Here is a 68209-nt window from a genome sequence, read left to right as displayed (position 1 = left end):
ATTAAGATCTTTAAATCATTATCCATAATTGATATTGTCCTTTGGAATAAATTTTTACACATCAATGGAAGCTTGTTACAGTCAACATTATAAAATAAAATACCGCCAATGTAAAATAAAATGACAAGGTATCACCAGAAAACTAAAGGCAGAGCTGCATTATAGCAAGAACACAGCTAACTAGCTTAGTTAGTAGAGCACAGTGGTTGAATGCACTGTCTTTGCAACCTACTCAGCCAGATTCAAGTCGCCACTCTGCACCTACCCATTATGTGAATTTAGACAAATCACTTACCCTCTCTGTGCCTAAATTCTCCTTATGTTTATAATGAACGTAATAGTAGTGCCTGCCACAGAGATTTGTGAGGAATAAAGAAGTCACCACATGTACAGCCTTCATAGCAGTAGTCTTATATAACAGGTACTTTTTAAAGGTCATACATCCAACTCTTTGAAAACTTTTACAGAAAGTTTTACTGAGTCAATGTTTCTAAGTGGGAATAATGGCGGGTAGGAATAGTGGATTTCAGTGGACATGTCATATGTTGCACATATCTTCCTGTGCAGGACCCTCTGGCTCTGAGGACAAATGTCAGTCACTGGAAACTCACTAGTAGCCTTGGTGGTGCAGTGCTTAAGAGCTCACCTACTAACCAAAAGGTTGGCAGTTCGAACCCACCAACCACTTCTTGGAAACTCTGTAGGTCAGTTCTACTCTGTCCTATAGGGTCCCTACGAGTTGGAATTAACAACAAGTTTTATTTTTATGGGAACTGACAAAATGTCCTCCAGGGATTTGACAATATGAATGATTTTCTTACTACAGACGACAGTTGCTATCCTGGAGAATGTTTCTCTTCCTTTACTTCACTAAATGCAGGTCAAGGTCTACAGACTTGATTCTCAAGCACCTGACTGTAGCCAACACCTTGGTCATTCTCTCTAGGGGCATTCCATGGCAGCATTTATATGGAAAGATTTCCTCAATGATTTTGAATGCAAACTTCTTTTCCATCTTCACAGAGTGGGCCATCACCATCAGCACCAGGAATTCTGGGTGGCAGAGCTTAGGTGAAAGTTCCCAAGTTTGTGTGGCTCTTTTTAGTGTTACAGGGTGGCTGGTAAACATCTCTACACTATTCAATAGCAGTTTCCCAACTGTCAGCCCCTTTGTTCTTATAAGCAGTGACTCCACTGCCCCCAGGCTCTGCTTTGCCTGGATAGGTCAAATAAAACCCCCTGATTTTACCAGAAATATGTAAATTGTGTTTTTGCACAAAGTTCAGTCGTTTGTTTATTCATCACATGGAATCCAAGTACATACAAAACAGTCATATTGCCAGACAGTGGAGGTACACATACACACATGCTTACATTTTTATATATGAATAAATGTGTGTTGGAGGGGTGTGGGTGTGTACACATATCAGTCAGATGATATTTCTTACTCACCAAGTCTCCAAGTGACCTCAGTGATCTTAATGGTGATACTCAGCCGACACTTGAGTTTCCAGAAGATAAAAAGTGGGACAAAGTGCTTCAGAACTTTTCTTACTCCCCAGCATTGGACCATCATGGCTGCTACAGGTGAGATGATAAGTGCAGTTCTGTAGGAAAGTGAGGTCACAGAATCTCTAACTCATACCTCAGGGTCTGCCTGCCTCCCTTTCACACCTGTGTTGGCTGTTGTGACCGTTACTGAGCCCATTGTCCTGGCAGTAGGTAGGAGTCAGGTATTTTCTATTTCAGCCTGAAAAGTAGGTTCCAGAAGGGAAAGAGGCAGATCAGGACGTAGGTGAGTGATAATGTCTGGAAAGGAGATATCTCTGAGGTACGAACTGATGCAGTGCTAGTGTCACTCAGGAAGGACAATTCCTGGGGCATGAGCTCAGCTTTTGGAGGGAGACTGGAGGTCTGAGATTGGCACCAATCCCTGGCTGCTCTTAAAGTAATTTCATGAAATTCTTGCAGAAGGTGGTTCTTGGTGTTTGATCTAAGTGGTATCAAAATCTCAATTTTATGGTGCTTCACTGTAGAAATTTAAAAATTTCTCTGCCATTCAATATGGCATATGAAAACTACAAAGACATTTTCAGGAGTACTACAGTTATTTCTGTGAATGCTCTGTGCATGTAGCAATGGGTACGATAAAACTAATATCTAATTCTCAGCAGAAACCGTGTAACGGTGACAATTGGTAAAACAGAATTATTTTCCTGCAATTTGCTTGTCTTATGTTTTAATCTTCTCCAAAACAAATATAGTTTCTGTTCCTTTTTCAAAAATGACAGATGTGTGGTTACATGCTCCTGAATCAGGATTTAGTTTTTACCCCCAAAATACTTTATCACTTATTTATGTTCCATGTCCTATGCTTTAGGCCACAGCATAGTTTTATACAATAATTTCTGTGATGGATGTAATTGTACTTTAATTCCTGGCCAAAAAATTGAGTGGTTCTGTTGCCATGCTAATATTTATTAAATAAATCCAGTTCAGTCATGGAAAATTAGCCAGGGCATCTACAATTTACTAACACTTCTGAATTGATTTATAAATGCTATTGCTCTATAGAATACTTAGATAAATAGGGAAATTATCACAACTGAACTCATAAAATATATTTAAAATATGACAGGTATTTGGATTATTTGAAGTACACAACAAGAGAGCTCTGATAAAATAGCACAGTGGTCAAACCAATGTCATTGCAACCAGATTACCTATGGCTGTCACGTGGTTTTGGACTCATAGCTACCCTATAAGACAGAGGAGAACTCCTCCATAGGGTTTCCAAGGAGTGGCTGGTGGATTTGAACTGCCAATCTTTTGGTTACCACCCGAGCTCTGAACCGCTGTGCCACCAGGGCTCCAGCAACCAGGTTACCCAGGTTCAAATCCTGACTCTATGTCTATTTCTGTGAGTCCCTTAAGCTCCCTGTGGCTAAATTCTCTTTGTCTGACAAAGAAGAGTAATATTAGCTCCTAACTCATAGAGTCATGAATACTAAATAATTTAGAACAGGTAAAGCATTCAAAACAGTGACCAAAACTTTGTGAGTGCTACAAAGGGAAACACAAGACTATATTGGGAATCTCTTAACAAAAGAAAATATATTTAGAAATTAATTCTCAGAGTGAAGTAATGGTAAGTGGAAAATTTTCTGTTTTATTTTCCATGAAGAATGTAAGCCACAGTCACGCTTCCATGCAGAGCCCTCTGTATGTGAATTTTAATCTCAAGCCCTGGGAAATGACAGGATAGCCTCCCTGGATTTGAAAATAGCAACGATCCTCCTATTCCAGACGGTTGTTAGAATCCTGGGGAATTTCTCACTCACGATTCATTACATCCTCCCTCACTTCTATGGATACAGGTCACGGTCCACAGACTTGATCCTCAGGCACCTGACGGTAGCCAACTCCTTGGTCATTCTCTCTGCAGGAGTGCCCCAGACATTGCTTGCTTTTGGGTTAAAACATTTCCTCAATGATTTTGGATGCAAACTTGTTTTATATCTTCAAAGGGTGGCCAGAGGTATGTCCATTTGTACCACCTGCCTCTTGAGTGTCTTCCAGACCATCACCATCAGCCCTATGCACTCCAGGTGGGCAGAGCTTAAACTAAAAGCCCTGAAGTACATCAGTCCCTCCAGTATCCTCTGCTGGACACTACACATGTTGGTCAATGCCATTGTTCCTATCTATGTGTCTGGGAAATGGAGGAACAATACCATCATAAAGAAAACTGTACTGGAATACTGCTCTACTACACAGCATGACAATGTGACAATCTCACTTTATGCAGCATTCGTATCCTCCCATGATGTTTTCTATTTGGGATTCATGTCCTGGGCCAGTGGCTCCATGGTTTTCATCCTGTACAGACACAAGCAGAGGGTCCAACACATTCATAGGAACAACATCTCCCCCAGATCCTCTGCTGAAACCAGGGCCACCCAAAGTATCCTTGTCCTGGTGAGCACCTTTGTATCATTTTATGCCCTCTCTTCCATTATTTATGCTTATTTAGCTCTCTTTGATAGTCCCAGTTGGTGGCTGGTGAACATGTCTGCGTTAATCACGGCGTGCTTCCCAACAATCAGCCCCTTTGTTCTCATGAGCAGTGACTCCCGTGTACTGAGACTTTGCTCTGTCTGCTGTGGAAGGAATATACAATTTCTATCTCTCATAAGAAAATGATAGTAATACATACATTTTGTACCATGTTCAGTCATTGATGAGCACATCCCTCACAGAACCTTAAGAACAATTACTGGCTAGTCTCACTGCAGAAAGAGTGGTGAACTAGGCAGACTGAGGCTATGCCCTGATGATAAATTGTAAATAATAGTTGCAATAGTAAATGAATCCTGATGTCAGTGTTATATAAGAGCTTCTAGAGTTGTATTTTGTTAATGGTTGCAGTGGAGACGTTCAGAGCCTGTGCTATAATAAAACAGTTAATCCTGAAATAACGTGGTGGTTGTTCTTGTTAGTTGTTGTCGAGTCACTTCTATTCATAACGACCTTATGTAAAACAGAACGAAACTTTGCCTGCTCCTGCAGCATCCTCACGATTGTTGGTATGTTTGAGCCCATTGTTGTAGCCACTATGTCAATCTGTCTCATTGAGGGTATCCATCTTTTTCGCTGACCCACTACCTTACAAAGCACGAAGTCCTTCTCCAGTGGCTGGTCCCTCCTGATGATGTGCCCAATGAAAGTAAAACCAAGTCTGCCCATCCTTTCTTCTAAGGAGCATTCTGGCTGTACTTCTCCAAGACTGATGAAATAATGTGGAATTACTAGAATTGTCTCTGAGCATGTATTTTTAATCTAAAATATAATATTTTCCACAAACTTAACTGGACTTGGAAATTTAAGGTCAGTTTCATAAAATAGGAGTATCACCTGGGATGGACCTTAGGGAAACTGGTATCCTGGAGAGGGGTATGGCCCTATATTTTAATATTGTAAGTAACTGGCCTATATAAATTTCAAGAAAAATTAGGTTAATGTTACTGAAGGAACTGGAGTCCAGGTTCTGAATTTATACTTTACATCCTAAGAGAAATGGTGGCTATTTGAGATATAATCACACCCCTGCAGAAAGTTTTGTATACAGGCAGTCCCCAAGTTACGAACAAGATTCATTCCTAAGTCTGTCTTTAAGTTGAATTTGTGGGTAAGTTTAAACAGGTACATTCAGTTCTTGTTTAGCATCAGTTAGTCAAATGTTTGCCTTAGTATATAATATGTATTTAACCTTTTGGGCATATAAACACTTAAGAAACACTTTTAAACTGTGCAATGTTTTCATGAGTGTCACAAAGTAGTGCATGCGCTCGTTATTACGAACCATTGTATTTAACGCAGATTTTAATACAAGAGGTTTTATGGGAGCATTTTCTTAAGTAGGAGTGGTTCATAAGTTGGATGTTCATTAACCAGGGACTGCAGACATTAAATCTTTTTTCAAGTAAACATTGGAAAAATAAAATGTAAGATAAGAAAGAAAAACATAAGCAGACGTGTACAGTGAATTCAAAATAATATAGCGAGTAAAACATCAGTCACAAATATTATATGATCCCAGTTATATAAAAGATACAGAATAAGGAAATATATAAAGATCAAAGGTTATGAATCCTTACCAGGGGTGAGAGGGAAGGGAAAAGAGACAGTCATTTCTTGGGGCGTGGGGAGGGGCGGACTAAGATTCTGTTCATTGGAAACAGTGACAAGTGTTTAACACCTTGGTTATAGAAATTAATGTCACTGAGTTGTACATGTAAAATATTTTGAAATGGCAAAAGTCTGTTATATGTGTGTGTGTATATATATATACAAACTTGGAAACCCTTGTGGCATAGTGGTTAAGTGCTACGGCTCCTAACCAAAGGGTCGGCAGTTCGAATCCACCAGGCGCTCCTTGGAAACTTAATGGAGCAGTTCTACTCTGTCCTATAGGGTCGCTATGAGTCAGAATCGACTCGACGGCATGGGGTATATACAAACTTATCACAATTTTAAAAAGTGTAAAGAAATCAAATAGTACCTTAAAAAAAAGAGAATGCAGTTGGAAGGCACCAATTAAATAGGTGTGTCAAGGTAGGGGTAGGCCTACACAGATAGTGTGCAGCCCTGCCCCCCGAGTGGTGACCTTTTTGCTATCAGGCTTGCTACTGACACCATCTGGATGGAAATGGGTGCTGGGTGCAATAGTCAAAGGGCCAAATTAAGGGCATCCTCGTCAACTCGACAGCACTGGTTTTTTTTTTTTTTTTTTTTTGTAGCTAGAATCACCCAAAATCCTCATCCCTTAATTATTTTTATTGACTCTTGGGCAGTAATGAAAGGCCTCCCTCTGTGGATACCCCAATGGGAAAGGATTGTTGGGAAATTAATGGAAGACCCCTGTGGGGGCAAGAACTATAGCAAGACATCTGGGACAAGCTGCATGATCTGGATCTCAAGTAACTGTGTATCATGTCGCAGGACACACTGTGAATTCCCCAATGGGCAATGAAGAAGTAGCTCCCTAGCAGCAATGTAAGAGCCATTGTCCCCACTGATAATCTAGATATGGCTATGTGGATGCGTAAGAAATGTGGGACAGTGCATTCACTATGTTGCTCCAAAAGCTAGCTCCACTTAAGTGAAGACATGGCATATTAAAGGGGGCCAATATAACGGTTCCTTGTAAGAGTCAAATTGATTATATAGGCCCTCTGCCTAAAAGTAAGGGATGTCAATTTGCTCTCACTTGTGTGGATACCCACCGTGCATTACTCCAAGCTTTCTCTACTGTAAGACCCTATCAGATTGACACAATTTCCAGTTAAGAAAACTAATATCCAGGTACGGCACTCCTAAAGAAATTAACAGCGATCATGGTACTCACTTTATATGGCCCCCTTGGGTGGGTTGTGCAGTAATGAGCCAAGAAACAAGGTCTAGACTGGCCCTTCCTCTACCTTATAATCCTCAGGGGGCAGGAATAATTGAAAGGAAAACAGCCTCCTTAAAGAACAAATAAAAACACTGACTGGTTTGCCAAATTTCTGCCACTTGGCAGTTTTTCTTCCTGAGTCTATTAGAGCCTTAGATGAAACTCCCACTATGGGAGGGAGGGCCTCATTTTTGTGGTTAGACAGTGAGCCACCCACAGGTCAAGCTCTAAGGATGTGGAAGACAACACGGGAAGCATTCCTGCCCAAGCTGGATGCCATGAATAGGTAATATTGCTCAGGACATCAATAAGCATCACCCCTGGACAGAGGAACAACCAGTTATGCCATCCAGTGGCAGGTCCTGAGGGAATGGGTAGGACTTCTACTGCTGATAAAGCAGGAGGATTCCCAGCCCCACCTTCAGTTCCTTGTTTCTCAATGGAATGACACTGAAAGAAAGCAGGTAACAATCAGAATTAAATCCTGGGATAACGTCAAACTTCCCAGGCCTTGGAAATATAGGGGTCAGAGCCCAGAATTCTAAGGAGGTGAAGATAGCCACAGATGATATTTGGGTTATGAGTACTATAACTAGTTTTTTCCAAAGTCTATTTTTTTTTGCTGCTCTCTTTCTATTTGTTCGTGTTGTAGGGTTAATGTTTTGATTTTGGCCCTTTCTTCTCTTTGAACGTGTGCATTTATTGCTATAAATTGACCTCTGAGCACTGCTTTTGCTGTGTCCCAGAGGTTCTGCTAGGATGTGTTTTATTCTCATTTGATTCTGTGAATTTCTGTATTCCATCCTTAATTTCTTCTATAATCCAGTAGTTTTTGAGCAAAGTGTTGTTCCGTTTCCATGTGTTTGATTTTTTTTTTCCCCTTGCTTTTCTGTTATTGATTTCTACTTTTATGGCTTTATGGGCATAAAAGGTGCTTTGCAATACTTTGAAGCTTTAGATTCTGTTGAGGCATGCCTTATGACCTAGAATGTGGTCTATTCTGGATAATATTCCATATGCATTGGAAAAGAAAGAATACTTGGCTGCTTTTGGGTGCAGTGTTCTGTATACGTCTATGAGGTCAAGTTGGTTGACAGTAACAATTAGATCTTCCATGTCTTTATTGAGCTTCCTTCTGGATGTTCCATCCTTCATCAAAAGTGGTGTGTTGAAGTCTCCTACTGTTATTGTGGAGTTATTTCTCTTTTCAGTGCTGTTAGAGTTTGCTTTATGTATTTTGGAACCCTATTGTTGGGTGTGTAAATATTTATTATGGTTATATTCTCCTGGTGTACTGACCCTTTAATCTTTGTATAGTATCCTTCTTTATCCTTTATGGTGGTTTTTGCTTTAAAGTCTATTTTGTCAGAGATTAATGTTGCCACTCCTGCTCTTTTTTGACTGTTGTTTGCTTGATATATTTTTTTCCATCCTTTGAGTTTTGGTTTGTTTCTGTCTTTGAGTCTAAGGTGTGTCTATTGTAGGCAACGTATAGACAAATCGTGTTTTTTTTTTTATCTGTTCTGCCATTCCCTGTCTCTTTATTGGTGCATTTAGTCCATTTACTTTCAGTGTAATTATTGATAGGTATGAGTTTAGTGCTGTCATTTTGATGTGTTTGTGTGTGTGTGTGTGTTGTTGACAGTTTTGTTGTTCCACTTAATTTTCTGCTCTGAGACCTTTTTCTTTATGTATTTTCTTTTCATTTTTCATTGCTGTTTATTTTGTGTTTCCTGAATCTTTATGTTTTTCTTCTCTTTTATTTTGATGTGTAGGATTGTTAGTTTCCTTAGTGGTAATCTTAACATTTACCTCTAATTTTCTAAGTTTAAACCAATCCTTTATTTCTTGATATGGCCTTGACTTCCTCTCCATATGCAAGTTCTGTGACCACATCATTTAGTCCTTCTTTTTTGTTTAATGTTATCATCTCTTACATATTGACATCTCTCTTTTCCTATTTTCAGTATTTTAGCTTTGATTTATTTTTGAGACTCCCCTATCTGGGTTGTTATCTGGTTGTTCTGTCCTGTGTTCTAGTCTTGGGTTGTTAGCTGATACTGTTGATTTTCTAACTGGAGGACTCCCTTTAGTATTTCTTGTAATTTTCATTTGAATTGTACAGATTCCCTTAACTTCTGTTTATCTGGAAATACCCTAATTTCACCATCGTATTTGAGGGACAATTTTGCAGGATATATAATTCTTGGCTGGCAATTTTTTTCCTTCAGGGCTTTATATATGTCATCCCTTTGCCTTCTTGCCTGCATGGTTTCTGCTGAGTAGTTAGAGCTTAGTCTTACTGACTCTTCTTTGTAGGTGACTTTCGCTTATCCCTAGCCACTCTTAAAATTCTCTTTTATGTTTTGTTTGGGAAGTTTGATTATATCTTGGTGTCTTTCTTTTGGAATCTACCCTGTGTGTGGTTTGATGAGCACCTTGGATAGGTATCTTCTTATTTTTCATGATATAAGGGAAGTTTTCTGCCAACTAACCTTAAACAATTCTCTCTGCATTTTCTGTTACCCTAAGCTGTTCTGGTACTCCAATCACATGTAGACTATTCCTCTTGGTAGAGTCCCAGATGATTCTTAGGGTTTCTTCACTTTTTAAAAATTCTTTGATCTGGTTTTTCCTCAAAGAAATTGGTGGCAGCTGCTTTATCTTCAGTCTCACTAATTCTGACTTCCGTTGCCTCAATTCTGCTCCTATGACTTTCTATTGAGTTGTCTAATTCTGCAATTTTATTGTTAATCTTTTGGATTTCTGTTCACTGTCTCTCTATGAATCCTTGCAGCCTGTTAATGTGTCACATAGCTCTTGTATAACCTTCTTAAGTTCCCCTGTTGCTTTGTCTGTGTGTTCCTTGGATGGTTCTGTGTGTTGCCTGATCTTCTTCCTGACCTCTTGAAGAGTTCTGTATATTAATCTTTTGAATTTTACCTCTGGAATTCCAATAAATCATCTTCGTTCAGGAGGCTTCTTGGATCTTTATTTGGGTCGCTTGCTGAAGCAGTCATGGTCTCCCTCTTTATGTGATTTGATATTGACTGTTGTCTCTGAGGCATTAATAAATTATTATATTTATTTTATGTTTGCTTACTGTGTCCTAGATTCTTGTTTTGTTTTGATATGCCCAAATAGATTGGTCATGTGAGCTACCTTGGTTATTGGCAACTTTGAAGCTCTCACATCTTGTCACCAGATGGTTAGAGCTGTTAGGTATGTGAGCTCAAGAGTCCATTTACTTTTCTTCTGTGGACTCAGCTCAGGTGTTCTGGACATTGGTCACTAAGAGTGTGGTTTGGACTCTTACATACAGTCCTAGATGGGCAGAGATGATTGGAGTAGGCACAGGTATCTGGCTGCAGTAGGGAGTTATGTGCTGAGCAAGGTAGGGGGCTGATGTCTGCCCCTGAGTGCTGGGGTGTAAGGCATGTACCTGTTCCCTAGAGCACATAGGTGGGTGGGTTTTGCAACTGGACTTTGGGCACCCAATGCTGTTGGCTGTAAGGACTGGGGAAGCACTACTTATTCTCGGGCCCCTGTCATGGGTGGCTAGGTGGAGTGGGCGGAACCACTAGTCCTCAGGCCCCTGATGTGGGTAGGTGAGGACCCTGCTTAATGGCCAGGGTGGTGTCAAATGTCACAAATCGCCACTCCTCCTTAGCTGTTATAGTTGAAAATAGGCTTCAGGTATATACCCTGTTGTACTGTGTTAATGAGGGCCTATGCTCTTGAAATGGGCCTACACAGGTTTAGGCAGGGGTGAAAGGCATTCAAAGTCCTTGAACTCCTTATACCTGTGTATAGGCAAAAGGCCTGTGGCTGTCCTGAGTTCCAGGGTTAGGGGACCAGGCAGATTATTTTTTCCTGTTTGTCAATTTTGCCCTCTCCAAATGTGAGTGAAGGGCTCGGGAAGCCCAATGGGTCCTACTTTCAGCCCAGGGGGCACAGCATTCATGGAAGCTGGGCTGGGACTGGAGCAGAGTGGGAGGGGGCAGGTAAATAGGAGAGAGGTACTTCCCAGGGGTGGAAGGGTTTTTTTTTTTTGATCCTGGAGGGGGAGGTTGGACACTTGTACTTAACTTCCACCAATGCGGCGTTGCTTCTCCCTTGTTCAGGAGACTTGAGCAGATTCTCTGTTACTCCATTTGTCCTGCTGTGGAAAATGTGTCCTGGGCACTACTGTTTACCTCAGCCCACATGTGCCAACAAATCCAGCCTGTAGGTTGCCAGCCAGATCAGATCTGACAAATCCTCGCTGCTTCTGAGCTGTGTCTCCCTCTTCCTGCTGCTCAGTCCAACTCCCCAGTTATGTCTTTGATGTTCAGGACTGCTAGATTGTCATATATAATTGATACTGTTGTTTTTTCAGGTCTTTGTTGTAAGAATGACCACAGGAAGTGTCTGACTACTCCACCGTCTTGGCCCTGCCTCCAAACCAAAACCAAACCCACTGCCGTCGAGTTGATTCTGACTCATAGCGACCCTATAGGACAGAGTAGAACTGCCCGATAGAATTTCCAAGGAGGGCCTGGTGGATTCAAACTGCTGACCTCTTGGTTAGCAGCCGTAGCACTTAACCACTACGCCACCAGGGTTTCCTGGCCCTGCCTCCACAAAGTATATTTAAGATGAGTTGACAGGATGTAGGTAAAAACAGAGAGGCCCAGAGAAGAAGAGAGGATCCAGCTATGCCAGATGGGTGGTAGTATCAAATTGATCAGAAGATACAGAAGAGGCCATGTGTTATTCTCCTTTTTGCTTCCTCTCCCAGCCTTAAGAAGCCTTTGTGTCCATCAATAGAAGAATAGCTAAACAAAATGTGGTAAATACACACAATGGAATACTACTAGTCAGCCATAAAGAGAAATGAAGTCCTGATGTTTGCACAACATGAATGAACCTTGGAAAAAAAAAAAAATTTTTTTTTTTTTTAAGGTAAGTCAGTCACAAAGGACAAGTGCTGTCTGATCTCACTGATATGATACAAGGAAATACATACAAACCAAAGATTATTTTTTCTTAATTTTCTTATTGTACTTTAGGTGAAGGTTTACAGAACAAATCAGTTTCTCATTAAGCAGTTAGTACACATATTGTTTTATGACATTGGTTAACAACCCCACAACTTTTCAACACTCTTCCTTCTCAACCTTGGGTTCCCTATTACCAGCTTTCCTGTTCCCTCCTGCTTTCTAGTCCTTGCACTTGGGCTGATGTGCCCCTTTAGTCTTGTTTTGTTTTATGGGCCTGTCCAATCTTTGGCTAAGGGTGAACCACAGGAGTGACTTGATTACTGAGCTGAAACGGTGGCCAGGGGCCATACTCTCAGGGTTTCTTCAGTCTTTGTCAGGCCAGGAAGTCTGGTTTTTCTTTTTGAGTTACAATTTTGTTCTACATTTTTCTCCACCTCCGCCTGGGACCCTCTATTGTGATCCCTGTCAGAGCAGTCAGTGGTGGTAGCTGGGCACCATCTAGTTGTACTGGACTCAGTCTGGTAAAGGCCGTGGTAGATGTGGTCCATTAGTCCTTTAAACTAACTTTTCCCTTGATCTTTAGTTTTCTTCATTCTTCCTTGTTCCCAAAGGAATAAGACCAGTGGAGTATCCTAGATGGCCACTCACAGGCTTTTAAGAACCCAGATGCTACTCTCCAAAGTAGGATGTAGAATATTTTCTTTATAAACTATGTTATGCCATTTGAGCTAGATGTTCCCTGAGACCATGATCCTCACAACCATCAGCTCAGCAATTTGGTCCCACAGGGAGTTTGGATGTGTCTATGGAGCTTCCATGACCTCGCCTTGTACAAGTTGTGCTGGCTTCCCCAGTATTGTGTTCTGTCTTACCCTTCACCAAAATTACTACCTATTGCCCATTTAGTATTTTTCCACCCCCACCCATCCCCTGCCTCATAACCATCAAACATTGTTTCTTTTTGTGTGTAAACCTTTTCATGAGTTTTTACAGTAGTGGTCTCTTACAATATTTGCCCATTTGTGATTGACTTATTTCACTCAGCATAATGCCCTCCAGATTGATCCATATTATGAGATGCTTCACAGATTCATCGTTGTCTTTTTATCTTTGCGTAATACTCCATTGTGTGTATGTACCACAGTTTGTTTATCCATTCATCTGTTAAATGGGCATCCAGGTTATTTCCATCTTTTGGCTATTGTGAACAATGCTGCAATGATCTTGGGTGTGCATGTGTCCATTCATGTGACAACTCTTATGACTCTAGGATATATTCTTTGGAGTGGGATTGTTAGATCATGTGATATTTCTGTTTCTAGCTTTCTAAGGAAGCACCATATCCCTTTCCAAAATGGTTGTATCATTTTGCAATCCCACCAGCAGTGCATAGGCATTCTAATCTCCCTGCACCCAGCCAACATTTGTTATTTCCTGTTTTTTTTTGATTCGTGCTAGTAATGCTGGGGTGAGATGGTATTTATTTGTGGTTTCGATTTGCATTTCTCTAAAGGCTAGTGATCAAGAGCATTTCCTTATGTGTCTGTTGGCCGCTGGAATCTCTTCTTTGGTGAAGTGTCTGTTTTTTTGCCCATTTTTTAATTGGATTATTTGTCTTTTTGTTGTAGAGGTGTTGAATTTTCTTGTAGAGTTTAGAGGTTAGACCTCTGTCTGATTTATAATAGCCAAAATTTTTTCCCAGTCTGTAAGTTCTCTTTTTACTCTTTTGGTGAAGTCTTTCGATGAGCACAGGTGTTTAATTTTTAGAAGATCCCAGTTATCTAGCTTATCTTCTGGAGTTTGTGTGTTGTATCCTGTTAATGCCATGTATTAGGGCCTCTAGCACTGATCCAATTTTTTCTCCTATGAAATTCATAGTTTGGGGCTTTATATTTAGGTCTTATATTTAGATCCATTTTGAATTAGTTTTTGTGTATGGTGTGAAGTATGGGTTCTGTTTCTTTCTTTCTTTTTTTTTTTTTTTACAGATGGACATTCAGTTTTGCCAGTACCATTTCTGAAAAAGGCTGTCTTTTCACCATTTGATGGACTTTGGGCCCTTGTCAAAGATCAGGTGACACACGTGGATGGGTTTACATCTGGGTTCTCAATTCTGTTCCGTTGGTCATTGTATCTGTCGTTGTACCAGCACCAGGCTGTTTTGCCTACCATAGCTGTATAGTAGGTTCTGAGCTCAGGTAGTGTGAGTCTTCCTACTTTATTCTTCTTTTTCAATAGTGCTTTACTTATCCAGGGCTTCTTCCCTTTCCATATAAAGTTAATGATAAGTTTTTCCATCCCTCTAAAGAATGTTGTTGATATTTGGATGGGGATTGCATTGTATTTGTAAGTCGCTTTGGGTAGAATTGTCATTTCCACTATGTTGAGTCTACCTATCCATGAGTGTGGTATTTTTTTTTTTTTTTTTTTGCATTTATGTAGATCTCTTTTCGTTTCTTGCAGTAATGTTTTGTAGTATTCTTTGTATAGTTCCGTTACATCCCTGGTTAGATTTATTCCTAAGTTTTTCTTTTTTTTTTAGCGGCTATTATAAATGGTATTGTTTTCATGATTTCCTTTTCATCGTTCTCTTTATTGCTCTGTAGGAATCCAAACTGATATTTGAATGTTTATCTTATATCTTGCTACTCCGCTGAGTAGTTCCAGTAGTTTTCTTATGGAGTCTTTTGGGTTTTGTATGTACAGTATCATACCATTTGCAAATAGGGAGAGTTTAACTTCTTCATTACCAATTTGGATGCCCTTTATTTCTTTTTCTTGCCTTATTACTCTAGGTAGAACTTCCAGCACAATGTTAAATAGGAGTGCTGATAAAGGGCATCCTTGTTTTGTTCCTGTTCTGAAGTGGAATGTTTTCAGCCTCTCTCCATTATGAATGATGTTGGCCGTTGGTTTTGCATAGATGCCCTTTATTATATTGAGAAATTCCCCTTTTATACCTATTTTCTTGAGAGTTTTTATCAGGAATAGGTGTTGGACTTTGTCAAATGCCTTTTTTGCACCGATTGAGATGATGACGTGATTCTTTTCTTTCCTTTCTTTATGTGGTGGATTGCACTGATTGATTTTCTAATGTTGAACCATCCTTGCTTACTTGATATGAATCCTCCTTTGTCATGGTGTATTATTTTTTGATATGATGCTGAATTCTATTGGCTGGAATTTTGTTGAGAATTTTTGCATCTATAGTCATGGTGGTATAGTAGTTAAGTGCTATGGCTGCTAACCAAAGGGTTGGCAGTTCAAATCCACCAGGTGCTCCTTGGAAACTCTATGGAGCAGTTCTACTCTGTCCCATAGGGTCGCTATGAGTCAGAATTGACTCGAAGGCACTGGGGTTTTTTTGGATAGTCATGAGAGATATTGGTGTGTAATTTTCTATTTTTGTGGTGTCTGCCTGGTTTTCATATCAGGGTTATGCTGGGAATTTGGCAGTATTGTTTCCTTCTCTATGTGCTGAAATAGTTTGAGTAGTACTGGCATTAGCTCTTCTCTGAACGTTTGGTAGAATTCTTCAGTGAAGCCATCTGGGCCAGGGCTTTGTTTTGTTTTTGTTGGGATTTTTTTATTATTATTATTACCTTTTCAATCTTTTCTCTTGCTATGGGTCTGTTCAGATTTTCAACATCATTGTGTTAGTTTGGGTAGATAGTGTGTTTCTAAAAATTTGTCAATTTCCTCTAGGTTTTCAAATTTGTTGGAGTATAGTTTTTCATAATGCCCTGTTATGATCCTTTTTATTTCAGTTGGGTCTGTTGTAATGTCTCCCATTTTATTTCTTACTAGGGTTATTTGCGTCTGCTCATATTTTTCTTTTGCCATTTTGGCCAGTTTGTCAGTCTGTCGATTTTGTCGATCCTTTCAAAGAGCCAACTTTCGGTTTTGGTCAATTCTTTCTATTGTTTTTCTATTCTCTATTTCATTTATTTCTGCTCTGATCTTTATTATTTCATTTCTTCTAGTGGCTGTGGGCTTCTTTTGCTATTTGTTCTTGTGTAGCTAATGTTTTGATTTTGCTCCTTCTTTTTTAGTGTGTGCATCTATTGGTATAAATTGACCTCTCTGCACTGCCTTTGCTGTGTCCCAAAGGCATTGGCATGATGTGTTTTCATTCTTATTTGATTCTAGGAATTTTTTTATTCCATCTCTGATTTCTTCTATTACCCAGTGGTTTTTAAACAGGGTGTTATTCAGGTTCCGTGTAATTGATTTTTTTTTTTTCCTCGCTCTTCCTGTTGTTGTTTCTACTTCGATGGTGTTTTGGTCAGGGAAGATACTTTGTTTTATCTCAGGGTTTTGGATTTTGTTGAGGGTAGGTCTGTGGCCCAAGACAGGGTCTATTCTGGAGAACATTTCATGTACCTTTGAAAAGATTGTGTTCTTTGTAGCTGTTTGGCAGAGTATTCTATACATGTCTATTAGGTCAAGTTGGCTGATTGTGCCCTTTAGCTCTTGTGTACCTTTGCTGAGTTTCTTTCCATGTTCTGTCCTTTACGGAGAGTGGTGGGTTAAAGTCTCCTACTATTGTTATGGAACTGTCAATTTCTCTTTTCAGTGCTGTCAGAGTTTGTTTTATATATCTTGGAGCCTGTCATTGGGTGCATAGATGTTTATTATGGTTAAGTGTTCATGATGGAGCATCCCTTCAATCATTATATACTAACCTTCTTTATCTCTTATGGTAGATTTTTATTTTAAAGTCTATTTTATCTGAGATTAGTATCGCCACTCCTGCTCTTTTTGGGTAGTTATTTGCTTGATATATATATTTTTTATCCTTTAATTTTTAATAAATTTACATCCTTGTTTCTAAGGTGTGTCTCTTGTAGACAGCGTATTGATGGATCCTGTTTTTTTTTTTTTTTTTTTAATGCATTCCGTCAGTCTCTGTCTCTTTATGGGTGCATATAGGCCATTTACATTCAGTGTAATTATTGATAGGTGTGAGTTTATTGCATCATTTTGTAGTGCTTTTTTTTTTGTACTGCAGACGTTTAAGCAGGTTTGTTAACTATTTTTGTGGTTACCTTGAAGTTTACCCTCATCTTCCTAGGTTTGATCCAGTCCATTATCACTTGGTATCACCTTGCCTTCCTCTCCATGAGAAAGTTCTATACCTACAGCATTTATTCCCTTTTTTATTGTTCTGACATTATTGTCATTTACAGATTAACTCTCTGGTTCCCTGTTATAATTCTTTTGGTTTTGGATTGTCCTCGAGAGGTCATTTCCTAGGTTGGTAATTGGCTGGTACAATCTTGCATCCTAGATTCAGGCTATGGTCTGATGTTGTTTATTTTCAGATTGAAGGGCTCCCTTTAATAATTCTTGTAAGTTTGGTTTGGTTTTTACATATTCCCTTCATTTCTGTTTATCTGGAAATGTCCTAATTTCACCAACAACGAACACATTGAAAGAGAGTTTTACAGGATATTTTAATCCTGGTTGGCAATTTTTTTCTTTCAAGGTTTTATGTATGTCCTCCCATTGCCTTTTTGCCTACATGGTTTCTGCCGAGTAATCAGAGCTTAGTCTTATTGTTTACCCTCCATGTGACTTTTTGTTTTTCTTGAGCTGCTCTCAGGATTTTTTTTTTTGTCTTTGGTTTAAGTGAGTGTGATTATAATATCTCTTGGTGATTTTCTTTTGGGGTCTATTCTACATGGGGTTTGTTGAGATTCTTAGATGGTCAGCTTTTCATCTTTCATGATATTAGGGAAGTTTTCTGTCAGCAAGCCTTCAATGGTCCTCTCTTTGTTTTCCATTTTCTCCCACTGTTCTTGAACTCCAATCACTAGCAGATGTTTGCTTTTGATTGTATCCCACATAATTCTCAGGGTTTCTTCATTCTTTTTTCTGATTTTTTCTCAGAGTTGTATCCAAGTATTTGTCTTCGATTTCATTGATCCTGTCTTCCATCATTTCAAGCCTGTTCCTCAGCCCTTCTATGACACTGTCCATTACTGAAATCTTGTTATTTATCTTTTGGATGTCTAATTGTTGTTTTTGTATGATTTCTAGGTGTGATTTTACTTTGGCATTTTATTCCTCTGTTATTTTCCTGATTTCTTTCATTTTTTTGTCTGTATTTGCCATGAATTTGTCTGCCTTTCCCTCTGAATTTTCTAGTTTTTCCTCATTTTTGTCTGCTTTTTACTTCAACTCTTGGATAGCTCTGAATATCAGAGATCTAAATTCCCTATCAGGTAGTTCTAATGCCTTTCATTCTACTGGAAAGTCATCTGCTGTTTTGCCTACTGGAACCATCCTGTCCTTTTTTTAAAAAAAAATATGTTTTGATATTGTCTGCTATCTTCAGGGCATTCTGTAATTTTTTCTTCATTTATTGATTGTAGACCTCTTTGTTTTGTCTTTTTTATTTGGTTATGTCTGAGCAGGTAGGCTGTGTGTTCTTTGTTGTTTACTCCTCTGTGGTCACAATACTTTTCACCTCCTTGTCCAATGGGCAGGACCAGTTGCTCAGCTATGGTGCAGCAGGGCAGGTCCAGCTGAAGGGGAGGGGCTGGAATGGGTTGTTTCTGGCACGTACTGGGGCTGACAGGGTGGGCTGGAAATCAGTGCTGGGCCAGTTCCAGTAGGCCATGCCTGTGCTGCTCGGGAGTGTGATGTTCAGCACATGGTGCAAGTAGGCAGCAAGGAGGGGGGAAGTTCTGATGTGTGGCGCTAATGTGGGTATGAGAAAGAGGAGAGAGAAACAGGAGCCAAAAACAAACAAACAAACCAAAAAGAGTCCTAAGGGAGCTTGCTGTTGGAATGGAGAGATGAGAAATTGAGAAATGATTTTTTAAAAAAAAAGGAAAAAAAAGAAAGAGATAGGGAAAAAGAAAAAATAAGTAGACAAAAATATGGAGGGAAAAAAGGAAAGAAAAGAAAAGAGTCCAGAGGTCCTACCAGTGTGGCTGCAAAGACCAAGATAGTGGCTCCCAGGCTGCATGATATAGCTTGGCTAGAGCGGGTATAGATGTCACACAGAGCCAGGTATTCAGGAGACAGGAAAATAAGGTAAGTATAGAGAGATGAGAACTGAGAAATGAAGAAAGACAGAAAGGAATAAAGAGGAAAAGAAAGAATGAAAGAAATGCCCCCAGGTATCCCACCTATGCTGCTGCACAGATGGGGGAGTGGCTCCTAAGCCATGCAATGCTGCCTGGCTAGAAGGGGCTCCCAAGCTACCAAAAGAAAAAGGAAATGAACAAACAGAACAAAGCAAAAGAAAGCAAAAAAAAAAAAAAAAAGCCCTGGGATTCCACCAACATGGTGTCACAGGCCAGGAAGAGGTTCCCCAGTCAAGCAGTGCTTCACAGTCTTTCAAGATGAAAGAAAAATTGCGCATGGAGAGAGATTTTCGAGGGAAAGGTGTGGCAGGTGGTGGGAGGCACAGAAGAAAGCAAAAGAAACAGAAAAAAGCAACATCGGCAACAAACAAATGGCACTCAGGGAGCAGACCAGTGTGCACAGGGTGAATCCAGGTGGCCCGGTGCCAAAGCAATTGCCTCCAGACCAAGAGACTGTGGCTGGTGGTAATCAAAGGAGACTGAGTGTAGGGGTGAAGAAGGGTAGGGGTAAGGAAAGCATATATTACTGGTTACCAGGTGCTCTGTCTTCTGCTGGGAACTTCATGAAGCTGCTTTCCCATACTCCCTGTCCACATTCTCCAAAGTGGTTGGGGTGAATCCAAGTGACCACCACTGCCAGCCAAGAAGCATGGAGGTAGAGCATCAGGGAGAGGATGGGAGGGTGGGAAAGCACGTATGGCTTGTTACTGGGTGCTCTGTGTCCTGCTGGGAGCTCGGTGAAGCTGCTTTCCTGTGCTCCCTGTCCACTGACCTCTGATAGTTGTCCAAGATGGCGAATTCCTGACCCATTTGCTGATAGAGGACCTCTGCACATATCTATTCTTGCTATCTGTTCTCTATCAGTTTCTTATTCCATTCAGTACTTGGCTGATTTCTTTATCTCTTCATTTGACACTACAGGGTCCAGGACTGACGGTTTTCTTTGTTATTAGTTTTTTGGGTCTTTGCTGTGGATGGACAGCATAATTCTTCTGTTTACGGCACCATGTTGGCCAGAAGTCCTATTTTTTTTTAATTGTGTTTTAGGTGAAAGTTTACAGCTCAAGTTAGTTTCTCATACAAAAATTTATACACACATTGTTATGTGACCCTAGTTGCTATCCCTATAATGTGACCACAATTTTCTCCTTTCCACCCCAGATTTCCCACGTCCATTCAACCAGCTCCTATCCCTTTCTGCCTTCTTATCCAGGAGGGAGTTGTCCATTTAGTCTTATTTATCTCTTTGAAATAAGAACATTCTTCAGGAATATCATTTTATGTCTTATAGTCAAATTCTTTATCTGAAGAGTTGGCTTTGGGAATGGTTTTAGTTCTGGGTTAACAGAGAGTCCAGGAGCCATGTCTTCTAGGGTTCCTCCAGTCTCAGTCAGGCCATTAAGTCTAGAGACTGAAAATTATTAATGATTATCATAGGTGGGAGAGAGAGGGAAAAGGGGGAGTTTTTGCCTAGAGGCCATTGAGTTTATGCTCTTGGTGGTGGAATGATATGGAAAAGGGTAGAGAGAATGGTTGTACAACTTGAAGAAGGTAATCAATGTTATTGAATTGTACAGGTAGACATTGCTGACATGGCATATGTTTTCTCATGTATATTTTCACCACAATAAAATTAACAACAACAAAAAGCAACTAATCTTCTTTACGGCAATTCAGTGAAAAAAAAGTGTAGAGGACTGTGGTAACCACTTGATGCTTTTGAATTTAGTAAGTAAACTTGGACTTCCTGATAGTTAAAGTAATTATACAAACTGTTTAACCTTTCAATCCTGAAGTTTTTATTTGTGAGGGACTCATAACCTCACTTTCCACAGATATTGTTCTCTTTAGGCTCCCTCTCACTGCTGGAGGTATCCATAACGCTAAAGCACATTTTCTTACGAACTGTCCATATTCACTGGCATTCAGTAGTGCAAGTGAGTCCAGTGATTTCTCATGTAAATTAATGGTATCGTGTTCTTTTTTATTTGTATATCTCTAAAAACCCTTCTTAGATATTTTGTCTGATTCCATTTTGCTGTTCATAGCTTAAATGACAGTGCATCTCAAGGGATGAAGATGAGAAAAGACTTGAGGTAGAAGAACTTCTCAGGGGAGCAGATAATTCAGAGACTCATGTACCCCACATGTCAGACCTTAGCATTTCCTGCTGTCTCCACAGGAGACCCTGTCTGTCTCCAGGATCCCGGACAAGGAAGAGCGTCTCTCATGATCTCTTTGGAGATACTAATTGGAAACTTGTAATTGCCTTTGGTAATTAGCAACTGGGGAAACATTTTCCAGAGATGTGCTTAGCTCTCTAAGCCTGCACTGTCAATGCCACTGAAAATGAAATGATAATTTTAATTCTATGGGGAGGAGAGGACACAGAATAAAGCCCAGGACCTCAGGGTGTAGTTTCCTCCCTCACACATTTGTCCTGGATATCATAACCATCACACTGAGCCCACAATCCTCTCAGCGGAAAGGTGTCAGGCAAGTATTTCCTATTTCAGTCTGAGAGGAAGAGTCCATACAGGAAGAGGCATATCAGGGTCTGGGTAAGTGTTCATATTGGAATAAGGAAATCTTCTAGGTGCAAAGCTGGTCCAGTGCCCCATAGGAAGGAGGACTATGTCCTGAGCCTGAGCTCACTTAGAACAGAGTGATAGGATCTCAGAGCTTACTCCAATTCCTGATGGCTCCTAAAGTCATTCAGTGTCATCCTCAAGAATTGTGATTTTTGGTTTTAATCTAACCCAAACCAAAACCCAAAACCATTGCCGTGGAGTTGAATTCAGACTCATAGCCACCTCATTTGACAGAGTAGAACTGCCCCATAGGGCTTCCAAGGTATGAAGCTTTATAGAAGCAGACTGATGCATCTTTTTCATGAAATGTGGCTGGTGGGTTTGAACCACTAACTTTCAGTTCACAGCCAAGTGCTTAACTACTGCACCACAGTGTTTCTTACCAATTTTAGTGATCATGAAACCTGATTTTTAAGATGCTAAAAGGCTATAGTTTCTGAAATCAATCTGCTTTTTAGCCTACTATATAGAAATGATAGAATTTTCAGGATTACTATAGCTGTGCCTATTATATTTCCACACTTGTACTCAGAGCAGAATGAATCCTCTAATCCTGTTCATAAATAGGATGGCTGTTGCTCTAATAGAAATGTTTTTTCTAACTGGTATATGATGCACTAATGAAGATAGTAATTTTGTCTTCTGAAAACATCCATGGTCTGTTGATTATGGGCAGCCTGTTTTCCCTCTTGAAGTTAGGGAAGTAACACCTAAGGAAAAAACAACTTTATAATAATGAATTTCACTCAGCAGCTGTCAGGCTCAAATGTATCTTGTGCTGTTTTCTCTGGTTGAAAAACATTCCAATATTAATTAAAAGATCAATCATTTCCATTTACAAAATGCACAAGATGCCATGCCTTACAAATTTCATTTTCCATATATGTCTTATATGTTGTTGTCTCACATGAATCTCACATTACTGCTAATACTTTTACTTAGCTAATCTATGAATTAATTGATGAGTACATGAAGTGAAAATAGTCCTGATTGAGTTTCCACTGTCCACTATTAAAACACGTATTAGTGTTTCAGGTTCCGTAGTTTAGGGCATGATATGAGTTGTCCAATAATTCCTGTGATAGATGACAATGTATTTTGTTTCTGGCACAGAAGCAAATGTCTCATTCTTTTGCCATTCTAATGTTCATCCAATCTTGCATTCATGAAATCCAACTTGGTCATCAGGCAGGTTCCTATAGCGTTCTACTGTAATCAGTAAATCTATATTTTATTAAGATCTTTAAATCATTATCCATAATTGATATTGTCCTTTGGAATAAATTTTTACACATCAATGGAAGCTTGTTACAGTCAACATTATAAAATAAAATACCGCCAATGTAAAATAAAATGACAAGGTATCACCAGAAAACTAAAGGCAGAGCTGCATTATAGCAAGAACACAGCTAACTAGCTTAGTTAGTAGAGCACAGTGGTTGAATGCACTGTCTTTGCAACCTACTCAGCCAGATTCAAGTCGCCACTCTGCACCTACCCATTATGTGAATTTAGACAAATCACTTACCCTCTCTGTGCCTAAATTCTCCTTATGTTTATAATGAACGTAATAGTAGTGCCTGCCACAGAGATTTGTGAGGAATAAAGAAGTCACCACATGTACAGCCTTCATAGCAGTAGTCTTATATAACAGGTACTTTTTAAAGGTCATACATCCAACTCTTTGAAAACTTTTACAGAAAGTTTTACTGAGTCAATGTTTCTAAGTGGGAATAATGGCGGGTAGGAATAGTGGATTTCAGTGGACATGTCATATGTTGCACATATCTTCCTGTGCAGGACCCTCTGGCTCTGAGGACAAATGTCAGTCACTGGAAACTCACTAGTAGCCTTGGTGGTGCAGTGCTTAAGAGCTCACCTACTAACCAAAAGGTTGGCAGTTCGAACCCACCAACCACTTCTTGGAAACTCTGTAGGTCAGTTCTACTCTGTCCTATAGGGTCCCTACGAGTTGGAATTAACAACAAGTTTTATTTTTATGGGAACTGACAAAATGTCCTCCAGGGATTTGACAATATGAATGATTTTCTTACTACAGACGACAGTTGCTATCCTGGAGAATGTTTCTCTTCCTTTACTTCACTAAATGCAGGTCAAGGTCTACAGACTTGATTCTCAAGCACCTGACTGTAGCCAACACCTTGGTCATTCTCTCTAGGGGCATTCCATGGCAGCATTTATATGGAAAGATTTCCTCAATGATTTTGAATGCAAACTTCTTTTCCATCTTCACAGAGTGGGCCATCACCATCAGCACCAGGAATTCTGGGTGGCAGAGCTTAGGTGAAAGTTCCCAAGTTTGTGTGGCTCTTTTTAGTGTTACAGGGTGGCTGGTAAACATCTCTACACTATTCAATAGCAGTTTCCCAACTGTCAGCCCCTTTGTTCTTATAAGCAGTGACTCCACTGCCCCCAGGCTCTGCTTTGCCTGGATAGGTCAAATAAAACCCCCTGATTTTACCAGAAATATGTAAATTGTGTTTTTGCACAAAGTTCAGTCGTTTGTTTATTCATCACATGGAATCCAAGTACATACAAAACAGTCATATTGCCAGACAGTGGAGGTACACATACACACATGCTTACATTTTTATATATGAATAAATGTGTGTTGGAGGGGTGTGGGTGTGTACACATATCAGTCAGATGATATTTCTTACTCACCAAGTCTCCAAGTGACCTCAGTGATCTTAATGGTGATACTCAGCCGACACTTGAGTTTCCAGAAGATAAAAAGTGGGACAAAGTGCTTCAGAACTTTTCTTACTCCCCAGCATTGGACCATCATGGCTGCTACAGGTGAGATGATAAGTGCAGTTCTGTAGGAAAGTGAGGTCACAGAATCTCTAACTCATACCTCAGGGTCTGCCTGCCTCCCTTTCACACCTGTGTTGGCTGTTGTGACCGTTACTGAGCCCATTGTCCTGGCAGTAGGTAGGAGTCAGGTATTTTCTATTTCAGCCTGAAAAGTAGGTTCCAGAAGGGAAAGAGGCAGATCAGGACGTAGGTGAGTGATAATGTCTGGAAAGGAGATATCTCTGAGGTACGAACTGATGCAGTGCTAGTGTCACTCAGGAAGGACAATTCCTGGGGCATGAGCTCAGCTTTTGGAGGGAGACTGGAGGTCTGAGATTGGCACCAATCCCTGGCTGCTCTTAAAGTAATTTCATGAAATTCTTGCAGAAGGTGGTTCTTGGTGTTTGATCTAAGTGGTATCAAAATCTCAATTTTATGGTGCTTCACTGTAGAAATTTAAAAATTTCTCTGCCATTCAATATGGCATATGAAAACTACAAAGACATTTTCAGGAGTACTACAGTTATTTCTGTGAATGCTCTGTGCATGTAGCAATGGGTACGATAAAACTAATATCTAATTCTCAGCAGAAACCGTGTAACGGTGACAATTGGTAAAACAGAATTATTTTCCTGCAATTTGCTTGTCTTATGTTTTAATCTTCTCCAAAACAAATATAGTTTCTGTTCCTTTTTCAAAAATGACAGATGTGTGGTTACATGCTCCTGAATCAGGATTTAGTTTTTACCCCCAAAATACTTTATCACTTATTTATGTTCCATGTCCTATGCTTTAGGCCACAGCATAGTTTTATACAATAATTTCTGTGATGGATGTAATTGTACTTTAATTCCTGGCCAAAAAATTGAGTGGTTCTGTTGCCATGCTAATATTTATTAAATAAATCCAGTTCAGTCATGGAAAATTAGCCAGGGCATCTACAATTTACTAACACTTCTGAATTGATTTATAAATGCTATTGCTCTATAGAATACTTAGATAAATAGGGAAATTATCACAACTGAACTCATAAAATATATTTAAAATATGACAGGTATTTGGATTATTTGAAGTACACAACAAGAGAGCTCTGATAAAATAGCACAGTGGTCAAACCAATGTCATTGCAACCAGATTACCTATGGCTGTCACGTGGTTTTGGACTCATAGCTACCCTATAAGACAGAGGAGAACTCCTCCATAGGGTTTCCAAGGAGTGGCTGGTGGATTTGAACTGCCAATCTTTTGGTTACCACCCGAGCTCTGAACCGCTGTGCCACCAGGGCTCCAGCAACCAGGTTACCCAGGTTCAAATCCTGACTCTATGTCTATTTCTGTGAGTCCCTTAAGCTCCCTGTGGCTAAATTCTCTTTGTCTGACAAAGAAGAGTAATATTAGCTCCTAACTCATAGAGTCATGAATACTAAATAATTTAGAACAGGTAAAGCATTCAAAACAGTGACCAAAACTTTGTGAGTGCTACAAAGGGAAACACAAGACTATATTGGGAATCTCTTAACAAAAGAAAATATATTTAGAAATTAATTCTCAGAGTGAAGTAATGGTAAGTGGAAAATTTTCTGTTTTATTTTCCATGAAGAATGTAAGCCACAGTCACGCTTCCATGCAGAGCCCTCTGTATGTGAATTTTAATCTCAAGCCCTGGGAAATGACAGGATAGCCTCCCTGGATTTGAAAATAGCAACGATCCTCCTATTCCAGACGGTTGTTAGAATCCTGGGGAATTTCTCACTCACGATTCATTACATCCTCCCTCACTTCTATGGATACAGGTCACGGTCCACAGACTTGATCCTCAGGCACCTGACGGTAGCCAACTCCTTGGTCATTCTCTCTGCAGGAGTGCCCCAGACATTGCTTGCTTTTGGGTTAAAACATTTCCTCAATGATTTTGGATGCAAACTTGTTTTATATCTTCAAAGGGTGGCCAGAGGTATGTCCATTTGTACCACCTGCCTCTTGAGTGTCTTCCAGACCATCACCATCAGCCCTATGCACTCCAGGTGGGCAGAGCTTAAACTAAAAGCCCTGAAGTACATCAGTCCCTCCAGTATCCTCTGCTGGACACTACACATGTTGGTCAATGCCATTGTTCCTATCTATGTGTCTGGGAAATGGAGGAACAATACCATCATAAAGAAAACTGTACTGGAATACTGCTCTACTACACAGCATGACAATGTGACAATCTCACTTTATGCAGCATTCGTATCCTCCCATGATGTTTTCTATTTGGGATTCATGTCCTGGGCCAGTGGCTCCATGGTTTTCATCCTGTACAGACACAAGCAGAGGGTCCAACACATTCATAGGAACAACATCTCCCCCAGATCCTCTGCTGAAACCAGGGCCACCCAAAGTATCCTTGTCCTGGTGAGCACCTTTGTATCATTTTATGCCCTCTCTTCCATTATTTATGCTTATTTAGCTCTCTTTGATAGTCCCAGTTGGTGGCTGGTGAACATGTCTGCGTTAATCACGGCGTGCTTCCCAACAATCAGCCCCTTTGTTCTCATGAGCAGTGACTCCCGTGTACTGAGACTTTGCTCTGTCTGCTGTGGAAGGAATATACAATTTCTATCTCTCATAAGAAAATGATAGTAATACATACATTTTGTACCATGTTCAGTCATTGATGAGCACATCCCTCACAGAACCTTAAGAACAATTACTGGCTAGTCTCACTGCAGAAAGAGTGGTGAACTAGGCAGACTGAGGCTATGCCCCGATGATAAACAGTAAATAATAGTAGCAATAGTAAACGAAATCTGATGTCAGTGTTATATAAGTACTTATAGAGTTGTATTTTATTAATGGTTGCAATGGAGATGTTCAGAGCCTGCACAATGACAAAGGTTAGTCGAGAAATAATGTGTTTGTTCTTGCTAGTTGCTGTCAAGTCAGCTTCTACTCGTAATGACCTTATGTATAACAGAATGAAATGTTGCCTGGTCCTGCACCATCCTCACAATAGTTGGTATATTGGAGCCCATTGTTGTAGCCACTATGTCAATCCATCTCTTTGAAGGTCTCCCTCTTTTTCATTGACCCACTACCTTACCAAGCACCAAGTCCTTCTCCAGTGATTGGTCCCTCCTGATGATGTGTCCAATGAAAGTAAAACCAAGTCTGCCCATCCTTGCTTCTAAGGAGCATTTTGGCTATACTTCCAAAACTGATGAAATAATGTGGAATTACTAGAACGTCTTTGAGCATGTGTTTTAATCTAAAATATAATATTTTCCACAAATTTAACTGGACATGAAAATTTAAGGTCAGTTTCATAAAATAGGAGTATCACCTGGGATAGACCTTTGGGAAACTGGTATCCTGGAGAGGGGTATGGCCCTATATTATAATATTGTAAGTAAGCGACCTGTATAAATTTCAGGAAAAATTAGGTTAGTGTTATTGAAGGAACTGGAGTCCAGGTTCTGAATATTGTACTTTACATCCTAAGAGAAACGGTGGCTATCTGAAATACAATCATGCCCCTGCAGAAAGTTTTGTGTATAGGCAGTTCCCAAGTTACAAACAAGATACGTTTCTAAGTCTGTCTTTAAGTTGAATTTGTAGGTAAGTCTAAACAGATACATACAATTCTAATTTAGCATCAGTTAGTCAAATGTTTGTCTTAATAGATAGCATGTATTTAATCTTTCTGTGCATATAAAAGACTTAAGAAACACTTTCAAACCGCAATGTTTCCATGAGCGTCACAAAGTAGTGCATGTGTACCTTATAACAAACAATGGTATTTAACTTGAATTTTTAATATAATAGGTTTTTTGGCAGTCCATTCTTAAGTAGTATTTGTCCATCAAGTCAGACTGCCGGCATTAAAACTATTTTCAGGTAAACACTGGAAAAATAAAATGCAGGGCAAGAAAGAAAAACATAAGAATATTTGATCACTGAATTAAAAAAAATATGGTGAGTAAAATAAGCCAGTCACAAATATTCTATGATTCTGCTTATATGAAATATCTAGAATAGGTACACATATAAAGACCAAAGGTTATTAATGGTTACCTTAAGGGTTTTTTTATTAAGGGGTATGACGGAAGCAAAAAGAGAGAGTCATTCCTTGGGGTGACCTGAGATTTGGTTAAGGGTGAAGAAAAAATTTGGAAACACTGGCAATGGTTGAGCAACTTGAATCATAATTAATGTCACTGAGTTGTACATGTAAAATATGCTGAAATGGCAAAAGTTTGCTCCAAACCAAAACCAAACCCACTGCTGTCAAGTCGATTCCGACTCATAGCGACCCTATAGAACAGAGTAGAACTGCCCCATAGAGTTTCCAAGGAGCGTCTGGCAGATTCAAACTGCCAACCCTTTGGTTAGCAGCCGTAGCACTTAACCACTACACCACCAGCGTTTCCTTATTGTTGTGATAATTATGTGTATAAAAGTTTGTTATATACACATAATTATCACAATATTGAAAAGCATAAAGAAATCAAATGGTCCCTTAAAAAAGAAAAAAAAAAAATACTGCAACTGGGAGGCAACAATTAAACAAGTGTGTTAAGGAGGGGCAGGCACCCCCGCTGTCCAGAGGTGATCTGCTTCACAGTTGGTTCTAGTGCAAGCCAGCCCCCTGATGGTGAGCTGTTGCTATCAGGCCTGCTACTGACACCACCTGGATGGAAATGGCTACTGGGTGCAGTAGTCAGTGGGCCAAATTAAAGGCAGCTTGGCTAGAATCACCCAAGGGCCCCATCCCTTAGCTATTTTTATTGACTTTTGGGCAGTAATAATAGGCCTCCTTCCATGGATACCCCAGTGGGAAAGGATTGTTGGGAAATTAACGGAAGACCCCTGTGGGAGCAAAGACTATGGCAAGACATCGGGGACAAACTGCATGATCTGGATCTCAGGTAACTGTGTATCATGTCACAGCACACACTGTGAATTCCCCAATGGGCAGCTGCCTAGCAACAATGTGAGGGCTGTTGTCCCCACTGATAATCTAGATATATAAGAAAGGTGGAGCATTGTGTTTAGTATGTTGCTCCAAGCATTGTACTCCATTAAAACATCAATAGAAACCCATTAACTGGTGCTAAAAAAAAGCCTATTAATTATTATACTCGGCTGCATGTAGACTTCATGCATGTTAGCATTGGATGGTACAGTATATAAACACCCAATCCCCGCTATTATTCACACACCTCTACTCGGGTGGCCCCTGGCGTTTTGCTGTCCATCGTGAGATTTCCAGTTCTGAGCTCTCTGTATGTAAGTTCCTTAGTAACGTTTTGTCTAATTAACTTTTTTTACTGCCTCGTTTTTCAAAATCTGACCTATGCCCTCTGGAGGCTCTCCTCCCGCTGGTCTAATGGGCCGCAATCATTAGGTACAGGCAGAAGTGAGTTAATAAGATAAACTCTACTGCCGTTTGCTACCAGCGGATGGGTCAGAATTTAGCATGAGGGCAATACTCTCAGAAGTCCCTGGGTGGTGCAAAGAGCTAAGCCCTTGACTATGAACTGAAAGGCGGGAAGTTCAAACTGACCCAGAGCTGCCTCGAAGAAAGGCCTGGGGATCTGCTTCTGAAAGGTCACAGACAAGAAAACTCTATGGAGCACAGTTCTACTCTGACACACATGAGTCAGAATCCACTGGAATACAGCTAGTTGGTTGGTTGGCCCCTAGTCTCTGATGTTCACATCTTTGCCTATATAGGTGATGTTTCTGCTGGGCAAGTTAGAAGTCTCAGTCTCAACAGCCCCAATTAGGATGTTATCACTTCTTTGCCAGTAGGCGTGGCTGAAAAAAACTGAAGAAATTCAGAGTTCTGTTTTTTAATTAAAATTTATTGGAACTATGTGGTTATATTTACAATGTTCAATTTTTCCTGCGGTCAAGGAAAACTGTGCCTGATGATTTTGTCATTTGGAGCTACAGGTGAATGGAAGCAGCCTCCAAGTAGAGGAGTCCCTCAGGGTTTGGGATCTGTAGTTACCCTGACACAATGACCAGGTACGCGACTTTTGAAAGTCAGTTATTAGCTTGCTTCTAAGCTCCAGTCAACTCAGAAGCCTAAACCATGAGAGATTTATGACTCCCCAGCTTGATATTCCTACTGTGGAGTGGGTCATCTTGGACCCAACAAGGTCCCAAGTGTCCCCAAAGCTTGTTGTTGTTAGGTGCTGTTGAGTCACCCCTGACTCATAGAAACACTGTACAGAAAAGAACAAAACACTGCCCGGTCCTGTACTGTTCTCATAGTCATTGCTATGCTTGAGTCCACTGTTGCAGCTACTGTATCAATCCCATTTCATTGAAGGTTTTCCTCTTTTTCGCTGACCCTCTTACTTTACCAAGCAAGATATTCTTCTCCACGGACTGTTCCCTCCTGATAACACGTTCAAAGTATGGGGGGCACAGTCTCGTCATCCTTGCTCCTGAAGAGCGTTCTGGATGTATTTATTCCAAGACAGATTTGTTCCTTCTTTTGGCAGCCTATAGTATAGTCAACATTCTTTACCAACACTACAATTCAAAGGCCTCAGCTCTTCTTCGGTCTTCCTTATTCATTGTCCGACTTTCACGTGCAAATGATGCAATTGAAAACTACACAGCTTGGGTCAGGCTCACCTTGGTCTTCAAGGTGACGTCTTTGCTTATCAACACTTTAAAGAGGTTTTTCAGCAAATGTCCAATGCAACGTGTCTTTTCATTTCTGACTGCTATTTTCATGGGTGTTGGTTGTAGGTCCAAGTAAAGTGAAATCCTTGACAACTGCAATCTTTTCTCTGTTTATCATGATGTTGCTTATTGATCCAGTTGTGAGGATTTTTGTTTTCTTTATGTTGAGGTGTAACCCATGCTGAAGGCTGTGGTCTTTCATCTACATCTGTAAGTGCTTCAAGTCCTCTTTACTTTCAGCAAGCCAGGTTGTGTCATTTACATAAGCCAGGTAGTTAATGAGTCTTCCTCCAGTCCTGTTGCCCCTTCTTCTTCATATAGTCCAGCTTCTCAGATTATTTGTTCAGCAGACAGATTGAATAAGTATGGTGAAAGAACATAACCCTGATGCACACTTTTCTGACTTTAAACTACGTAGCATCCCCTTATTCTGTTCAAATGACTGCCTCTTGACCTATCCACAGGTTCCTCATGAGCACAATTAAGTGGTCTGGAATTCCCATTCTTCGCAGTGTTACCCATAATTTGTCATGATCCACACAGTCAAATGCTTTTGCATAGTCGATAAAACACAGGTAAACATCTTTATAGTATTCTCTGCTTTCAGTCAGGATGCATCTGACATCAGCAATGATATTCCTGGTTCCGCATCCTCATCTGAATCCAGCTGGAATTTCTGTCACTTTCCTGCTGATATACTCATGTAACGCTTCTGAATGATCTTCAGCAAAATTTTATGTGTGTATGATATTAATGATATTGTTCAATAATTTCTGCATTTGCTTGGATCACCTTTCTTTAGAATAGGCACAAATATGGATCTCCTCCAATTGGTTGGCCAGCATGCTGTCTTCCAAATTTCTTGGCATAGACGAGTGAGCACTTCCAGCACTGCATCCATTGGTTGAAACATCTCAATTGGCATCCCATCAGTTTCTGGAGCCTTGTTTTTCACCAAAGCCTTCAATGCAGTTTGAACTTCTTCCTTTAGTACCATTGGTTCCTGATCACATACTACCTTCTGAAATGGTTGATGGCTAACCAATTCTTTTTGGTATAGTGACTCTGTGTATTCCTTCCATCTTCTTTTGATGCTTGCTGCATCATTTAATATTTTCCCCATAGAATCCTTTAATATTGCAGCTCAAGGCTTGAATTTTTTCTTCCGTTCTTTCAGCTTGAGAAATGGCGAGCATGTTCTTCCCTTTTGGTTTTCTATCTCCAGCTCTTTGCACATGTCATTATAATTCTTTACTTTGTCTTCTCGAGCTGCCCTTTGAAATCTTCAGTTCTTTTACTTCATCATTTCTTCCTTTTGCTTTAGCTGCTTGACATTCATAAGCAAGTTTCAGAGTCTCCTCTGACATCCATCTTGGTCTTTTCTTTGTTTCCTGTCTTTTCAATGACCTCTTGCTTTCTTCATGTATGATGTCCTTCGTGTCATTCCACAACTCGTCTGGTCTTCAGTCGGTAGTGTTCAATGCATCAAATCTATTCTTGAGATGGTCTCTAAATTCAGGTGGGATATACTCAAGGTTATATTTCAGCTCTCGTGGACTTGCTCTGATTTTCTTCAGTTTCAGCTTGAACTTGTATATGAGCAATTGATGGTCTGTTCCACAGTCGGCCCCTGGCCTTGTTCTGACTGATGATATGAGCTTTTCCATCGTCTCTTTCCACAGATGCAGTCAATTTGATTCTTGTGTTCCATCTGGCGAGGTCCATGCTTATGTTGGTGTAAGAAGGTATTTGCAATGAAGAAGTCGCTGGTCTTGGAAAATTCTATCATTCGATCGCCGGCATTGTTTCTGTCATCAAGGCCATATTTCCCAACTAGTGATCCTTCTTCTTTGTTTCCAACTTTCACATTCCAATCACCAGTAATTAGGAATGCATCCTGATTGCATGTTTGATCAATTTCAGACTGCAGCAGCTGATAAAAATCTTCTATTTCTTCATCTTTGGCCTTAGTGGTAGGTGTGTAAATTTGAATAATAGTCATATTAACTGGTCTTCCTTGTAGGTGTATGGGTATTATCCTATCACTGACAGCATTGTACTTCAGGATAGATCTTGAAATGTTCTTTTTGATGATGAATGCAACACCGTTCCTCTTCGAGTTGTCATTCCTAGCATAGTAGACTATACGATTGTTCAGTTCAAAATGGCTGATACCAGTCCATTTCAGCTCACTAATGCCTAGGATACCAATGTTTATACGTTCCATTTCATTTTTGATGATTTTCAATTTTCCTGGATTCATATTGTACATTCCAGATTCCAATTATTAATGGATGTTTGCAGCTTTTTCTTCTCATTTTGAGTTGTGCCACATCAGCAAATGAAGGTCCCGAAAGCTTACTCCATCCATGTTATTCCGGTTGACTCTACTTTCAGGAGGCAGCTCTTTGCCAGTCGTCTTTTGAGTGCCTTCCAACCTGAGGGGCTTATCTTCCGGCACTACATCAGACAACGTTCTGTTGCTATTCATAAGGTTTTCACTGGCTAATGCATTTCAGAAGAAGACTGCTGGGTCCTTCTTTCTAGTCTATCTTAGTCTGGAAGCTCAGCTGAAACCTGTCCTCTATGGGTTACCCTGCTAGTATCTGAATATGAGTGCAATAGCTTCCAGCATCACAGCAATACGCAAGCCCCCACAGTATGACAAACTGACAGACGTAGGGGTCTAGGGATCTAGGAGTCTAGAAGTCCAAATTCAGAGTGCCAGCTTCAGAGGAAGGCTTTCTCTCTTTGTCTGCTCTGGAATAAGGTCCTTGTTATCAACCTTCCCTTGGCCTAGGAGCTTCTCTACGCAGGAACCCCAGATCCAAAGGACGTGCTCTCCTCTGGGCACTGCTTTCTTGTTCGTATGAGGTCCCTGTGTCTCTTTGCTCCCTTCTCTCTTTTATATGTCAAAAGAAATTGGCTCAGGACACAATCCAATCTTGTAGATTGAGTTCTGCCTCTTTAACATAACACCGCTAATCCCATCTCATCAACGTCACAGAGGTAGGATTTACAACACATAGGAAAATCACATCAGATGACAAAATGGTGGACAATCACACAATACTGGGAATCATGGACTAGCCAAATTGGTACACATATTTTGGGGGGACACAATTTAATCCATGGAATGTGTGATTCAAATATGTACATCAAGTCCACCCAGAGGTGCTTTAGAAGAAGGCCTGATGATCTGCTTCTTAAATATCAGCCATTGAAAACCCTGTGGAGCATGGTTCTACTCTAAACCACATGGAGTCATCATGAGTCATAACTGATTTGATGGTAATGGGCATATACAGAAGGAACCCTGGTGGTGCAGTGGTTAAAGCACTTGGCTGCTAACTAAAGTTTGGCAGTTTGAACTCACCAGCTGCTCCACAGGAGAAAGATGTGGCAGGCTGCTTCCGTAAAGATTACAGCCCTGGAAACCCTATGAGGTAGTTCTACTCTGTCCTATAGGGTTGCTACGAGTCGAAATTGACTACAGGACAACGGATTTAGTTTTGGGTCATACATATGCACACACACACTATATATATATATATATATATATATATATATATGTATGTATGTATTCCTGGATGGTGCAAATGGTTTATACTCTACTACCAACCTAAACGTTGGCAGTTTATATCCACCGAGAGACACCTCAGAAGTAAGACTTGGAGGTCTGCTTCTGTAAAGATTATAGCCAAGGAAGTCTTATGGACCAGCTCTACTCTAGTACTTGGGGTCGCAGGAATCAGCATTGACTCGATAGCCGTATGTTGAGTTTTTTTTTTTTTTGGTGAGGAGATATATATGTGTATATATACATTTTCTCTTACTTGTTTGGATTATGCTAAAGGAAAGGACCAGAGGGCTCACCTACTCTCCAAATCAGGATGGGTTTAGATATGTAAAGGAGCCCTGGTGGCACCGTAGTTAAGTGTTTGGCTGCTAATCGAAAGGTGGAGAGTTTGAACCCACCAGCCACTCCTCGGGAGAAAGTTGTGGATGTTGGCTTCCTTAAAGGTTTACAGGCTTGGAAACCCTATGGGGCAGTTCTACTCCATTCTACAGGGTCTCTATGAGTTGAAACCGACTCTGTGGCAATGGGTTAAATGTGTAGGTGGGGTATAAACTTGGAGAGCAAACTGATCAGTATAAAAATGGTAAGAATGTAAAATGTTGGGGTAGGGAGGGGACCTGGGAGAGAGCAGAGAGTGACTGGTGGGGTGGGGCACTGCCTGCAAGGGGAGGGGGAGCTGAGAGTCCTTATATACAGAAGGGGATTTGGGAAAAGAATCATTACTCTAAGAGTTTGTGATGTTCTATGGGTGTCCTGCCATCTCTCCCCTGTATCACCTTTCAGTGTCTTTAATAGAGGCCATGTGGCTCACTGAGGTTTCTTTTATTTTTTAAATTGAGTTCTTTGGGAGATAACTAAGGGTGGAGTAAGTTCTGTGATTGAGTTGATATGAGGCAGAGACAGATTTTGCAGGGCAGTCTAAATTGAGTAAAATGGGGTCCTAAGAGTGTGTAAATCTCTGGGAATTAGAAGAAAATCTCAGGCCTTGGAAATTATGCGGTCAGACCCCAGAATTCTAAGGCGGTGAAGATAGACACAGCAGATATTTGGGTTATGTGTGGAATGACATACCTGGAATAACTAGTTTTTTCAAAGTGTATTAAAGGTGGGATGAGAGAATGGAGGTGGAAACAGAGAGGGCCAACGAAGAGTAGAAGATTCAGCTGGGCTGGGATGGTTGTGGTAGTATCGGATAGACCAGAGGGTACAGGAGAGGCCATGGGGTTCATCTCCTTTTTGTTTCTTCTCCCAGCCTTAAGAAGCTTTTGTGTCCATCAACAGATGAATAGATAAACAAATGCGGTAAATACACACAATGGAATACTACTACTCAGCCATAAGGAGAAATGAAGCCCTGATGCTTGCCACAACGTGGATAAACCTTGAAAACGTCATGCTGAGTGAAATAAGTCAGTCACAATGGACAAAAGCTGTCTGATGTCACTGATATGAAACAAGGAAGTATACATAAACAAATAATATTAATGGTTACCAGCTGTGGGAGAGGGTGGCAAAATGGGGGATTTTTTGCTTGGAGGCATTGAGTTTATGCTAACCGAAAGGTCGCCAGTTTGAATCCACCAGTCACTCAGTGGGAGAAAGATGTGGCAGTCTGCTCGCGTAGATTTACAGCCTTGTACACCCTGTGGGGGCACTTCTACTCTGTCCTATAGGTTCACTACAAGTAGGAATGGACTGTTTTTTAACGAGTTTTTAAGTCCTCCAAGCTGCACATCCCAAGAGCTGAAAGTCTCAGCAACTGACACAGGGTTGAGTTTCTGCCTCTCAGGTGTATGAAGGATAGAAATGAAAATGATGATCTGAGGGGCATCAGAATGGAGCTGCATATTCACACAGGCATAGTTTTGCGTTTCAGGTTTTAGTTTACATCCCCTGCACAGACAACTCCAGCCCCTCTTAATTAAATTGCTTAAAATAAATTCCGATTGCAGAAGACGTTCCCGGATCCAACCATTTCAGTACAACGCCCTGGTCTCTAAGTTTCAACCGCCTTACTCACGAACTCCAAAAATTACGTTCGACTTAAACTGTTTGTAAATTGTTAAGAGGAAAATATCACAGCTTTCAATCTAAGTGTCCCACACAATTCTAAGCTTTTACCTTAAATTGTCTGAAACACTAACTTAAAATAGGCAAAGAGCAACCCTTCTCCACTACCTACTAAAGGCATTCAATGGTTTCCAAACCTCGATAACAGATGCTCAGGGTTTGAGGCAGAGGGCAGCTCCGCCCTCTTCCCGCCCATTATCCCCTTTCTGGGCCGAGGCTTGGCTCACCTCCTCGCCCCGCCCCCTACCGCTTGCCCCCGCCCATTCCCCGCCCCACGCAACGCGTCTATTCTAGTCGCGCGCCTGCGCAGTTTACTGTAGACGCAGAAGCGGGTTGTGTAGGAAGTCCCAGTGAGGTGAGCTTCCGACTTTCTGGTTTAAATCTACGCTTTCGGTCCCAAGTCTCCACATCCTGCCCGGGGTTCGCTCCTGCCCTTCCCACCTCCGGAGATCCCGGCGCGGCCCTGAGAGATTCCGAGCGCTGGTCGCTCCGCCACCGGCCGGGGATCCGCGTCCTTTTCGGTGTTAAGTCGCGCTGAGGCGGGTCCCTGCCCCGGGCTCTCTGCCCTCGGGCCGTGCACACGCCGCTTGCCGCGTCGTATTCCGGCTTAAACCGTCCCCGACCCCCGCCCGCCTGCACCGAGTGGGTCCTCACCGGGGGTCTCTGGCGACATGCCGCCCCTCCTGCAGTGTCGCCCCAGAAGGGCCGCCGGCCCTCTCCCGGCCCTGGGACTCTGAGACCCCACCGCTCTCCGGAGACCCCGACCTCGCGTCTTCTTACCTGTAAAGAAAAACTGCGACTTGTCTCGCTCAATTCTGTTTCACTCTCTTCCTTTTACAAGAGGGATAAGATAGTCATTTGCGAAAAAGGATAGTTTTACTTCCTCGTTCCGGATTTGGATGGCTTTTATTTATTTATTTCTACCCTAATTGCTCTGTGTAGGACTTCCGGTACAATGTTGAATAGCAGTGGCGAGAGTGGGCATCCTTGTCTTGTTCCTGATGTTATTGGGTCAGTTTTCAGTCTTTCTCTATTGAGTATGATGTTAGGTGTGGGTTTTTCATAAATGACTTTTGTCCCGTTGAATAAATTTGCTTAGAGCTTATTACCTAAGCTGCACCCTCATTCAGTCAACAGCATGTTGCACAGCTGATCACTCCCTCTTTCTGGAAACACTTTCTTCTTGGCTGTTTGGACATTACGGTATTCTTTAAATGTCTACATTTCTGTGTATTTGTTTCATTTTTCACTTCTCAGCGCCCCAGGGAGCAGTCCTTGAACCTCTTCTCTCTGTCTACACTCATGTTCTCTCTGTCTGTACTCATGTCTTCTCCCTCTCATCTTATGTCACAGCTTTAAATACCTTGACATCTCCAGCCCAGACTGCTCCTCTAAACTCCAGACTTGTGTTTCCATGTGGGTGCTCAGCATCTCTGCTGGGCCTCTGGAAGGTATCTCTACCTGAAAATGTACGAAAATGACCCCCTGACCTCCTGTGTTCCCCTTGAACTCCACCACATCTCTGTTAAGGGCTGGTCCAACCTGAGGCTCAAGTGAACATCTTGGCATGTTTTAAAAGTACACAACACAGTACATTATTTGTACATGTTTTGAGTTATGATAAAATAAAGCAAAGAAAATAGATATTAAAATAGGTGGGAAACCTTGGTGGCGTAGTGGTTAAGTGCTCCTGCTGCTAACCAAAAAAGTGGTTCAAATCCACCAGGCACTCCTTGGGAACTCTATGGGGCAGTTCTCGTCTGTCCTTTAGGGTCGCAAGGTGAGGATACATAATTTTGGAGTATGGGGGAAAATAGTTGAAGTCCCTGAGCCTTCCTGTCTGCTTCCCCAGGATCTCTCTGAACTCATGTTCTTATCTCCTTGCTCACTTACTCTGCTCCAGTCACACGAGGGTCTTCCTCGGGCCAGAATCTTTGTTGACTCAGGTCCTTCAGATTCCTGGTCCCACTGCCTGGAACTCCCTTATCCCTCACATGCATCTAGAAAATATCCTTACTTCCTCAGCTGTTTGTTCTTATATCATCTTCTCATGGCAGTCTTCTGTGACCCCGCATTCAACATTCTAGCCACACCCTCATCCTCCAACTTTAACCCATAATGCTTAATGCCTGCTGTGCATGTTTCTACCTGTTCCTGCCCCTTCCACTGGATAGATACAGGTGACAGCAGAGCCACAGGTTGGGAAATGTGCTGGTCTTGCCTCCTCTGAGTGGGACTCATCCTTGGCTTCACACTTCATTGCTGATACATTTTGCAAATACATCCCTTGTGCCCCCTCCCAGAGATTCCCTTTCCAATAGTCTAGATGGGGCCCAGCTTAAAGAATGGTTAAAATGACCCAGGTGATTCTAATCTACCCAGATTTGAGGACCAAGGCTCTGAGTCCTCCATTTCCTGAGCTGAGACCAGTCCCAGTTCTGGGGGGGATAAGGGGGACTGTTCCGCTTGGGTTTGGTGTCTGAACTGTGTAGGTGATCTGAAGGGGAGGTCATCTCAGCTCATGTCTCCCTGCTGAAGCAGCGTGTGTGCACTTCACCAGGAGGGGAGGGTGTTGACCTCAACTGTTGTTTTCCGTGTAGGACTATATTGCCCCTGAGTCCGTCCTGGGGCAGTGAGCAACAAGAACTGTCTTTCTCCATGGTGAGGTCCTCCCCTTGTGTATAGTTCTGGTATGGGAAAGGGATGTGTTCATTCTGAGCATTTAACAGTGTAATTTTTACATTCAGGATTGACTTCTCAAGATTGAGCTTGCCTGAGAAAGAAGGTCACGGAAAGAAAAGATAAAGAGGAGTTCAGAATGACTCCGTCCCAGGTAACAGTCGTATTCCCAGCTGGTGGCTCTGTCATCTCCTTCCTAAAATGCTGTCCTGAGAATTTATTCATCTTATCTGACTCTGACAATGTTCCGCTGCTATTCATAAGGGTTTCACTGGCTGATGCTTTTCAGACATAGACTGCTGGGCCCTTCTTCCTAGTCTGTCTTAGTCTGGAAGCTAAGCTGAAGCCTGTCCTCCATGGATGACCCTGCTGGTATCTGAATACCAGTTGGCATAGCTTCCAGCATCACAGCAACACACAAGCCACCACAGTACGACAAACTGACAGACAAGTGGGGGCAAAAGGAAGAATTGATAAAGTAAAAGAACTGAACAGAAGATTTCAAAGGGCGTCTCGAGAAGACAGAGTAAAGTATTATAATGACATGTGCAAAGAGCTGGAGATGGAAAACCAAAAGGGAAGAACACGCTCTTCGTTTCTCAAGCTGAAAGAACTGAAGAAAAAATTCAAGCCTCGAGTTGCAATAGTGAAGGATTCCATGGGGAAAATATTAAATGACACAGGAAGCATCAAAAGAAGATGGAAGAATAAACAGAGTCATTATACCAAACAGAATTAGTCTATATTCAACCATTTCAAGAGGTGGCATATGATCAGGAACCGATGGTACTGAAGGAAGAAGTCCAAGCTGCTCTGAAGGCATTGGCGAAAAACAAGGCTCCAGGAATTGGTGGAATATCAACTGAGATGTTTCAACAAACAGATGCAGCGCTGGAGGTCCTCACTCGTCTATGCCAAGAAATATGGAAGACAGCTTCCTAGCCAACTGATTGGAAGAGATACATATTTATGCCTATTCCCAAGAAAGGCGATCCAACCAAATGTGGAAATTATAGAACAATATCATTAATATGACATGCAAGCAAAATTTTGCTGAAGATCCTTTAAAAATGGCTGCAGCAGTATATCGACAGGGAACTGCCAGAAATTCAGGCCGGTCTCAGAAGAAAACGTGGAACCAGGGATATCATTGCTGATGTCAGATGGATCCTAGCTAAAAGCAGAGAATACCAGAAGGATGTTTACCTGTGTTTTATTGACTTTGCAAAGGCATTCGGCTGTGTGGATCATAACAAACTATGGATAACATTGCAAAGAATGTGAATTCCAGAACACTTAATTGTGCTCATAAGGAACCTTTACATAGATCAAGAGGCGGTTGTTCAGACAGAACTAGGGGATAGTGGAGTGGTTTAAAGTCAGGAAGGGTGTTGTCAGGGTTGTATTCTTTCACCATACCTATTCAATCTGTATGCTGAGCAAATAATCCGATAAGCTGGACTATATGAAGAAGAACAGAGCATGGGGATTGGAGGAAGACTCATTGACAACCTGTGTTATGCAGATGACACAACCTTGCTTGCTGAAAGTGAAGAGGACCTGAAGCACTTACTAATGAAGATCAAAGACCACAGCCTTCAGTATGGATTGCACCTCAACATAAAGAAAACAAAAATCCTCAGAACTGGACCAATAAGCAACATCATGATAAACGGAGAAGAGATTGAAATTGTCAAGGATTTCATTTTACTTGGATCCACAATCAACAGCCATGGAAGCAGTGGTCAAGAAATCAGGTGATGCATTGCATTGGGTAAATCTGCTGCAAAGGACCTCTTTAAAGTGTTGAAGGGCAAAGATGTCACCCTGAAGACTAAGGTGCGCCTGACCCAAGCCATGGTATTTTCAATCACATCATATGCATGTGAAAGCTGGATAATGAATAAGGAAGACCAAAGAAGAATTGACGCCTTTGAATTGTGGTGTTGGCGAAGAATATTGAATATACCATGGACTGCCAGAAGAACAAACAAATCTGTCTTGAAAGAGGCAAGGATGGTGAGACTGCATCTGACATAGTTTGGACATGTTGTCAGGAGGGATCAGTCCCTGGAGAAGGACATCATGCTTGGCAGGGTACAGGGTCAGTGGAAAAGAGGAAGACCCTCAACGAGGTGGATTGACACAGTGGCTGCAACAATGAACTCAAGCATAACAATGATTGTAAGGATGGCTCAGGACCAGGCAATGTTTCATTCTCTTGTGCGTAGGGTAGGTATGAGTCAGAACCTACTCGACGGCACCTAACAACAACATCTGACTCTGATGTGTCCTGGCTGACATGTTGGTTTGTACTCACCCAGGATCTTCCCTCATTCCCCTCTTACCGCCACAGAGATTCCATCTTACCATGACCCAGCGACATGGAACTTGTGAAGAGGCCCCATTTGGGGACCATCATGTGAAGGACTTCACAGCAGGCCTGGGTGGGAGACAGGGAATGGGCCCCATGGGGGCAGGGATGGGGGGCAGCAGGGAGGGTTTAGGGGCCGTCATCTCTCTGTAGAACAGCATTAAAGCATTTATGTGCTGTATTAATCTATGGGAACAGCTGAAAATTCTAGAAATGAAGACTCATAACTGGAAATCTGCTCTGCCTGATTACTAATCCATTCACAGCTAAACAAGTGAACCTGTGTTCCTGAACCAAATATTAATGATTTAAGATGGAATGGAAAATTCAGTAACAAACATCAGTGATAGAGAATTCAATAACAGACACCAGTGATAGAAGATGTTTTATTCTATAATCAATTTTAAAATACGGAATCAACCTAAATGTCCAACAGTAGCAGTTTCTTTAAACAATTCATAAGACATCTGTGGAAAATCAAATCCCAGTTCTCACGTCTCTACCAAGTGTGTTGATCAGTTCAAATAAATCTATTACCAATTTTGCTCCCTTCCGTTTCACTTCTTTTCTGGCACCACCTGCACGTGTAGAACTTATTCCTGTGACCGTAACCAGCCAGAGCGAGGCCACATCTCACAAGTTAAGGACACAGTCCTCTAGGCTGCCAAGTCTGCCCCAAATTTTCAATTCCATCTGCACTATCCAGAGACGCCTCCAGGTGCCCTCACTTCTGACCCGCTAGCTTCACATCAGGGATTTGCTCTACATCCTCAGAATATTAGCTTTTACCTCAGGAGGTCACAGCTCCCCTCACTTCTGACCTATTGGGTCCTACTACTCCCTTGAGTTCAATAATTTGCTGGAATGACTCACGACTTATGGGAATTTCTATCCTTAGGATTATAGTTTTATTATAGCAAAAAAGATATAAATGAAGAGACTCCTGGGGTGATGTCTGAAAGAGTTCCTAATTCGGAGTTTCCAGATCTCAACTTGCTACCCTCCTACATGCTTCAATGTCTTTCACCAACTAGGGAGCCCGTACAGCTTCAGTGTTTGGAGCTTTTATTGAGAGTCTCATTATATAACTTGAAATTCATTCCCTCTCCCCTGAGATGGGTTGATATCACAAGGTTGATACAGAATGAGTTGTTCTGTCCTGATTAGCCCCCACCCAAGAGTTGCCTCATTAGAATAACCTGTTAGATATAGTCTGGAGACCTCAAAGACACTGAAGATGGGTGAAAATCCAAGATTTTAGAGGTTATCTCTCAAGAATCTAGGATAAAAACCAAATTTTTTTTGATAAAGCTAATGTAAGCCATAAATCCATCCCTTGCAGATCATGGTGTTTGTTCAGGGACAGATGGGTTTTAGATACAAATGGTTTTCATTTAGCCAAAAGGTAGGATCTGAGCTTTGTTACCAGTGAGAATGGAGTCAAATTCTGGGTCCACCTTTATTATTAAATATTTTATTTCTTTTCTTTAAAACTTACATGATGGGGGAGCACAACTAGAAGTACCTAGCAAGGTGTGTATAAGAGACTAATGTGATTTGTAAGCTTTCACTTAAAGCACAATAAATAAATATTTTAAAAATACTATAGAGAATCACAATAGAGGGTCCCAGACAGAGCTGGAGAAAAATGTAGAACAAAATTCTAACTCAAAAAGAAAGACTAGATTTGCTTGCCTAACAGAGTCTGGAGAAAACCTGAGAGTTCAGCTGAGTAATGAAGTCACTCCTGAGGTTCACCCTTCAGCCAAAGAGTGGACAGGCCCATAAAACAAAATGAGACCAAAGGGGCACACCATCCCAGGAGCAAGGACTAGAAGGCAGGACAGGAAAACTGGTAATAGGGAACCCAAGGTTGAGACGGGAGAGTGTTGAAATGTCGTGGAGGTGTTAACCAATGCCATAAAACAATATGTGTACTAACTGTTTAATGAGAAACTAGTTTGTTCTGTAAACCTTCATCTAAAGTACAACAAAAAAGAAAAGAAAAAAAAAACATACTTATTTTGTTGTAGAGCTAGAAACAATAGCACTGATATGGGGTAAAACGTGAACTTTGTCTGTCCTGTTTTGTCTTCCTGCATCACTCACCAGCTCCATCATTAACCACTCTTATCAGTTTTGTGACCAGACTCAGTGTACTTCTTGTTAAAAGATGTAATTTTAGAAAAAAACCTTCAGTGGATGTTTTGTTGTGATATTTTATTCTTCAGCTTTTGAAAATTTACACGCTGCATGTCTTGGAATTATTTCATGTTAATAAACATAGAGATAGCTTGCTCTTTTAGTTCTTCATTGGAACATGCTTATAAGGAACGCACATGGGTTGTTTACAGTTTTTCTCTGTTACAAAGAATGTCACATGGTTACTTCTGAGTACCCCAACTTCTTTCCAGATGTCTCAGGAATCCTCCAGGTTGGGCAACTTGAAGACTAGTAATTGCATCTAGGATGATTAAATGAGTAATTTCTTTTATAAGGATCAGCACAAAGCTAGTTCCTATGAGGTGGAGGTTAAAGACGTCCCAAATGTCCAACTTTTCCAAATTGCTGTACCACTCCATCATCTCTAACATCAGCTACTCCTTCTCCCCTCAGTCTTCTGCCTCCCATCATTGAGTTCTGTAATTCCCTGCAACATCTCACAGAACTCACATACCATATCAAGGATACGGCTCACACAGTTGTGGAGACTAGCAAGTCCCAAGTCCGTGGGTCAGGCACAGGCTCCTCCTGACCCATGTTGCTGCAGGGGCTGATGAACCTAAACCAGCAGGTTAGACCGCAGGCTCACAAGGCTTCAGAAGCTGACAATTCAGGTTAGATGGTAGGCCACTGGTCCACAGGACTGCGGCAGCTGGCAGATCCCAGAATCAACAGATCAGTTGGCAGGCTGCTGGGTGAAGTCCCAAGAACCAGAGGTCAGACAGTGATGAACAGGAAACAAGATCCAGATGCTGAGAGAGAGCCCCACCAGAACACCCATATATATGCATTGAATGCAAGCTACACCCCAGGGAAGGGTGTGACTTGGGTAAGAGTGGGACAGTGAGTCACACCTTCCTGTAAGGCTGTTGACTCAACCCACCCCACAATAATCCTTCCTCAGTAACATGTAGAAACTAGAATTTACAACACAAAATGAAGGAGAATTACATCAGACCACAAAATGGAGCCACACAATACTGGAAAGTATGGCTTAGCCAAACCGACATAACCCTAATCATGACAGGTTCCATACACCTTATTTGCATAGTCCCACTCAAACATGAGTCACAAAGACTATGGCCAGAAGCCCATGCTAAGTAATTCATTGCACGTCGGTGAAGCACTGGTGTTTTGAAAGATTCTGCCAAGATGCTGCAGAACACCAGCACTTACACGTAGACAGCTCTGGAAATTCTTTTCATTTATTTTTTGTCAACCAAAATTGAAGCCCCAGTGATGCGATGGATTTCATATCCTGTGATGGAAAAGTATAATAAAACAAAATTTGGGACATATAACTTGCCCAGTAGTATGTGATTCTGTCAAACCTCTCACATCAACCGACTTGCTTGTGTACCTTTCTCCTTTTATCATTTTGTGTGAAAATAAGAACTCTCCCTTTTCCACTTGTGAGATGTATTTTTTTGTTTTTATTTTTTACAGAGACTGCTGACATTCAGGGATGTGGCCATAGAATTCTCTCAGGAGGAGTGGGACTGTCTGGATCCTGCGCAGAGGACTTTGTACAGAGACGTGATGTTGGAGAACTACAGAAACCTGGTCTCCCTCGGTGAGCATAACTTACGTCTGGATGTGGCATCTGCCCTTGTGTATTTTTGCATTTTCCCTGAGTCTCTTAGAAGCGTCTGCTCCGCTGGATGGACTTAGAAACCCCTGTTCTTACGGCAGATGGAAGTTGGTAGAGAAATGAAAGGTTTCATAACATGGCATTGGAATTTTAGCCTTCCCTTTTCTTCAGACGATCTGCCCGGCTCACTCTAGGTCCCTGCGGGTGCCATGCCTTAAGTAAGCACAAAACCTTATGGCCAACTTTAAATGTATCCACTTGTCTGGCTTTACGTCCGTGCTTTTCATGGAGTAGTTCTTGGAAGAGAGCTAGATATCTACATATTTAATAATTCCTTAATTATTCCAAAGTAGGCAGTCAATGGATAAATGTTTGAAATACTTTTCTGGAGACATCCGTGATGTTCTAAGTTGAACAAATGGCTTGGGTTGCATTCTGCAAAAGCTACTGTTTTTTTTTTTTTTTTTTTTTTCTGATAAGTAGGAATCCCTCCTTCTGAGATAAATATCATCTCCATTTTAAAAAAAGGGACAGAGCCCTGGACTGTGGAGAAGACGATGAAAGTAGCAAAAAACCCAGGTATGTGGGAGTGTGTCAAGATGTGAACATAGGTGTCTTGATTTCTTAGAACTGCTATAACAGAAATATTACTAGTGGTTGGCTCTAACAAGCAGAAGTATATTTTCACACAGTTCAGGATGCTAGAAGTTCAAATTCAGGGTGCCGGCTATAAGAGAAGCCTTTCTGTGTCGACTGTAGGTGAAGGTCATTGTGTCTTTTCAGCTTCTGTTCCTCGGAGCCTTGGTGATCTTCATGTGGTGTGTATCTTCTCCTCTGTTTGTTTTAGCTTTCTTCTGTGCTTGATATGTTTATACCTCAAAAAGGGATTGGCTTAAGACACACTGACATGGCCTCATTAACATAACAAAGAAATCCATATTCCCCAACAGGAACACATTCACGAGTATAAAGGTAAGGATTTATAACACGTAATTTTGGGGGGACATAATCCATAAAAAAGATCAGATAGTTACAAAAGAAGCCATGTTATCAAATATGTTTTGGGGAAATTTCCCCAAAAGGAAACCAAAACCAAACCAAACCCATTGCTGTCAAGTCAGTTCCGACTCATAGCGATCACATAGCAAAACACAGGTTTATTCCTTGTGAGCTCTTAAAGAAAATTTTTCTTCACTACTCACCCTGGCACCCCACATATCGCTCTCTTCAGATGTGTAACAGTTCATCTGCCAATGGTGCTGCAGCTCAAGCAGAAATAGAGGCAAAGTCTTTATTATAACCTACAACGTGCTATTATCTGGTCACCGTGACATCTTTGGTGTCATGGTTTTGATAGGGGCAAGGAGGGCTGTTTCAAAGGGGTGTTCTTGCCCCCTTGGTTTCTCCTTCTACGCTTGATTTCATGTGATCCTGTTGTCGGTTCATACAGGTCATAGCTGAGGCCTCCTTCATCCTGAAGCGTCTGTCCAGATTCTGTGCTCATGAGAAACCTTCTCAGCAGATGGCAAAGCATTGCTGTCTCTTATATTGCAGATGAGGCCCCAGGAAAGTGCACAGGACTTTCGCCAGACCTGTCTGAGTGCGCAGGCCCCTCAGACAGTTATTGACTCCTGCCTGTCTGTGCTTCAGGAGTGTGTGTAACAAGAGAGTGGGGGACGTTCTGAGATTGTTACTTCACAGTACTATAAAGACACTAGACAGAGAGATCCTCTTTTGCGACCCCAGTCCTACATGAGAACATTATCTCTTTGCTTCATATTCTTAGTTTAAGGCTATAGACAAAGCACTTAGCCCCTTCTCAAGGACCCCACCAATTCTGGCACCCTTACTTTACTCCCATATCTTGTGTCTTTCTCCTTCTTCGAGTTCTCTACATAGTCTGGGAATGTTGAAAAACCTTGGCTCTTCTTGGATTTGTATTCTCATAAGGTATGATTCTTCCTGAAACTTGCTCTTGAAATAACATTCCTAGTGTCTGAAATGTCACCCTTCTTTTTCTGCTATGGCAACCTACTCTTTAGTAATGAACAGCTTGAGGTGGACTTCTCTAAGAAGGGGGGTTAATGGGCCACAGAAAATTTTTAGAGGAGAACGCTTTGATCAGTATGTAACAATATTAGCCTGCTATATGTAAATGTACTCTTGAACCTAATGAGTAAAATGGTCACCGTGTCCTTGCAGTGCAATGAATTACTTAATATGGCCCTTCCAGCCATAGTCTTTGTGACTCACACAGAAGGATTCGGTGAGACTATGCAAATACAGTATATGGAACCTGTGATGGTTGGGGTTATGTGTTGGCTTGGCTAGGCCATGATTCCTAGTTTTATATGATTGTCCTCTATTTTTGTGATCTGATGTAATTATCCTCCTTTGTATGTGTTGTAAATCCTAATCTCAGTATGTTAGTAAGGAAGGATTATTGTGGGGTAGGTCTTGTGAGTTAGAGCGTTACAGGAGAGTGAGACTCAAGTCCCACCCTTACTCAAGTCACGCCCTTCCCTGGTGTATGGCCTGCAACCAGTGTATATATATAGGTACTCTGGTGGGGCTTTCTCTGCGTTTGGATCCTACATCTTCCTCACCATTGTCTGACCTCCAGTTCTTGGGACTTGAGCCATTGGCCTGCTCTCTGACCTGCCAATTCTGGGATTCACCAGTTTTTGCTGCCTTGTGAGCTAGCAGCCTGTTGTCTGTCCTACCAATTTAGGTTTGATGGCCCCGGTGGCCACATGAGCCAGGAAAAGCCTACAGGTGATGGATTCGGGACTTGCCAGCCTCTACAACTGCATGAGCCATTTCCTTGATAGGGTTTTTGAGTTCGTGGAGACGTTACAGTGAATCACAGAACTCAAAAACAGGAGGAAAGGTACTGAGTAGGGGGAGGAGTAGTTGATGTTAGAGATGATGGAGTGGTACAACAACTTGAAAAAGTTGGACATTTGGGACCTCTTTAGCCTCCGCCTCATATTAACCAAGTTTGTGCTAATCCTTATAAAAGAAATTACTCATTTAGTCCCAAAGTGGTAGCTGACTGAGAGTTGGTTCTAGGTGTGTAATTTAGTGTCAGGGCCTGTCGTAATTATCTAGTGCTACTGTAAGAGAAATACCAGAAGTGGATGTCTTTAACAAAGAGAAATTTATTTCCTCACAATACAGAAGGCTAAAAGTCCAAATTCAGGGCATCTGCTCCAGGGGAATGCTTTCTTTCTGTCAGCTGTGGAGGAAGGACCCTGTCCTCAATCTTGCCCTGGTCGAGGATATTCTCAGGCACTGGAACCCCGGATCCAAAGGATGCAGTCTGTTCCCGGTGCTGCTTTCTTGGTGTGGTATGAGCATGTCCCCCTGTCTCTCTGCTTGTTTCTTTTTTTAATATCTCAAGAGATTGCTTCAAGACACAATCCAGTCTTGTAGATTGAGTCCTGCCTCACTAACACAACTACCTCCCATCCTCCCTCATTAACATCATATTGGCAGGATTTACAACATATAGGAAAATCACACAATACCAGGAATCATGGCCCAGCCAAAGTGATACACACATTTTTGGCGGGGGCAGCGGGGGGAAGGTGCATAATTCAATCCATGACAGAGCCTGTCTACATTCAGGAGGAGGGATGAAAATCAAGACCAATACAAAGCTGATTCCTATGAGGTGGGGGTCAGACATACCTCCACTCTCTGACTTTTTCAGTATTTCTCACACTGGCTGTCCCCCCGCTGTGTCATAGTATTTCTTTGCTGGATCTGATAATTCATGGCAGTGGTCACACAGAACTCAGGTCATACAGTCACGTGGTTTGTTGAGGAAGAAGCAGGTTACAACTTGGGATCATTATGAACTTGGCAGTAACGGGAATAACTCAGGAGAGGATGCAGTTCATCATTTAGGCCAGCTGTCTCTGCTGCTCTAGGCCTTACACACAAGCCGGCCATACTTCTGTTGGCTGCCCTAGCCAATAGTCCACCTAGGCCTCTGCGCTGCTTGTGCAAGTGTTATAGCTCTTTAGATCTGCCAGCAAACTTCTGCCCTAAAACGCTGAGCTCTCTTTTCCAGGTGCTGGCAAGGCCATCACCACGACCACGTGCCTGTAGCCTGGTTCCTGCCACCGTCTCATGCTCCCTTGTGCCATCCTCACTTCTGTTCTCGACTCATATTACAACTCTTAGGTTTCCTCTCTCTCCCGTTTGCCTCTTTGTATAGGAGATTCTCAGCGCAGGGACCCTGGGTCCAAAGGATACACTCTGCTCCAAATTCTTCTTGATGGTAGTGAGGTCCTCCTCAGCCTCTGAGAGACTGGCTTTTATATTCTGTTTCAAGGCATGGCCCTCCCAGCCAGACCACAAACTGACCAATCCTATCAGTAGACTGCAAATCACTCAAATTGCATAGTAATGAACTATAAAAATGGCATGGGGGCAGCGTCTGACCTCCCCTAACTTCACAAAGAGGAGGGAGGAAGACCAAAATCAATGGCCCAAGGCTGATTCCTATAAGGTGGAAGTGAAACATGCGTCCTCTCTCCACCATCTATACCAGTTCTGACACCAACCATCCTTCTCACAACACTCTCTACTTCATTAACAATTAGACCTTCAATAAATAGGGCAAAGATACCTCAGGGTGAGGTTACTCAGGTTCCGGCCATTCAAGCCTGCTGCAGCTGTCCATCTAATCTGGTCACGTTCTCCAAAAATAATCTTGACATCACCCTTTCTGGTATGTGATAAAATTTGCTCTGAGCCTCATGAGGTATCAGCATAGCAAAACCTTTAAGGGACTTCAGATTCAACTGCTGTACTCCAGTCCAGCAGTGCCTCCCCTTAGTCCACGCTTTCACACACGTTCTACAGTTACAGTTTTTACAATCACAATTAACCCTGTTATCAATCAGCACTCAAAAATGAATCATGTAATCCTATCAGTGTTTCCCCACTCTTACAGACCCACCAGGAAAAGAAGAATCTATTCAGTGGGGATCCTCCCTTGTCTCCTCATTTTGAGTGTAAGCACACCTACAAAAGCATACGAGCCAGCCACTTCATGCCTTTGTGTCCGCCATGTTAGGTAGCCAGTGTTTACATTGCCTGTCCCTATCGAACTAGTACTATGAGGAGACAAGCGTGTTCCTTGGTCTTGAAGAATCTTCTGTTCCAGTTGCAATTTTGAGCATCTGCATCCATAAGCAAAGTCCAGTCCAGAGCAAGCCATCAAATTTGCAGCAGTTTACACCAGCTCACAGTATCAAACATCTTTTTCTTCATTTGGTGGGGTTCTGGTCAGCTCATTCCAAGCAATCCAAGCTAGGTCACAATGGGAAGTCCCTTCTCTGTCTCTAATCCCTAGCCACCTTAGACTAGGTGAACAGCTCTACCCATAAACTCAGGAGTCCGCACAACTCCCTTCATTTCTGCCCAGCCAGCCTTTTCCCTCTCTCACATCCCTAGCCCCCATAGGCTAGGTCAACAGGTACCAATGGAACGTGTCCAAACTCAGCCCATCTCTTCATTGCTGCACTTCCTCACATGAGTGGACCCAGGTGGTCACCACAACCAAGCATACCAAACTGTCTACTTGCCAGCTCTCTTTAACTTTCAGTCTTGGAATGTGATTCCTTCTGCAGGTCCTTCCTTCCACTATAAATCCCTTGTCCTCTCAGCAGTTCTAGGGGGTTGTGTGTATCTTCTCAAATGCAAATTTCCTGACTCCTGAAGGGTTGGGGTGGAGCTCAGGTGTACAGAGGGCTACTGCATTCAAACCAACAACCTGTTTCCTTTGAGTAAAACATATCCAATCAAATATTAGCTGAAGGCAGAGTTGCATGTTCTCTGTAATCTATAATGCCCAATATTTATTTCTATCATATATTTAGACCTGTTTTACAACACTAGGTAGGAGAAAAATTCAGTATCCATAGTACATTCAAATAAACATACAACTCTTTTTAAAACATTCCAGTTTCGTGTTCTCTTCTCCACCCCGTGACTGTCTTCTCATTCATGCATATGGCCTTGGGCCTCTGGGTAGTTTGAACCAGTAGACCCTGGCCCCCTATCAATCGTCTTGTTTATTTTGCTTTGCTTTTGCTTCAGGCCACTTTAGATGTGGATTTTCTCCCCTCAGCTGCAGCATAACTTTCCTTTCAGCCATTTCAGATAACATCAACCAAAGTAACCATCTAAGAATCAAAAGTTTCATTTCTGAAGCCCCTTTAGTCTTCCTCTTACAAAATCACATGGTTCCATGAGTTTGGAGCCATTGCAACAAATCCTGCTTCTGACACCAGCTGTAAAAATGACCTCCTCTCCCTTCGCAAGGAGGAAGAAGACCTAGATCAACAGGCCAAGCCCTGATTCCTATGAGACAGAAGTCAGGCATGCTTCTTCTGTCTGCCATCTTTACCAATTGTGACACCGACCATCCCTCCCACCACACTCTACTGTATTTTTGCTGGGTTTAATAATTCATTTCAGTGGCCACACAAAACTCACAGACAATGTTCATGACTATAGGGTTTATTAGGGAAGTAACAGGTTACAATCCAGGTTCAGGAACACTCAGGATACAGTTCTTCCATCAGGACAGCTTCTTGCCAGCTGTGCTGCAGGTATGCCTCTGTCTGGCCTCTTGGCCTCAACCCCGGTCAGGCAAGTGTTACAAAGCTCTTTTAGCTCTGCTAATAAATGCCCGGAGGAACCTACTCCACCAGTAAGCATCAGCCTAAAGGCACTCAGCTTTCTCACTCCATGGGATGGGAAGCCCACCCACTGTGTCATTTCCTGCAACCTATTCAGTTGGTCTCTCCTGCCACTGTTTCTCTGCCACTACTTCTGGATGTCAGTGTTACAGCTCTCTTTCTGTTTCTCTGCCTCTGTCTGCCTCTCTCTCTCTCTCTCTCTCCTGGTTCCAGAAGCTTCTCACTGCAGGAATCCCAGGTCCAAAGGACACATTCCATTCTTGGCACTTCTTCCTTGGTGGTGGTAAGATCCTTCCTCTGCTCTGGAATTGGCTCTCTTTTTAGCCTAGCAGTAGGTAAAGTTGACCAATCCCCTTGGTGGGCCACAGTTACCTTATTTGCATAGCCTTACCCAATCACTTGGGTGGTATTTACAGAACCATGCCGAGAAGGCCACACAAAATGATCCATTGCACCGCATGTACCAATCCCTTGCAAGATTGTGGTCCAGCCATTTTTGGCAGAATTATAAACTTGGCTAAGGCCAGAAAGGCCATGCATAAGAAAAACCCACCGCACTTCAAAGTGTCTCTGGTTTTTATGGAATGTCATAGTTTCTCTCAAGGTGTGTGGCACCATTGATCAAATACACTAATGATCATCCCATTTGAGACACAGTCACAGGGAACATGAATAAAAATCAACCTAAGGTTGATTGCCAAAATGTGGAGGTAACTTACATTCCTGCTGTCCCGCTTCTCAATCATTTCTGACACTAGCCACTATGTGGCATTTTCTCTTTTTGACCCTAACCACCACTTAAAGTTAGGTCAGACTTTACAAGGAAAATGGAACTGCCCTACCGATTACTGCCTGTGCTACCTTTCCCTGACCTAAGTCAGCAGGCACAAGTCGGAAGAATTCTGTCCTTCAAACTGCCAAATAGGCAAGTGCTGGTCTGTGCTGGCTCACGGTCCCCAGTGGGTTCGATAATTTGCTAGAATAACTCACAGAAAGGGCTATAGTTAAAATAACAAATTTAATGTAACCAAAAAAGGATACATGCTAAGATCACAGGTCTCATGCTGGGAGAGGTCCAGACACCAGGTTTCCATTGTTCATGGGCACGTACCACACTCTCACCAATCCAGGAAACCCAAGTATTTCTGTGTTCAGGGGCTCTTATAACATTCATTGGACCTCAGTGCATAGTCATGATTGGTACCTCAATATATATGCATGATCAATTCAATTAATGAATATGCATGATTGATTGCATGCCCTTATCATTCCTGAAGTTTTTGCCAGGTGTGGCCTTGGGACTCCCGATACATTTGCACATGTTTAAATGTTGCCTGGCTGTTTTAGAAAAGGAAAGTCACCTTTATTGCTCAAGAAATTCCAAGGACTATTTTCAGAAACTAGAGACAGGGGAAGCCCTGGTGGTGTAGCAGTGAAGAGCTATGGCTGCTAATCAAAAGGTCAGTAGTTCAAATCCACCAGGTGCTCCTTGGAAACTGTATGGGGCAGTTCTGCTCTGTCCTGTAGGGTCACTACGGAATCGACTTGACGGCAACGGGTTAGAGACAAAAGGTCAAATCCAGTTGTTTGTAACACAAAGTGGTAGGAATTTATCTCATATCTTTGAGGATTTTGACCAAATTACTATTCATGCCACATCGTTCACCCTGTGTATGTGCCATTGTTCATTTCCCTGTAACAAATACTCCTTGACTACATCATAATGAAGGAACTTAGGAGGTTGGACAGTGCCTACATTTTTTAACTCTACTGTAATGTGTTTTACCCATTTAAGCTACTGTTACATTCATCTTGTAATTTTTCAGGTTTTATAATGCAATTTCTTTTTTATTTATTTAATCGTTTCATGGGTAAGAGTCAACATTAAGTCCAATCCCTAAAATGTGAAGATTAATCAAATCCCCAATTTCCCAATTCCTCATCCTCTGTGAAACTGTCCGCCCATGAGGCACTCCCTCCTTTTGCCCCCATGCACCTGGAGCTACATCACAGCTCACAAGTTAAAAGGACACCATCCTTCCGATTGCCAAATAAACAGACACCTAATGCAAGTTTGGGCCTACCAAGGGTATTGGACAGTCTGCTAAGAATCCAAATAAGGTACATGGACCTTGTGGGGGTAGGTCCATACAAATAAGGTGTATGAAACCCTAATGAGGGGATTAGACAGTTTTACAATCCCAGTAGGCTTCGAAGAAAGCCGATCTCAAAGTAGAGGGGGACCTAACTACCAGCAAGAAGAAGAGACAGGAGTGGAGCACATCATTTGGACCCAAGATTCCTGCGCTGAGAACTTTCTAGACCCAGGAGACCAAGAAAGAGAGAGCTGTAAGATGAGAGACAGAAGCAGTGGCAAAGAAATGGCGGTAGAGAAAGGAGGTATGTCTGACCTCTGCCTCATAGGAATCAGTCTTGGGCTGTTGATCTTGAGTCTTGATTCCCTTGTGAAATCAGAAGTCAGACACCCCCACCACACCATTCTTGCACCTTCTCTACAACAAGAATGAAACGTTGCCCAGTCCTGTGCCGTCCTTACAGTTGTTAGTATGTTTCCACCCATTGTTACAATGATTATGTCAGTCTGTCTCATTAATGATTTCTCTTCTTCCCCCCAGGATAAGAAAGCCCCTTTCTCATGCCGAGTGCATCTAGTGGAAATCTTAGAATTTATCTGCCCCCACCTGTAAGGATATAACCAATTCCCACTTTCTACTTCTACGTTCATTTCTGTCACTAGGTACGAACAAGGCACTTGTCTCTCTGATGCCTGCCATCTGGGATTAGGTCAGATCTCACCAGTTAAAAGGACACTGTCCTTCAGACTGCCAAGTAGGCAAATGCCAACTGCAAGCTCAGAAGTCCGCACAACACCGTTAGTTCTGACGTGATTACTAGCTTTAACTTCGGGATTTCCTCACTACCCCTTCAGGATGTTGGCAGTAGCTCGTTGGCCTTCATTAAACCTCACTTTCACCTGCTGGCTCGGACTACTCCTTTGGGTTTGCTGATTTGCTAGAACAAAGCACAGAATTGCTGTACTTATGATTACAAATTTATTATTGCAAAGGATCTGCATAAAGAAGCACATAGAGTGAGGTATGGAGGGGGCCTCAATGCGGACCTTCTACGCCCCAAAAGGGCTTACTACCCTCCCATGTGTATCAATATCTTTCACAAATTCGGAAGCTAATGGAACTTAAATCGAGAGGCTTTATTGGCGTCGTTACATAGTCATGATTGAGGCCTCAGTGTATGTGGATGATTGAATCATGTCCCCCTTGTCCCCCTTGTTCCTGATCAGCAACATGGTGGTCTTTCTGGCTTGGCCAGTACCCTTTCATTTGGACAAATCCTCAGATATAGTTGTTATGCCTAGATAACAAAGATACCTCAATACCTTGGAAATTTCCTAATTATCTATCACAAACTGAACACAAAGGCCACATTGCTATTCATTACCTCACACTCGTTTTCCCTGGCCATCTACCAAACTGAATGTCCTTTTAGAGAAATTGGTATTTCCTTATATGATGTGTCCAATGTCAGCAAAATATTGTTGCACCATGGTCACTTCTAAGGACCGTTCTGGTCATGCTTCCTCCAAGACTGATTTATTTGTCTTTCTGGTAGACCGTGGTATATTCAGTATTGCTTGCCAACACCGTACTTCATATGTGTCAATTCTTTTTCCATCTTGCATTATTAGTGTCCAGCTTTCCGTTGCAAATGAGGTAATTAAAAAAACCAAGGCTTGGTCAGGTGCACCTTAGTCATCGAAGTGACATGTTTGCTATTTAACACTTTAAAGATGTCTTTTGCCACAGCTTTTCCCAATGCAATATATTGTTTGATTTCTTGACTTCTGCTTCCATGGGCATTGATTTTTGATCCAATTAGAATGAAATCCTTGACAACTTCAGTTTCTTTGTCATTTGTCATGATGTGTATTGATCCAGTTTTGAGGATTTTTTTTTTTTAATGTTCAGGCGTAATCTGTATTTTAGCCTATAGGTTCTTCCTTCGTTAGTAGGTGCCTGCAGTCATTTTCACTTTCAGCAAGCAGAGTTGTGTCATCTACATATCACAGGTTGTTAATGAGTCTTCCTCCAATCCGGATTTCGGGTTCTTCTTCGTGTAGTTCAGTTTTGGATTATTTGCTCACAATACAGATTGAATATTTAAAGTGAAAGAATACAACACTGCCACACACCTTTTCCAATTTAAATTCACGTAGTATCCCCTTATTCTTTTTGAATGACTGGCTCTTGACCCATCTACAGGTTCTGTACGTGCCCAATTAAGTGTTCTAGAATTACCATTTTTTGTCACGTTATGTATTATTTGTTATCATCCACACAGTCGAATGCCATTGTGTATTTGAGAAAACGCAGATAAACATCTGATTTTGTCCAAAATCCATCTAATATCAACAATCATATCCCTCATTACACGTCCTCTTCTGAATCCGGCTTGAGTTTTTGGCAGTACCCTGTCATTGTACACCCACAGCAAAATTATCTTCAGCCAAATTTTGCTAGCATGTGATATTAATGATCTTCTTTGATAATTTCCCATTCCTATGTGATCGCCCTAATTTGGAAAGAGCACAAATATGGATATGGTCCAGTTGATTGACCAGGAACTGTTAACCAAATTTCTTCACATAGCCTGTAAGTATATCCAACATTCCCCTGGCTTGTTGAAGCCTCTCAGTTGGTGTTTCATCAATTCCTGGAGCCTTGTTTTTTCACTAGTGCCTTCAATGCAACTTGAAGTTTTTCCTTTGGCAACAGCAGTTCTTGATCATATGCTACATCCTGAACTGTTTGAATTTTCAATAATCCTTTTGCTACACCAACTCTGTTTATTGCTTCCATCTTTTTTGTATGCTTTCTGCATCAATTTTTTGCCCATAGAATTCCCTAGTAATGCAACTTAAAGCATGAATTTTTTCTTCAGTTCTTTTCAGTTTCAGAATTACTGATCATGTTCTTCCCTTACGGTTTTCTAATTCAAGGTCTTTGCATATGTCATTATTATACTTTGTTTTCTTGTTTTGGTTTTTTCATCATTTCTGTGTTCACTTTCTGTGTGCTTAAGAGCAAGTTTCAGAGTCTCTTCTACCATCCATTTTGGTTTTTTTTTCCCGTATTTTCAATAATCTTTTACATTCTTCATGTATGATGTCCCTGATGCATCCCGCAACTCTTTGATCATCAATCATTAGTGTTCAGTGAGTCAAATCTCTTCTTGAGATGACCTCTAAAGTCATGTGTGATGTACGTAAAGTACTTTGGCTCTCGTGCAGTTGCTTTGATTTTCTTTAGCTTCAACTTGATCTTGAATTTATGGTCTGCTCCTAAGTCGGTGTCTAACTTGTTTCTTACTGATAATATTGAGCTTCTTTCATCATGTCATTCTACAGATGCACTTGATTTGATTCTTTTGTGAGACAATACATCTGGTGAGGTCCACGTGTATAGTCTTCGATTTTATTGTTGGAAAAAGAAGTGTTTCTGATGAATAAGTCCTTCTCACAGAAATCTATCACAGTATATTCAGCATCATTCCTGTCACCAACCCGTATTTTCCAACTAGTATTTCTTCATACTTCTTTGCAACTTTTGCATTCCAATCCCCAGAAATTATCCACACATCTTGATTGTATGTTGGTTAAATTTCAGAGTGCAGCACTTTATAAACATCTTCAATTTCTTCATCTTTGTCTTTGATAGTTGATGCATAAATTTGAATAATAGCCTTTAGCGCCTCTTAATTGGAGGCATATGGATATTAACCTATCACTGACAGCGTTGTACATTATGAGAGACGTTAAAATGTTCTTTTTCATGTTTAGTGCAACATCATTTCTCTTCAATTATTCATTCCTGGCATATTAGACCAAATGATTGTCAGAATCAAAATGACCAATACCAGTCCATTTCCACTTGTTATCCCTAGGCTATCTGTCTTCAAATGTTCCATTTCATTTTTGACGACTTTCAGCGTTTCTTGATTCATACTTCATTCATTTGACATTCCGATTAGTAATAGATGTTTACAGCTGTTACTTTTCATTTTGAGTCATGCATCACAAGCAAATGAAGGTTCCGAAGCCTCTACCCTATCTGTGTCATTAAGGTCAACTGTACCTTAAGGATGCAAATCTTCCCTAATCATGGTTTGAGTGCTTTCTAACCTGAGGGGCTCATATCCCAGCACTAATCTTTGACAATATTCTGCTGTTATCCATGAGATTTTTGTCAGTTAATTTTTAAAAATAGGTCACCAGGGCCTTCTTCCTAGTCTGTCTTAGTCTCGAAGTAATGCTAAATGTTGTCCACCTCGGGTGACCCTATTGCTTTTTGAAATACAAGAAGCATAGCTTTCTGCATCATAGCAACAAACAACGTACCACAGAATGCCACCACCTGTCTGTTTCTCTTAGGTCTTACGTTCGTAGCATGACTGGTGTAGTCAAGTGTATTTAAATCTCGGCTTCCCTGAAAATGATATGAATTACATGTAATCATTTCTTTATTGAGGAATCCTGTTAATTTTGTGTTCCTAAACGTTTGAATACCATAGTGGAGAAGTTTTAAAATTCCCTTTTATCATAAGTATTCGTGCTGTGTAAAATTATGTTTTGGGATATAAAATACTTTCCAACTATTGTTAATAGGAAACTTATGATTCTTTATGTTTTTTAGATGTCTTTTCTACATATATGATCAAGGAGTTATCAGCAAAAGAGATCATTGATAAAGGAGAATTATTCCAGAGAGTGATTTTGGAAAGAAATGAAAGTCATGGCATTGAAGATTTTCACTTCAGGCAAGTTAGGAAAAATGTGCCTGAGTTTCAGAGTCAGTGGGGAAAAGATGAACGAAATAACAAAGGAGTGATTATGGCCCATAACAAAATTTTAACTGGTAGAAGAGATCAACATGTTAACAGAGATGCAAGAAACAAGTGTGTGACATGTTGTAAAAATATAACTGAATTAAGCTTTCAGTCCCATGTGGCTGAAATGCAGAAGTTTCACATTGGAGAGAAAATGTGTGAATGTCATCAAGTGGAGACATCTATCAGCAATGGATCTTCAGTTCCATCCCTTCAAAGAATTCCTTCTAGTGTCCAAAGCAGCATTTCTAATGAATGCAGGGATGTTTTTGTGCCTCCTTCATGGTTTCTACAACACCAGAAAACCTACAGCAGAGAAAAACCTTACAAATGTAATCAGTGTGGGAAGTTGTTTAGCCAAAGGTCAGTCTTTACTAATCATCAGAGAATTCATTGTGTGCAGAGATCTTACAAAGGTAATGAAAGTGTCAAAACCATTTACTGTGGCTCACTCACTAAACATCACAGAATCAATACTGGAGAAAAACCATGTAAATGTCATGTATGTGGCAAAGTATTTAGTCTACATTTAAGCCTTAGAACACATCAGAGATTTCATACTGGAAAGAAACTTTACAAATGTAATGAATGTGGTAAGGAATTTATGAGACCTGCATACCTGTGGGGTCATAAAAGTATTCATAGTGGAGAGAAACCTTACCAGTGTAATGAATGTGGTAAGGCTTTTATCTACAGATCACAACTTGTACAACATCAGCAAATTCACAGTGGAAGGAAACCTTACCAATGTAATAACTGTTGTAAGACTTTTAGCCGAAGGTCATTCCTTATTAATCATCAGAAAATTCATTTTGGTCGGACATCTTACAAATGTAATGAGTGTGGTAAGGCTTTTTCTGGAAGATCAAGTCTTGTGGAACATCAGAGAATTCATAGTGGAGAGAAACCTTACAAATGTAATGAATGTGGCAGAACCTTTAACTGGAGCTCAAACCTCACTAAACATCAGCGAATCCACACTGGGGAGAAACCATATAAATGTACTGTATGTGGCAAGGTCTTTAGTAGACGTTCAGGTCTTACTCGCCACCAGACAACTCATAGTAGAGAACAACCTTACCAATGTAATGAATGTGGTAAAGCATTTATCTGGAAATTAAGTCTAGTTGAACATCAGCGAATTCATAGTGGGGAGAAACCTTATGAATGTAATGAATGTGGCAAGGCTTTTATCTACAGATCAAAACTTGTGCAACATCAACAAATTCACAGTGGAGAGAAACCTTATCAATGTAATAAATGTTGTAAGGCTTTTAGCCGAAGGTCAGTCCTTATTAATCATCAGAGAATTCATTTTGGTCAGAGACCTTACAAATGTAATGAATGTGGCAAAACCTTTAACTGGGGCTCAAACCTCAGTAAACATCAGAGAATCCACACTGGGGAGAAACCATATAAATGTAATATATGTGGCAAAGTCTTTAGTCGACGTTCGGGCCTTACACGTCACCAGACAATACATAGTAGAGAGAAACCTTACCAATGTAATGAATGTGGTAAGGCTTTTACCCGAAAATCACGTCTTTTGGAACATCAGAGAATTCATAGTGGAGAGAAACCTTATAAATGCAATGAATGTGGTAAGACTTTTACCCGAAAATCACGTCTTTTGGAACATCAGAGAATTCATAGTGGAGAAAAGCCTTACAAATGCAATAAATGTGGTAAGTCTTTTATCCAGAGATCAACCCTTGTGAAACATCAGGCAATCCATATTACAGAGAAACCTTACAAATGTAATGAATGTGGGAAAGCCTTTAAGTGGAACTCAAGTCTCACAAGACATCAGAGAATCCATTCTGTAGAAAAACCATATAAATGTGATACGTGTGACAAGGGCTTTGGTCATCCTGAAAGCCTTAGATCTCATCAGAGATATCATAATGGAGAAAGATCTTGCAAATGTGTTAAATGTGGTAAGACTTTTAGCAGTCAGTCGGCCTTACAGAATCATAAGATAATTCATAGTGGAGAGAGTCCTCACAAATAAATGTGGTAAGGCTTTTTCCAGAAGTTCAAAACTTGTGGAACATCAGCGAATTCATAGTGGAGAGAAACCTTACAAATGTGATGAATGTGGAAAGGCTTTTATTTCTAAAGATTAAATCTTAGTGAACAACAGGGAATACATTCTGTCTAGAGATTTTACAAATGTAATAAGTGTGGCAAAGGTTTTAACTCTCATTCAGACCTCACCAGACATCAGAGAATGTATACTGGAGAGAAAACATATAATGTATGTGGCAAGGTCTGTACTCAGCACAAATCTTAAAACTCATTTGAGAATGCATAGAGGAGAGCAACCTTACAAATGTAATGAATGTGGCAAGAATTTTGTCCATGCTTCAGGACTTGTTGAACATCAGGTAATTCAAACTGGAGAGAAACCATACAAATGTAGTGCATGTGGCTGAGATTTTGCCAGATGTTTTCCCCTTCGGAACCATAAGAAAATTCATACTGGAGAGAAACCTTAAAAATGTAGTGAATGTGGCAAGGCTATTAGCAGTCAATCAATTCTTCAGGGTCATGAGAGAATTCATATTGGAGACCAAAAATTACAAATGTAATGAGTGAAGGAAATTCTTTAAATGTGGCTTAAATTTTATATCAGAGAATCCATAATAGAGAGAAATTGTATAAGTTTAATATATGTGGCAAAGTATTTAATGACGTTAAAAGGCTTAAAGCTTAGCACAGAATTCATACTGCAGAGAAACCTTAGAAATGTTGTTAACGTAGGCTTTTATGCAAAGGTCAAAACTTGTGGAGCATCAGACAGTTTATACTGGAGAGAAACCTTACTCATGAATGTGATATGGCTTTTAATCACCCTTCATGCTTTGTAGAGTGTCAGAGAATTCATAGTAGAGAGAAACCTTACAATTTAGTAAGTTGCAAACCCTTTAAACTTAGACTGAAGGGGACAGAGGCAGGAGGAAAGGAAAGAATGCTGTCTGTCTCTTGGAATTCTACAGGCAAGAAACAGGCCAAAGGTGCTACACCTGTTGTCCTCTAAGAAAGGAAAAAGACCATCCCTGGAGTAGCTTGAAGATCAGCAGAAGTGTTTGAAGGAGCATGAGAAGCAGGGCCTTCTCAGTTTCAAAGGGTGGGGCCTAGGTCTCAAAGAATGAGGCCACAGCCTCCTAGGTTTCAAAGAGTCAGATCCTTGCCAATTTGGTTCCAGAGGGTGGGGCTGTCATTAAGACATGCCAGGGGCATAAGGCTACTGCCCAAAGCTGAGGAGTTGGAGCTACTGTGCCCAAGGTACAGAAGAATGAGGCCTACCGGGGCAGTGGGGTTGCCACTCAGATGGATTAAGAGAATGAAGCCCCCCAAAGTGGATGGAGCAGTATTGCTGTCTCAGTTAAGCATGGAAGGCAGAGCTAAAGCCCAGGGCCAAGAGGCTTCCGTCTAGGATCCAGAGGGCATGGCCATTGCCCAGATGGTTCCAAAGAACAGAGGATTATTTCCAAGTCTGCATGCTTCCTGATTGTGTTCCCGTGTTGTAGCCTGTTGATCCTGATCCTGAGTTGTAACCTATTACTTCCGTAATAAATCCCAAGATTGAGAGTATGGTCTATGAATTCTCTTTGGCCACTGCTTACAGGTTATTGAACCCAGCGGAAAAGTAGAGAGTGCTGTGGGAGGGATGGCTGGTGTCAGAATTGGTAAAAAGGTTAGAGAGAGGAGGTATGTCTGACCTCCATCTCGTAGGAATCCACTTTGGGCTGATGCTGATGGTAATTCCCTCACCTCCTCGTCAAGAGGTTAGAGGAGGTCAGACTCCACCATACCATTTTTTACAGCGAGGATCATTCATATCAATATTCCCTTAAAAAAAAAGCAAACCCCAAACCCATTGCCATCAAGTCAGTTCTGACTCATAGCGACCCTATAGGACAGATTAGAACTGCCCCATAGGGTCTCCAAGGAGCAAGTGGTGGATTCAAGTTGCCAAACTTTTGGTTAGCAGCTGAGCTCTTAAACCACTGTGCCACCAGGGCTCCTTTTCCCTAAAAGGACCCTGAATTTTAACATATGTTGTTCCCACCAAGTCAGTTCTGACTCATGGTGATCACATGTGTGCAGAATAGAACTACTCCATAGGATTTTGAAGACTGACCTTTCAAGAACCAGACTCCCAGGCCTGTCTTCTGAGGTGGCTCTAGGTGGTTTCAAATTGCCAGCCTTTCGGCTAGTAGTGAAATGATAAACTGTTTTTGCCACCCAGGGACTCCTTTAACATACAATATGGTGACAATTTGAGAGCGTGGGAAGGAGTGAAGAATCAATGTAAAACAATGACTAAATCATTATAAGTGTGTTCAGAGCCACCTTCAACAGAGTATCATTGTGAGGTATGTTGTTGTTGTTGTTAGGTGCCATCAAGTCGGTTCTGAATCATAGCGACCCTATGCACAACAGAATGAAACACTGCCTGGCCCTGCGCCATCCTTACAATCTTTGTTATGCTTGAGCTCATTGTTGCAGCCGCTGTCAATCCGCCTCGTTGAGGGTCTTCCTCTTTTCCGCTGCCCTGTACTCTGCCAAGCATGATGTCCTTCTCCAGAGACTGATCCCTCCTGACAACATGTCCAAAGTATGTAAGACGCAGTCTTGCCATCGTTGCCTCTAAGGAGTATGCTGGCCGCACTTCTTCCAAGACGGATTTGTTTGTTCTTTTGGCAGTCCATGGTATATTCAATATTCTTCGCCAACACCACAATTCAAAGGCGTCAACTCTTCTTCGGTCTTCCTTATTCATTATCTAGCTTTCGCATGCATATGATGAGATTGAAAATACCATGGCTTGGGTCAGGTGCACCTTAGTCTTCAGGGTGACATCTTTGCTCTTCAACACTTTGAAGAGGTCCTTTGCAGCAGATTTGCCCAATGCAATGCGTCTTTTGATTTCTTGACTGCTGCTTCCGTGGCTGTTGATTGTGGATCCATTGTGAGGTATAGGAAAGGATTATTCTACCAAGAGACCGTGAAACAGCTGGTCAAGATTTTGAGGGTGAGACATTTTCATGGGTGCAGATTGATAAATTACGAAGGACAGTTTATGTGGTAGAAATACTAGAAGGCTATTGATGGTTACCCCATTTGAATTGCAGTAGATGTTCTGTATCAAACATGAATGAAAAATTAGTTCTTGGAAACTGAAATGAGAGCAGTTGTTGGGGAAGTATCATGGATTGAATTGTGTCCCCCCAAAATGCATGTCACCTTGGCTAGGCCATGATTCCCGGTATTGTGTGGTTGTCCACCATTTCATGATCTGATGTGATCATCCTATGTGTTGTAAATTCTAATCTCTGTGATGTTAATTAGGCAGGATTAGAGGCAGTTATGTTAATACAGCAGGACTCAATCTACAGGATTAGGTTGTATCTTGAGTCAATTTCTTTTGAGTTATAAAAGAATCAAGCAGAGAGGAGGGGGACCTCATGGCATGAAAAAAGCACCAGGAGTGGAGCACATCCTTTGGACCTGGGTTCCCTACACTGAGAAGCTCCTAGTCCAGGGAAAGACTGTCCAGAACCAACAGAGAGAGAAAGCAGTCCCCAGGAGTTGTTACCCTGAATTCAGATTTCGAGCCTCCCAGACTGTGAGAAAATAAATTTCTGTTTGTTAAAGCCATCCATTTGTGGTATTTCTATTATAGCAGCCCTGGATAACTAAGAAATTTGTATGAGGAGTGGGTGCTTCTCTAACATAACTAAAATGTGGAAGCAGTTTTGAAACTGAATGTGTAGAGGCTGGAAGAAGTTTTAAGGTGCCTTGAAGAGACCTTTAGTGGGATTATGGACATCAAAGACAATTCTGGTAAGGGCACAAAAGGAAGTGAGAGGTGTAACACAAGATTGTGCAGGCCGCAAGAAGCAGCAGCAGAGAAACATCAGCAGCAGAATCGAGATTAGTGCAAGACAGCGTGTGAGCCCACCCACAGAGAGAGCTGAGTTCCTTTGCACAGGAGGCTTGCTGGCAGAGTGGGGTGCCTTTGGGTACTTAGTGGTGGAGCTCAGCTTGCTGACCCATGGAGCCAGAGCTGAGTGCTTTGAGGCCAAGGTTTAGTGGTGGAATGGGGCGTCTCCAGGTACTTGTGTATACCAGGTACTTATGTATAGGTAGAGCTAAAGAGCTTTGGAACACTTGTTCAAGCAGGGCAGACTGTGGGCCAGCCCAAGAGGCCCAAGGGGCTGAGAGACCAAAGAACCAGGAAACAGCGCTGCCTCAGTCTCAAAGGGTAGTACCACGAACTCTGGAGTCTCAAAGGGTGGAACCATGGCTTCTGGGGTTTCAAAAGGTGGGTCCACAGTCTAAAAGAGTCAGATCTTCATCAACTCAGTTCCAGAGTGTGGGGCTGCCTTTCATGAGTGCCAACAGTGTGGGGCCAGAACCACTGCCCAAAGCTGAGGGGGCGGGGTTTCCATGCACAAGGGGCAGAAGAGTGGGGCCTGTTGGGAACAAGGGGATAGGGTAACCACTCAAATGAACTAGGAGAATGAGGCCACCCAAATGCAAGGGAGCAGAGTTGCCATTCCAGTGGGCCTGGAAGGTAGATCTAAAGCCCAGGGCTGAAGGGCCTCACCCAGAATCTGGAGAGTGGCCAGCACTCAGAGTCTGGTGGGCAGGGCATTTCCTAAATGGTCTCAGGGAAGAGAGGATTATTTTCAAGCCTTGAGAGCTAATGTGTTCTGCTGTCTTGCTTGGTGCCTGTTGTCCCTTTCCTCCCAATTTCTCCAATTTGTGATGGAAATATCTATATTACGGTTGTTCCACCATTGTACTTTGGAAACAAATAACTTGTGTTCTAGATGTCAAAGATGAAGTGGAATTTGCAAAAGATGAGATTTTAGACTTGGATTTCATTTACAACTTTGGGATGATATAATGGGGTGAATGTGTTTTACATGTGACAAGTACGTGAATTTGGAGGGGGGCCAAAGGGTGAAATGTCATGGATTGAATTGAATCCCACCAAAACCTGTCGACTTGGCTGTAGTTTCAAACATTTTGGTATAGTCCACCATTTTGGAATCTGATATGATTATCCTATGTGTTGTAAGTCCTAACTTCAATGATGTTATTGAGGAGGATTAGAGGCAGATGTGTCAGTGAGCCAGGACTCAAACTATTGGATTAGATTGTATCTTGAGTCAATCTCTTCAGATATAGAAGAGAGAACTGAGGAGCAAAGAGTAGGGGAACCTCAAACCATGAAAGAAGCACTGGGAGAGGAGCATGTCTTTTGGACCCAGGTCCCTGTGCTGAGAAACTCCTAGACAAGAGAAAGATTGATGAAAAGGACCTTCCCCCAGAACCCAAAGGGAGAGCACATTCTCCAGGAGCTGGTGCTCTAAATTCAGACTTCTAGCCTCCTAGACTGTGAGAAAATAAATTTGTTAAAACCATCCACTTGTGGTATTTCTGTTATAGCAGCACTAGATGACTAAGACAGGAGGGTTTAATTAAAAAAAAAATACACTGTATATATGTTCACTTCCCATTTGTTGTTGTTAGATGCTGTCAAGTTGGTTCCAACTCCTAGCGACCACTTCAGATTTGTTGTTGTTAGGTGCCATTGAGTCGGTCCTGACTCATAGCAACCCTGTGTACAACAGAATGAAACACTGCCCAGACTGGGGCCATCCTCACAATTGTTATGCTTGAGCCCATTGTTACAGCCACTGTGTCAATCCATCTTGTTGAGGTTCTTCCTCTTTTTTGCTGGCCCTCTATTTTACCAAGCATGATGTCCTTCTCTAGGGACTGATCCCTCCTGATAACATGTCCAAAGTATGTTAGACACAGTCTCACCATCCTTGCTTCTCAGGAGCATTCTGGTTATACTTCTTCTAAGACAGATTTGTTATGTGCTTTTGGCAATCCATGGTATATTCGATATTCTTCGACAACACCACAATTCAAAGGCATCAATTCTTCAGTCTTCCTTATTCATCATCCAGCTTTCGCATGCATATTAGGTGATTGAAAACACCATGGTTTGGGTCAGGCTCACCTTAGTCTTCAAGGTGACGTCTTTGTTTTTCAACACTATAAAGGGATCTTTTGCAGCTGATTTGCCCAATGCAATGCGTCTTTTGATTTCTTGACTGCTGCTTCCATGGGTGTTGATTGTGGATCCAAGTAAAATGAAATCTTTGACAACTTCAATCTTTTCTCCATTTATCCTGATGTTACTTTTTTTTTTTTTTTTTACTTATTGGTCCAGTTGTGAGGATTTTTGTTTTCTTTATGTTGAGATGTAATCGATACTGAAGGTTGTAGACTTTGATCTTTTATCAGTAAGTGCTTCAAGTTCTCTTCACTTTCAGCAAGCAAGTTTGTGTCATCTGCGTATTGAAGGTTGTTCATCAGTCTTCCTCCAATCCTGATGCCCCATTCTTCTTCATATAGCCCAGCTTCTCTGATTATTTGTTCTGCATACAGATTAAATAAGCATGCCGAAAGATGTAACCCTGACATACACATTTTCTGACTTTAAACCATAGAGTATCCCTGTCGTGGATTGAATTATGTCCCCCAAAAAATGTGTGTATCAACTTGATTAGGCCATGATTCCCCTTATTGTGTGGTTGTCCTCCATTACGTGATTGTAATTTTATGTCGAGAGCATTAGGGTGGGATTGTAACACCACCCTTACTCAGGTCACCTCCCTGATCCAGTATGAAGGGTGTTTCCCTGGGGTGTGTCCTGCACCATCTTTTATCTCTCAAGAGATGAAAGGGAAGCAAGCAGAGAGTTGGAGACCTCATACCACCAAGAAAGCAGATGTTTACCTGTGTTTTACCGACTAGGCAAAGACACTCAACTGTGTGGATGATAACAAATTATGGATAACATTTCAAAGAATAGGAATCCCAGAACACTTCA

At 41.5% G+C, this 68209-nt stretch overlaps 3 protein-coding genes across 7 annotated transcripts; all 3 read left to right on the top strand.

The window, feature by feature from the left end:
• The first annotated feature begins 1574 nt into the window (after positions 1-1574).
• On the top strand, positions 1575-4203 carry LOC135232681 (vomeronasal type-1 receptor 2-like). The gene is made up of 2 exons (XM_064293174.1): positions 1575-1587; positions 3245-4203. Exons 1-2 carry the CDS (start codon positions 1575-1577, stop codon positions 4201-4203), a joined length of 972 nt encoding a protein of 323 aa, XP_064149244.1.
• Positions 4204-24432: 20229 nt separating this feature from the next.
• On the top strand, positions 24433-27619 carry LOC111749613 (vomeronasal type-1 receptor 2-like). Its single transcript, XM_023544088.2, has 2 exons — positions 24433-24445; positions 26103-27619. Exons 1-2 carry the CDS (start codon positions 24433-24435, stop codon positions 27059-27061), a joined length of 972 nt encoding a protein of 323 aa, XP_023399856.2. The 3' UTR covers positions 27062-27619.
• Positions 27620-37071: 9452 nt separating this feature from the next.
• Positions 37072-67379, top strand: LOC104845516 (zinc finger protein 665-like). 5 transcript variants are annotated; one of them, XM_064294194.1, is made up of 5 exons: positions 37072-37128; positions 39521-39606; positions 45496-45622; positions 46169-46219; positions 59091-67379. In XM_064294194.1, the coding sequence occupies exons 2-5, from the start codon at positions 39592-39594 to the stop codon at positions 61292-61294; spliced, it is 2397 nt and encodes a 798-aa protein (XP_064150264.1). In that variant the 5' UTR covers positions 37072-37128; positions 39521-39591; the 3' UTR covers positions 61295-67379. The 5 variants fall into 5 exon arrangements, with proteins under 5 accessions (XP_064150264.1, XP_064150262.1, XP_064150265.1 ...); XM_064294192.1 differs by having other exon boundaries at positions 46124-46219; positions 59091-67378; XM_064294193.1 differs by lacking the exon at positions 37072-37128 and adding an exon at positions 37143-37784 and having other exon boundaries at positions 46124-46219; positions 59091-67378.
• The last annotated feature ends 830 nt before the right edge of the window (positions 67380-68209 follow it).

The sequence above is a fragment of the Loxodonta africana genome, chromosome 11 (genome assembly GCF_030014295.1).
Source record: "Loxodonta africana isolate mLoxAfr1 chromosome 11, mLoxAfr1.hap2, whole genome shotgun sequence".
In the NCBI taxonomy this organism is placed as follows: domain Eukaryota; kingdom Metazoa; phylum Chordata; class Mammalia; order Proboscidea; family Elephantidae; genus Loxodonta; species Loxodonta africana.
Note: the sequence above shows the minus strand (reverse complement) of the source record. Positions and strands in the feature narration are given on the sequence as shown.

What these genes read in the sequence shown, in the direction of transcription:
- LOC104845516 (XM_064294192.1), top strand. An exon ending in CAGAAACCTGGTCTCCCTCG is followed by an intron (nt 45,623 to 46,123) that starts GTGAGCATAACT and finishes TCTGATAAGTAG; the next exon opens with GAATCCCTCCTTCTGAGATA. An exon ending in GAAAGTAGCAAAAAACCCAG is followed by an intron (nt 46,220 to 59,090) that starts GTATGTGGGAGT and finishes TATGTTTTTTAG; the next exon opens with ATGTCTTTTCTACATATATG.